Here is a 72,089-nt window from a genome sequence, read left to right as displayed (position 1 = left end):
GAGAACCACCGAGACTTTGCCGATGAACCAAGAAATGTTAGGTTCGCACTGAGTACTGATGGAATGAATCCTTTGTTTTTAAAGATGGCAATCACACGGTTGTGCTACTTTTTCAACAGAATTTCACAAAAGGTAATTGACCGTGATGAGTTGGCATCTCTTCAGGAATTCGCAGTGGAGACAATATCACAGTTTGAGATGTGTTTCCCTCCATCGTTCTTTGATATTATGGTGCACCTTGTGGTGCACTTGGTGCCACAAATAGAGGCATTGGGTCCTATGTACTTGCATGAAATGTGGACGTACGAGCGTTTCATGTCAATACTGAATGGCTATGTATCAACCCGTGCTCGTCCCGAGACATCCATGATAGAGGGGTACTGTACCGAAGAGGCCATTGAGTCCAGAGGTCCATTCTGCAATAGTATCCTAAAAGACCAGGTTGCAATAGGTCTGCCTCCGTCACGACACGAGGGTAGATTGTATGGAAGCAGGAGGATGGGACAGAAATCTTTCATCCCACCAGATTACAATACAGTACTTGAGGCACATCACAGCATCCTACATCAGCTAGCGATAATAGAGCCATTTATCCAACAACACATCAATGAGCTTCACAAGCAAAATCCTGGGCATACGGCTGATTGGGTAATGAAGCAACATAAGCAGCGGTTCAACACATGGCTAATGGTGAAGGACATTCCACGTGGAGAAACAATAGAAGAAAAAACCATCAAGGGGTTGGCATCTGGACCATCACGCCAGGTCACAACATGGCAAACCTATGACATTAGTGGATTCACATTTTGTACCAAGTCCAAGGACAAAAAGAGCATGTCACAAAACAGTGGTGTTCGATGCGAGGCCATAGATGATGAAACTGGTGAGATTATTACATATTTTGGCTTTATTGAGGACATATGGGAACTAGACTATGGTACATTTCAGATCTCGGTTTTCCGATGTCAATGGGTTGAAGACAAACATGTCACGGTAGACAACTATGGGGTCAGAGTTCTTGATCTAAGTAAGGTAGTGAAAGGGAAATGTGCCCTTGGGCCATTTCTAAGTATTTTGGTGATTGAGTGTCAACACAAGTGCTTAAATGTAAATCTATGCCCATGGATGGACAAGTTGCAAATCACAAGTAAAGGTATGTTTCTAAGCCTTAGTACATTGGTTTTGTGTACTAATATACTTGTCTAAGTGTTAGAAACAGAGAGAAGAAGAAAGAAGAAGAGTTGGCTGTGTGCAGCCAAAAGGCTGCTTCGGTCTGGGGCACCGGACTGTCCGGTGGTGCACCGGACAGTGTCCGGTGCGCCAGGCTGCCTTGACCTGAAGACGACGCTCTCGGGAATTTGCCGACGGCGTACGGCTATAATTCACTGGACTGTCCGGTGTGCACCGGACTGTCCGGTGAGCCAACGGTCGGCCGCGCAATCTTCGCGAGACACGTGGCCGAGCCAACGGTCGGAAGGGGGGCACCGGACTGTCCGGTGTGCACCGGACTGTCCGGTGCGCCATCGGCTCCCAGATCTCCAACGGTCTGCAACGGTCGACTGCGCTGTTTATGGAAATAAATCGGGCACCGGACAGTGTCCGGTGTGCACCGGACTGTCCGGTGCGCCCGACGACAGAAGGCAAGGATGGCCTTCCAGATTTGTTCTCAACGGCTCCTAGCTGCCTTGGGGCTATAAAAGGGACCCCTAGGCGCATGGAGGTTGACACCAAGCATTCCTACAACATTCCTAAGCACCAAGACATCGATCTCGCGCATTCGTTTCATTGTAATAGCATATAGAGCTCTTGTGGAGTTGTGAACTCTTTGAGTTGTGTTGCGAGCTTTTGTTGCTGCTTGTGTGCGTGTTGCTCTGATCTTTTGAAGTCTTGTGTGCGGTGCTCATTCCCTCCCTTACTCCGTATTTCTTTGTGAATCTTAAGTGTAAGGGCGAGAGACTCCAAGTTGTGGAGATTCCTCGCAAACGGGATATTGAAAGGCAAAGCAAAACACCGTGGTATTCAAGTTGGTCTTTGGACCGCTTGAGAGGGGTTGATTGCAACCCTCGTCCGTTGGGACGCCACAACGTGGAGTAGGCAAGCGTTGGTCTTGGCCGAACCACGGGATAAACCACTGTGTTCTCTCTGTGTTTGATCTCTTGTGGTACTGTGTTTTGTTGAGACTCCTCTCTAGCCACTTGGCAATAATTGTGCTAACACTTAACAAGTTTTTGTGGCTATAAGTTTAAGTTTTACAGGATCACCTATTCACCCCCCCTCTAGGTGCTCTCAATTGGTATCGGAGCCGTTCTCTTCAAGAAAGGGACTAATCGCCCGAAGAGATGGATCCTAAGGGAAAGGGGATGGTGGTCGACAACAACGAGAAGGAGTCTATCTTCAACGAGCCGAAGAATGACAAGTCTACCGACTTGGGTTCAAGCCACAAGCGCAAAGATGGGAAGAAGAAGAAGACAAGGCGCATCAAGGAGATCGTCTACTACGACAGCGACGAATCCTCTTCTTCCCAAAAGGACGACGACCACAACGACTACGAGAAAAGGAAATCGGTTAATTCGAACTTTTCTTTTGACTACTCTCGTATTCCGCAAAGTTCAAATTCGCATTTGCTTCCCATTCCACTTGGCAAGCCCCCTCACTTTGATGGAGAGGACTACGGATTTTGGAGCCACAAAATGCGTACTCACTTGTTCTCTCTCCATCCTAGCATATGGGAGATTGTAGAGAGTGGAATGCAATTTGATAGCTCAGATAGCCCTATGTTTATCAATGAACAGATTCATAAAAATGCACAAGCTACTACTGTGTTGCTAGCCTCTTTGTGCAGGGACGAGTACAATAAAGTGAGCGGCTTGGACAATGCCAAGCAGATATGGGACACCCTAAAGATTTCCCACAAAGGGAACGACATCACCATGCTCACTAAAATGGAGTTGGTGGAGGGCGAGCTTGGAAGGTTTGCGATGATAAGGGGCGAGGAGCCAACCCAAACATACAACCGGCTCAAGACCCTTATCAACAAAATAAGGAGCTATGGAAGCACGAGATGGACGGACCATGACGTCGTCCGACTATTACTAAGGTCCTTTACCATTCTTGATCCTCATTTGGTGAATAATATTCGTGAGAATCCCAGGTACACCAAAATGTCGCCCGAAGAAGTCCTAGGAAAATTCGTCAGCGGACGAATGATGATCAAGGAAGCAAGGTACGTGGACGACGCCTTGAATGGACCGATCAACGAGCCGCAACCTTTTGCTCTCAAAGCAACAAGAAGCAAGGAGGCGCTACCTAGCAAGGTGGCACAAATTGAGGCGGCCGGACTTAATGATGAAGAAATGGCTCTCATCATTAAACGCTTCAAGACGGTACTAAAAGGTCACAAGGGGCAGCCAAGCAAGACCAAGACAAAGGGGAAGCGCTCATGCTTCAAGTGCGGTAAGATTGGTCATTTTATCGCTAACTGCCCCGATAATGATAGTGACCAGGAACAGGGAAATAAAAGGGAAAAGAAGAAGAATTACAAGAAGGCAAAGGGCGAGGCGCATCTAGGCAAGGAGTGGGACTCGGACTGCTCCTCTTCCGACTCCGACAATGAAGGACTCGCCGCCACCGCCTTCAACAAAACAACCCTCTTCCCAAACGAGCGTCACACATGCCTTATGGCAAGGGAGAAGAAGGTATGTACTCGGAACTCTACCTATGCTTCTTCAAGTGAGGACGAATCTAGTGATGAGGATGAAGTAGATTACTCGTGTTTGTTTAAGGGCCTAGATAGAACCAAGGTAGACAAAATTAATGAATTGATTGATGCCTTGAATGATAAGAACATACTTTTAGAAAAGCAAGAGGATTTGTTGTATGAAGAACATGATAAATTTGTAGAAGCTCAAAGATCTCATGCTCTAGAAGTTAAAAGAAATGAAATGCTTTCTTGTGAATTATCTTCTTGCCATGATACAATTTCTAAATTAAGGAGCATTAATGATGATTTGAATGCTAAGTTAGAGATTGCTAGTAAATCCACCTCTTGTGTAGAAAATGTTGTAGCATGCACTAGGTGTAAAGATATTAACATTGATGCTTATAGTGAACACCTAGCTTGCATTTCTAAATTAAATGAAGAGGTAGCTAGTCTTAATGCCTAACTTAAGTCTAGCAAAAGTGATTTTGAGAAACTAAAATTTGCTAGGGATGCCTACACGGTTGGTAGACACCCCTCAATTAAGGATGGGCTTGGCTTCAAGAGGGAAGCCAAGAACTTAACAAGCCATAAGGCTCCCATCTCCGCCAAGGAGAAAGGGAAGGCCCCTATGGCAAGTAGCACTAAAAGGAATCATGCTTTTATATATCATGATAGGAGACAAACTAGAAATGCTTATAGGAGTTATAATGCATATGATGATATTAACTCTCATGCCATATTTGCTTCTAGTTCTTCCTTTATGCATGGTAGAAATATGTCTAGGAAAAATGCTATGCATAGAAAGAATATTATTCATGCTCATAGGAAAGTAGTGAATGAACCTTCTACAATTTATTGTGCTTTAAATGCTTCCTTTGCTATTTGTAGAAAGGATAAGAAAATTGTTGCTAGGAAATTAGGGGCAAAATGCAAGGGAGACAAAACTTGCATTTGGGTCCCTAAGGATATTTGCACTAACCTTGTAGGACCCAACATGAGTTGGGTACCTAAGTCCCAAGCCTAAATTTGCCTTGCAGGTTTATGCATCCGGGGGTTCAAGCTGGATTATCGACAGCGGATGCACAAACCATATGACGGGGGAAAAGAAGATGTTCACCTCCTACGTCAAGAATAAGGATTCCCAAGATTCAATTGTATTCGGTGATGGGAATCAAGGCAAGGTAAAAGGGTTAGGTAAAATTGCAATTTCTAATGAGCACTCTATCTCTAATGTGTTTTTAGTAGAGTCTCTTGGTTATAATTTGCTATCTGTTAGTCAATTATGCAACATGGGGTATAACTGTCTATTTACAAATGTAGATGTGTCTGTCTTTAGAAGAAGTGATGGTTCACTAGCTTTTAAGGGTGTATTAGACGACAAACTTTATTTAGTTGATTTTGCAAAAGAAGAGGCTGGTCTAGATGCATGCTTAATAGCTAAGACTAGCATGGGCTGGCTGTGGCATCGCCTATTAGCACATGTGGGGATGAAGAACCTTCACAAGCTTCTAAAGGGAGAACACGTGATAGGTTTGACTAACATTCAATTCGAAAAAGATAGACCTTGTGCAGCTTGTCAAGCAGGTAAACAAGTGGGAGGAGCACATCACAGCAAGAATGTGATGACCACTTCAAGACCCCTGGAGCTGCTGCATATGGACCTCTTCGGACCCGTCGCCTATCTGAGCATAGGAGGAAGTAAGTATGGTCTAGTTATTGTAGATGATTTTTCCCGCTTCACTTGGGTGTTCTTTTTGCAGGATAAGTCTGAAACCCAAGGGACCCTCAAGCGCTTCCTCAGGAGGGCTCAAAATGAGTTTGAGCTCAAGGTGAAGAAGATAAGGAGCGACAACGGGTCCGAGTTCAAGAACCTTCAAGTGGAGGAATTCCTTGAGGAGGAAGGGATCAAGCACGAGTTCTCCGCTCCCTACACACCACAGCAAAATGGTGTGGTAGAGAGGAAGAACAGGACGCTCATCGATATGGCGAGGACGATGCTAGGAGAGTTCAAGACCCCCGAGTGCTTTTGGACGGAAGCCGTGAACACGGCTTGCCATGCCATCAACAGGGTCTATCTTCACCGCCTCCTCAAGAAGACTTCGTATGAGCTGCTAACCGGTAACAAACCCAATGTATCTTACTTTCGTGTATTTGGGAGCAAGTGCTACATTCTGGTGAAGAAGGGTAGAAATTCTAAATTTGCTCCCAAAGCTGTAGAAGGGTTTTTGTTAGGTTATGACTCAAATACAAAGGCGTATAGAGTCTTCAACAAATCATCGGGTTTGGTTGAAGTCTCTAGCGACGTTGTATTTGATGAGACTAATGGCTCTCCAAGAGAGCAAGTTATTGATTGTGATGATGTAGATGAAGAAGATGTTCCGACGGCCGCTATACGAACCATGGCGATTGGAGAAGTTCGGCCAAAGGAACAAGACGAGCAAGATCAACCTTCTTCCTCAACTATGGTGCATCCCCCAACTCAAGACGATGAACAGGTTCATCAACAGGAGGCGTGTGATCAAAGGGGAGCACAAGATGATCATGTGATGGAGGAAGAAGCGAAACCGGCACCTCCAACCCAAGTTCGAGCGATGATTCAAAGGGATCATCCCGTCGACCAAATTCTGGGTGACATTAGCAAGGGAGTAACTACTCGATCTCGATTAGTTAATTTTTGTGAGCATTACTCCTTTGTCTCTTCTATTGAGCCTTTCAGGGTAGAGGAGGCCTTGCTAGATCCGGACTGGGTGTTGGCCATGCAGGAGGAGCTCAACAACTTCAAGAGGAATGAAGTTTGGACACTGGTGCCTCGTCCGAAGCAAAATGTTGTGGGAACCAAGTGGGTGTTCCGCAACAAACAGGACGAGCACGGAGTGGTGACGAGAAACAAGGCTCGACTTGTGGCAAAAGGTTATGCCCAAGTCGCAGGTTTGGATTTCGAGGAGACTTTTGCTCCTGTGGCTAGGCTAGAATCAATTCGTATCTTGCTAGCATATGCTGCTCATCATTCTTTCAGGCTGTACCAAATGGATGTGAAGAGCGCTTTCCTCAACGGGCCAATCAAGGAGGAGGTGTACGTGGAGCAACCCCCTGGCTTCGAGGATGATCGGTACCCCGACCATGTGTGTAAGCTCTCTAAGGCGCTCTATGGACTTAAGCAAGCCCCAAGAGCATGGTATGAATGCCTTAGAGACTTTCTACTTGTTAATGCTTTCAAAGTTGGGAAAGCCGATCCAACTCTTTTTACAAAGACATGTGATGGTGATTTGTTTGTGTGCCAAATTTATGTCGATGACATAATATTTGGTTCTACTAATAAAAAGTCTTGTGAAGAGTTTAGCAGGGTGATGACGCTGAAATTCGAGATGTCAATGATGGGCGAGTTGAACTACTTCCTTGGGTTCCAAGTGAAGCAACTCAAGGACGGCACCTTCATCTCTCAAACGAAGTACACGCAAGATCTGCTGAAGCGGTTTGGGATGAAGGACGCCAAGCCCGCAAAGACTCCGATGGGAACCGACGGACACACCGACCTCAACAAAGGAGGTAAGTCCGTTGATCAAAAAGCATACCGGTCAATGATAGGGTCTTTACTTTATTTATGTGCTAGTAGACCGGATATTATGCTTAGGGTATGCATGTGTGCTAGATTTCAATCCGATCCTAAGGAATGTCACTTAGTGGCGGTGAAGCGAATTCTTAGATATTTAGTTGCTACGCCTTGCTTCGGGCTCTGGTATCCAAAGGGGTCTACCTTTGACTTGGTTGGATACTCAGATTCCGACTATGCTGGATGTAAGGTCGATAGGAAGAGTACATCGGGGACGTGCCAATTCTTAGGAAGGTCCCTGGTGTCGTGGAACTCTAAGAAACAAACCTCCGTTGCCCTATCCACCGCTGAGGTCGAGTACGTTGCCGCAGGACAGTGTTGCGCGCAACTACTTTGGATGAGGCAAACCCTCCGGGACTTTGGCTACAATCTGAGCAAAGTCCCACTCCTATGTGACAATGAGAGTGCTATCCGCATGACGGAAAATCCTGTTGAGCACAGCCGCACAAAGCACATAGACATCCGGCATCACTTTTTGAGAGACCACCAGCAAAAGGGGGATATCGAAGTGTTTCATGTTAGCACCGAGAACCAGCTAGCCGATATCTTTACCAAGCCTCTAGATGAGAAGACCTTTTGCAGGCTGCGTAGTGAGCTAAATGTCTTAGATTCGCGGAACTTGGATTGAATTGTAGCATACATGTGTTTATGCCTTTAATCATGTTCATTCTGCATTTTGTTGCTTATTGTGGTGCTCAAGTTGTACAAACACTCCCTGGACCTCACAAGTCCGTTGCAAGGTGATGCACATGTTTAGAGGGAGATGTGTTACAACTTGACCCTTTGAGACTAACTATGTGGTTGAGTTTGCTTGATTTAGTCTCGAAGGCGAATTGAAAGGGAAAGGTGGACTAGGACCATGAAAGACTTCCACTGCACTCCGATGAGAGGGTAACTTATTCCAAGTCCATCTAATGAACTCTTATTGCCATTTGCTCTTAATTGGAGATTTTGGTGAGGCAATGGGGTTACTGGGCCAAAGTTGATCCCGTTTTGGTGCTTGATGCCAAAGGGGGAGAAGATAAAGGCCAAAGCAATAAATGGATCAGAGCAATAAATGGATCAGCTACCACTTGAGAAATTTTGAAAATAGTGAAATAGAGCTTTTTGTTTTGTTAAAACTCTCTTATTGTCTCTTTTGTCAAAAGTTGGCTTCTTGTGGGGAGAAGTATTGGTTATGGGAAATAGGGGGAGTTTTTTTTGAAATCTTTGATCAATCTCTTTTGGAATGACTCTCTTTATGCTTCAACATGTGTGTTTGACTTAGAGATAGAGATTTGAGTTTGATTTACAAAAACAAACCAAGTGGTGGCAAAGGATGATCCATATATGCCAAAATTGAATAAAACTCAAATTTGTTTTATTTGAAGTGATTTTGCACTTGTTCTAGTTGATTTATGTTGTGTTGGCATAAATCACCAAAAAGGGGGAGATTGAAAGGGAAATGTGCCCTTGGGCCATTTCTAAGTATTTTGGTGATTGAGTGTCAACACAAGTGCTTAAATGTAAATCTATGCCCATGGATGGACAAGTTGCAAATCACAAGTAAAGGTATGTTTCTAAGCCTTAGTACATTGGTTTTGTGTACTAATATACTTGTCTAAGTGTTAGAAACAGAGAGAAGAAGAAAGAAGAAGAGTTGGCTGTGTGCAGCCAAAAGGCTGCTTCGGTCTGGGGCACCGGACTGTCCGGTGGTGCACCGGACAGTGTCCGGTGCGCCAGGCTGCCTTGACCTGAAGACGACGCTCTCGGGAATTTGCCGACGGCGTACGGCTATAATTCACCGGACTGTCCGGTGTGCACCGGACTGTCCGGTGAGCCAACGGTCGGCCGAGCCAACGGTCGGCCGCGCAATCTGCGCGAGACACGTGGCCGAGCCAACGGTCGGAAGGGGGGCACCGGACTGTCCGGTGTGCACCGGACTGTCCGGTGCGCCATTGGCTCCCAGATCTCCAACGGTCTGCAACGGTCGACTGCGTTGTTTATGGAAATAAATCGGGCACCGGACAGTGTCCGGTGCGCCCGACGACAGAAGGCAAGGATGGCCTTCCAGATTTGTTCTCAACGGCTCCTAGCTGCCTTGGGGCTATAAAAGGGACCCCTAGGCGCATGGAGGTTGACACCAAGCATTCCTACAACATTCCTAAGCACCAAGACATCGATCTCGCGCATTCGTTTCATTGTAATAGCATATAGAGCTCTTGTGGAGTTGTGAACTCTTTGAGTTGTGTTGCGAGCTTTTGTTGCTGCTTGTGTGCGTGTTGCTCTGATCTTTTGAAGTCTTGTGTGCGGTGCTCATTCCCTCCCTTACTCCGTATTTCTTTGTGAATCTTAAGTGTAAGGGCGAGAGACTCCAAGTTGTGGAGATTCCTCGCAAACGGGATATTGAAAGGCAAAGCAAAACACCGTGGTATTCAAGTTGGTCTTTGGACCGCTTGAGAGGGGTTGATTGCAACCCTCGTCCGTTGGGACGCCACAACGTGGAGTAGGCAAGCGTTGGTCTTGGCCGAACCACAGGATAAACCACTGTGTTCTCTCTGTGTTTGATCTCTTGTGGTACTGTGTTTTGTTGAGACTCCTCTCTAGCCACTTGGCAATAATTGTGCTAACACTTAACAAGTTTTTGTGGCTATAAGTTTAAGTTTTACAGGATCACCTATTCACCCCCCCCCCTCTAGGTGCTCTCAGGTAGGTTACAAAGATGACCCATGGATCCTTGCTAATCGTGCTGCACAGGTCTTCTATGTTGAACAGATCATTTCTAACAATGAGAAGAAAAGCACCGACAAACCGAAGCATGTAGTTTTTCCTGGAAAACAACAAGCTATAGGAGTTGATGGTGTATCTGATTTAGAGGATTTTAACCAGTTCAACGACATGTCTCTTTTCATAGACCATCCAACCAAGATAAGGAACATTGAGCGAAGCATCCCACGCAATTCGATGCCCTGGGTATGCCACGATGGACAAGGCAGAACAATAGCTCCCTAGATTATATAGTTGTCATGTAATTGATTATTGTTAGGACATGTCATGTAATTGATTATTGTTAGCGACAAACCGAAGCATATAATTTTACACGACTTTCTAGTGACTTTCTAGAGAGGAGAGAGAGAGGGAGAGAGAGCTATTGTTGCCAATGCGCTCGGAGCAGGTCCAGCACTTACCGTCAGTGCGGATGCAGCACTTTGCACATCCAGAATGCCCGTTCTTCAGCGCGTCCTTCTCCACGGATAGTGTCACAGTCGCCTCTTCCTCATCCTCCAACCCCGCCTCTTCCTCATCCTCCACCACCACCTTGGCTTTCTTTGGAGTGTCGCCGTCAGAGGAAGCCGTGGTCTTTTTCCCGGTCATGGTTTATCACCTAGAACGCGAGGTAGAATAAAAGCAGGGAGGACTATTCAACTAATATATATATATATATATCAGGCAGTAAGAAACAAGCATCTTCAAAGAACATGCTGTGAAAGAACTTGGAAAGATGTTTACCAGATCTGATACTTGTGAAAGAACTTCACACCAATGGTGACGAGAGGCGCGAAGCCAGGAGACGACGTAGTATTTAAACACTGCAAGAACGGGCATTCTAGTGACTTTCTAGAGAGGAGAGAGAGAGGGAGAGAGAGGAGAGAGAGATAGGAGAAAGAGAGAAGAGAGAAAGGAGAGAGAGGAGAGAGAGGAGAGAGAGAGAGGAGAGAGAGAGAGGAGAGAGAGGGAGAGATAGAGGAGGGAGAGAGAGGGAAGAGAGAGGAGGGAGAGGGGAGAGAGAGGAGCTAGGGAGAGGAGAGAGAGGACAGAGAGGAGAGAGAGGGGAGAGAGAGGAGCTAGGGAGAGGAGAGAGAGGAGAGAGAGAGAGAGGAGAGAGAGAGGAGGGAGAGAGAGAAGTAATATATAAATATATATATTATGTATACTAAATATATATATTTATATATTTAATATGTATAAAAATTTATATACTTAATGTATGAATATACAATAAAAAATAATATACTAAAAATATTACTACTGGCGGTTCACAACGAAAACCGCCAGTATAAATGGCCTCCACAGTCTGTGGAAGGCATTTCTACTGGCGGTTCTCGATGACAACCGCCAGTAGAAATTGTCAACCGCCAGTAGAAATATCTCCTATATAAAGGAGCGCGCGGGGCCGAAAATTTCGCTAAGTCTTTGGCGCCCTGTCTTTTACACTTCCCGCCGTCAGGCTGCCCAAATTTCGCCCCGGCGATCTTCTCCGCCGTGCGCCGCCATCGTCCACATCGTCGTCCCCGCGCCGTAGGTAAGTTCTCCTCTCTCTCTCCCTTCTTCGACTATGATCGCTCGGGCACGCCGCTGCCGCCGTGCACGCGCCGCCGCCGCGCACGCGCCGCCGCCGCGCGTGTAAACCCTAGGCCTAGGAAGAGTGAGAGAGTGAGAGGGAAGAGAGAGGAGGGAGAGGGAAGAGAGGGAGAGGGTTTGGGGTTTAGGGTGTTAACCCTGCGCGCGTCTCTGCAGAGAGTGAGAGAGAGGGAGAGGGAGAGGGAAGAGAGAGGAGGGAGAGGGAAGAGAGAGGAAAGAGAGTGGAGGGAGGGAGAGAGAGAGAAGAGAGAGGAGGGAGAGGGAGTGTGTATATATATAGGAAAGAGAGTGGAGGGAGAGAGAGAGGAGAGAGAGGGAAAGGGAAGAGAGAGGAAAGAGAGGGAGAGGGAGGGAGGGAAGAGAGAGGAAAGAGAGGGAGAGGGAGAGAGAGAGAGGAGAGAGCAGCGAAAAGCATGTTTTTTTGGCTTCCACTCTCTAGTATAAAATGTAGACTAGATTCACTTCACTTCTGCCACGGAGCAATTCAGTTTTTATCCGTTTAGCTTTATAGAGTTATGTGAGCTCTACCAGATGTCCCTGGCAAATAGTTGTCTGATTGTCTCAAACAACGTATTCCATTGTAGTACTATTAGCTAGTGAAATTAGAAGACGATGTACGGCACACTTGCATTGCTTCGATTAAGAGCAACTCATCAGAACCCCACTTGACCAGAGCGAGTTCTCATCACCTGTCCTTGGTCTCTCTCACACAAAGAGTATGCATCAAGCTTCATTAGCAAAGCAAAAAAAATCAAAGCTTCATTAACAACGCCATTTCCTACGACTCTCCATCTCTCTCTCTCTACGTCCTATACGACTCCTCCTATACGTTCTATACGACTCTCCATCTCTCTCTCTACGTCCTATACGACTCCTCCTCTCTCCCTCTCTATACGTTCTATACGACTCTCCATCTCTCTCTCTACGTCCTATACGACTCCTCCTCTCTCCCTCTCTATATGTTATATACGACTCTCCATCTCTCTCTACATTCTATACGACTCTCCCTCTCTCCCTCTCTATACGTTCTATACGACTCTCCATTTCTCTCTCTACGTCCTATACGACTCTCCCTCTCTATACGTAACTCGATAATATCCGTATCACAATATTAGGGGTTAGGGTTAGGGCTTAGGGTTAGTGTTAGTGGTTAAGGGTTAGGGTATTTGTTAATATGAATTTAATTATTGCTTATGTTAATATGTGTTAATATGTATTTGTATATATATATCTCAATGAGTTCTCCAACCAAGGACCAAGGATTAGGGCCCGACCACATGGACAAGAGTGTTGCTCAAGAAGAATCCAGCAGTGAAGGATATGAAACGCCTAGCGACCCTTTTCCTACCACTAGGATAGATAGGGCCGCTGCGCGTGAGTTGCAACGTGACCCTACTTATGATCCACAAGACCATGAGGTAAATTACACATCCTTAATTTCGTGTGTGTACCTAATTAATTAGATGATTTCACAATGTCTATTACACATGCATGATTTCTTGTGCATTTTATTACATGAATAGGAGGTCTTGTCTCAATTTCGTGTGATGCTCGAAAAAGCTGCGGCACGATACCAAGACGCACCGGAACCGACCCAAGACGCACCGGAACCGACCCAAGGCGCACCGAAACCGACCCAAGGCGCACCGGAATCGACCGAGACAACCACCGAGAGGTCAAGGAAAAGGAAGCAGAGCGATCGGAACAGAGGTGACAGGGGGCTAAACAAGTTTCCTGACAAGACATATAAAATCGCAGACGTGAGCCCGAATGGTCAGCCCCTAGCTCCAGAAGAGGCACTGCCTAAGTTCCGAAATGCACTTGGGTTCTTAGTTAGAGATAATCTTGACATCACAATCCGACAGTGGAGAGATGTATCAGATGATGTAAAGAATCAAATGTGGAATAAGCTAATAACGAGGTTTGTTTTGCCTGGGGGTTCAGAAGAACTCGTGAAAAAATACACGATGAAGCAGTTTGCAATTAATTTCCGAAACTGGAGGTCTGAGATGAATACAAAGTTTGCAAAGAAAGGCCTAGACCCGACGAAAAAATATAAAATCTCAGCAGGTCAGTGGGCAGTATTTCTAGAGCAGAGGAGCAGCCCTGATTTCATATCGCTAAGTGAGGCAAATTCGGAACTATCTAAGAAGAACAAATACGGCCACCACCTTGGCACGGGTGGTTACAAGCGTCAGGTTCCTAAATGGAGACAAGAAGACGCCGAGAAGAAGGCTGCAGGGTTGCCGACGCTGTCCGAGCAACTTGGTGAAAGGACAGCTAATTGGATCCGTGCTAGAAAACCAAGGGAAACTGAGTCTAGTGTATCTTTTGATGATCCCACTGTCGAAGAAGCGGCAAAAAACATATATGCAATTGCAGCTAAGCAGAGCCAAGGAACATTTAAGCCGCAAAGGGAGAGAGACATTCTAACGGCTGGTCTCGGTAACCCTGAGCATCCTGGTCGTGTATGAGGAATCTCATCTAAGGAAGGGTGGAAGGAAGGATTCGGACCACAATGGGAAGGTCTGTACAAGAAACATGATCGATACAAGGAAGAGATGGCAAATTATTTTAAGGAGGAGGCCAAGAAAGAGTTCAAAGGCCTGATGTCTGAAATGCTATCGAATCCTCCTCCAGAATTGATGCAGCAATTGGCGATGGCAAGTGCGATGTCTGTTCAACAGATGACCACTCCACAGATGCAAATAATTCCAGCAGCTCAAACGCCGGCTTCCACCGAGGGTACGACCATCCTAAGCTCTGTCGCGTCAACGGGAAATAAGGTCCGCTATCCAGTTGATGACATCACAAGGCCTGTGGCATGCACACTAGTTATAAGATATGGTATTAACAATCAGCGTACAAAGAAAGTAGCCACATGCCTTGCGATCCCAGGACGCAAGTTCCATGGAAACGACATTCCAGAAGAATATTGCAGGGTAGAAGTGACGACAGTCGTCCAAGGATACGAGGACGACATGCTAGACATCCCTAGGCCCAAAGGTATCGAGACAATTGGACAAGCTATCAAGAATTTTATCCTTTGGCCTCGAAGGGATGTCGAATTGGTTGACTAGTCGAATTCGTCGCAGGCCCAACCGTCTCCGCCTTCTCAATTTGTTGTTCCTATTGTACATCCATCATCACCTCCTCAAACTTCACATGTTGCTCCTCATCCTCTTTCTGACCCTCCTTCTCCTCATCCTCATGGTGGCCCACCGTCTCCGCCACATACATCGCCCTTCAGGGATCCACCTTCTCCACAGCCATCTCCACGACCATCAAAGAAATCTAAAGTTTCTATACCAAAATTAGTGTCCCCGTTTGAGAAGAAAAAGAAGAGTAAATCCACTGCTGGCATAGCTCGTTTTTTGAAAGGGATTGGACGGAGCCTCATGTCAGACACTGTTGATTTGGCCGATCTCGAGGAGTCCGCAAAAAAGGCTGAGGCAATGGCCGCAAAGATAAATAAGCCAACTAAGGCAGATTATAAAAACGTGCCTAAAAAATATGTGCCGGGCAGACCACTACTCGCTTTTGAGAAACTAAGGAAGGTCCTGGCTAATATTAAAAGGTTGCATGATTGGTACATGCGGGCATCTTCAGTTGGCATCGACACCATCAGTGTTAATATACCAGCCCATGCTTTTATTGGTTCAAATCAAAAAGCTGTTGTTGCATTCGAGGACATGCGGTTAATGATGAACCTTCAGAGACTCGACGTGCAACTTGTAACCATATTTGCATTGTAAGTGTCACTCATACTCCACATATATGTGTTATTATTAGTGAGTTGTATAAATTTTCAATATCTGACATGCACGTGTGCGTTGCAGAATGCAACATGATCAGCAGGAGATCCTTTATGGTACCAATCCCAATGCTAGTGCCAGTAAAAGGGTTGGGTATCTCAACCCAATAAAGATATGCGAGGATAACCACACTTTTAGAATCGGAAAAGGCAACGAAGCATTACAAGGGCTAACGGACGAAGAAATTGAGGTGCGTATCCAGGATCTGAAGAAGGATTTTGAAGCAAGATACACAACCTACATAGGACACGCAATGCTTCAATTTCAAGACAGGGAATCCATAGTGGCCCTGTACAACTTTAAGTGTGATTTTGCATAAATAAAATTAATAATTTCAATACACATGTATCACAAGTTTGATTCGTACAGGGACCACTGGATATGCTTCTTCATTTATCCTAAGGTTGGAAAGGTGCTGGTGCTCGACTCCTTGCACACCGAGCCTTCGTCCTATTCAAAATTCCTCGGCCTGTTAGAGCTGTAAGTCTTTTCTATGCATGCATACTTATATCGATGAGAATTGTAGAATAACATGGTGATTCTATTTGAGATCACAGGGCATTTAGGTTTTATAAGCTACGAGGTGGAAAGTACGACACGTCCAAAAAAGGCGTGCCACTAGACATCCATTATAACTGACCGGTAAGTATGTGAATTTATGAATACATATCATACATGTACGTACATAGGACAATGTTGCAACTAAATAACCAATCTCCCGTTATGTAGTGCCACAAGCAACCACCCGGATCGGTCCTATGTGGGTTCTACATGTGTGAGTTCATGAGAATGAACGGACGATACATCACGAACCCTGGCAAGGTATTATTAGTAATAGTCACGTATGTATTTATGTCATTAAAGATGCAAATGTGTTATTATTGAGTATAAATAGATAATGTTTATAAACTTCCTTTACAGCAATTTCAACAAGGAAGCCCGGAGAACTTGACTGAAGGTGCATTGTATGGCATAATTGAGGACCTGTGCACATTCATATTGAAAGAGGTCATTCCCGCAGAAGGGAAATATCACGATGCTTCCGGAACATTAGCTTTGCCAGAGTTTAGAATACTAACAGAAATTAGTAGACTATCTCTTAGCCGAGATAGTTATTAGAGCTTAAGTGAAAACTTTGATGTATATAATGTGTGATGCATACATGGTTGTAAACAAGACTTTGATGTATATAAATGTATGATAGAATTTAATTCCATGTTGCTTTCAATATCAATACTACATGTTTATCTATCAATATATATATATATATATATATATGTTTGTGTGTGTAAATATATAAATTTCAGTGCGAAAATTTAAAAAAAGGCGGGAAACCTTTCCACTGGCGGCTAAATAAAACAAACCGCAAGTGGAAATATCATTTCCACTGGCGGTTTTCTTAATAAAACCGCCAGTGGAAATGCTATTTACACTGACGGTTCTTGAATAACCGCCAGTGGAAATGGCGATTTCCACTAGCCCCTAGCACTGGCGGCACTGAAAAACGCCAGTGAAAATAGTTTTAGGACCGTCACTATAGAACTTCTGTGTACTAGTGAAAATAAATGTAGAGACTAAAAATTAGTTCTAGAAACCAAATGTGTCCTAACTCCCCTGCATGAACGCAGCATGCTTCAGGGAGAACTTGATCCTAAAGACTCGGACCTAATTAACCAAAGAGAACATACATACTCTGAAAAAAAAACTGAAGAAAGACCCTGACAAGTTACAATAAACTGCATGTAAAGGCAACCGAAACAATGACAGTAAAGTGTTGCTGCCTCTGAAGACTGAACAGCTGGTTATTAGCAACAAAAACAATGATCAAGAGAGGACGACCCTCTCCAAAGTACCATGATCGAGGAAACGAGCTAGTAGTCCGATCCTTTGTTTCATTTTTCATGTGTGAGGACTCTCATCCCGTGGACATACACAAGTTGCGGCCTCAATTTCCACGTCTTGAATCTCAAAGATGCTACTGGTATATCCTCTTCAGCTGATCAATGTTAAATAAAAACGACTATAGGAGATTGTCATGATGTGTGTCCCTAAATTGACAGGTTGGCAAGTATATGTAGATATATACTTGTGGTGGGCTCCTCCTCCGAAGAAACTAAGATCCAAATGTCCAATCCTCAGTCGCCCCTGCAATAAAGGAACTCATAGCTGCCAGTACGAAGCCTGTACGATTTCTTCTGCAACATGAAAGCAACCATTGCCGGCCAGCGGCCACACAGATGGATATGCAATGTATATAATCTTTGTAGTAAACTAGTGATATATACACCTTCATTTCTAAGCATGCATCAATAGAAAAATCGTCAATGACTACCTGAAGCACGCAATTAACCGATTCCCATTCTGACTAATTTTAATATACTTTGTGTTTCACAGATAACGGTGAAGTAGTTGCAAGGGTACTGAAAATGTTTCCTTAGGGCCCGTTCGGCAGCGTAGGATTAATTCCAGAGTAGTAACTGTTCCAGGCCAGGATTTAGTGTATCCGGGTCTTTCACTCTTTCCAGCCCAAGAAGTAATCCAACTGGAACGCTTCCAGCTCCAGCAATTTTGCCCTGTTCGGCAGCAACAGACATGGTTTCTAGCCTGTTCCAGCGTAGTTGTAATGGTGTGCTGTTCGGCAGCGTATAATCCAGGATTAATCATGGTTGGAAAGAGCAGACATATAGTTTAATCATATAGTTTAATCATATGGTTTGGAAAGAGCAGACATATGATTAGTAGTACAGACATATATGGTTTACTCCCCAAGGTTCATAATTTAATCATGATTTCACTCTTTCCAGCAACAGACATGGTCTTTCACTCTTTCCAGAGCAGTAACTGTTCGAGCGTAGTTGTAATGGTGTGCTGTTCGGCAGCAATTTTTTTAAATCAACACATATGGTTTCCAGCAGCAAGCAGCAACAGATAAAGGCCCAAAATTATAGTCTTGCCAACAGATATAGTTTTAAACAGTAAAGCAACAAATAAATTATAGTCTTGCCAACAAACGCAAAGAACAATCTTGATAGACTGACATCTTCAACAACTAAGAGATAGAACAGATGTGCTAAGAAGAAACATCACTTTAGAACTAAGCATGTCAATTCAAAATAAGAAACCTCGAGATGTGCTAAGCATCACCGATTGATCACCCAAACCTGTCCAAACAAATGGAACAATTAGATTGAAAGATAAAGGCCCAAGTGAATATGGTTGAGTGGAAGGTAAAGACACAAATATCATACCTACTAAGCCATCTCATTTCTTAGCCAAATCAAAGCTGATTCTTGATCCGCTTCACATGCACATATGAAAGTCTCTCTATTCTCTTTGCTCTTAGTGAAGACTGAATATGCTTTTGCCTTCTCCAGTTTGGTCACTTCTTCCATTGTGTTCAGAACTGATATGCACGTTTTGATGGAGAAATCTTCACTTTGAGCTGCCTCCTTTTCTCTTGTCTCCTTTTCTCTTGCTTCCTTTTCTCTTGCAGCTTCATCTTCTACTTGCTTGCTCCTCATTTCTAGGTATTTGTTCATCATATTTTCTATGTTGTCAGTCTTTCTAGGCTTCTTTGGTTCCTTTTCTTGCTTGTTTCTTGACGCAGCAGGTCTTCGCTGTCCACTTTCTTCATCTCGTGACAGAGTATTAGCCCTTCCTTGAAGCATATCTTCATTCCTTTCAGTGAGTGCATCATCAACTTCATCATCTACATCATGAACAACATTCAGATCAAAGCCTTGTGGTCCATCTTCTACATCCTGAAGTTGCTCATTCGGTTCTTCCTCTTGCGGTGCCTCAAGAGAAGTGCAATTCCAAGTCCCTTCAGCCAAGTGTCCTACACAATAACAAAGAAATATAAACTTAGCAAAAATATGTCTCTACCTAGAGCACGAGTGGAAAGAATGGGACATTCAGAAGGATCATACTGAAATTCAGAAGTTAAACTATATTATATATTTCAGTATGATGTTTGGAAACTTACCATCATAAAGCTCTCCCAAAGCATCAAAGAGTGGGAAGGTTGCCTTGTTGTTGTTAAACTTCTTGATTTTAGGAAATGTCTGCACAATTAAAAAAACATTGATCAAATACGAGATTATCATTATAAGGTTATCCTACATAACTAATTTGATAATTGAATTTCAAGAAATCAACTTACCACCATGAGATTCTCCCACAAAGCTGGTGGTCCTTCAACCATATTCCTTTTCTCATTCCAGGTGGACCCACTCTGTTGCTTTGCTGCTTTGAGCATCTTGTAGTCTCTCTTCAGCTGACCTTCTTTATCCTGAATTTGAGACTTTGTAAAGGAGACATACTTGTTCCTCACATGAAACTCCTTGACCATTCTATTCCACCCTTCGGAGTTCCAACCATTGTCACCTCTATATCCACTTTCTTTAAATTCATGGAGAATGTCAACAAGAGACCTCTCAAGGCCTGGATTCCAATCCGCTCTTTGTTTCACTACTACATAAACAATGGTCACACATCAGTAATACAAAACTTACAAGAAAGCATGAAGAAACATTGAACACAATACCTCTTGGAGAACTTCCACTCTTTTTTGCCCCACTGCATTTAGGAGAAGTCTTCTTTTTAGTAGCACTTGTTGTAGGAATGAACCTACGCAACTTTGGGGAACCACCTATGTTGAACCTTGGGGAGCCTTTTCCAACCATAGCTTTTTAAAGAAAAAACTTATTACATTTTACAATACTACTAACTTAAAGTGTCAATACTACTAATTAAATTATTACAACTTATTCAACCACGAAAATACTAATTTAGATGTTGTTGGTATTGAGCCCACATTTCTTGGGCGATGGTATCTCTTAAAGCATTGCCTTGTGTAGTGCCTGGGTCACTCATTTGATCACCACTTGGTAGAGCAACAAAGTTTGATGGATCAATATTATCCGGCTGATGATCTAACCAATCTTCATCACCATGAAGTGATCGGATTAGATTGTGGAAGATGGCAGCAGCTATAGGTATCTTTACTTGGTTTTCCAGTGTGTGGAACGTGGCAACTTTGAGAATGGGGAAGCGCTTTTTAAGCACCCCCAAAGCCCTTTCCACATGGTTCCTCAGAAGTGTGTGGCGATGGTTGAAGAGCTCCTTCGGGTTCTGTGGTCTTCGATGTCCAGCCCCAAATTCCTTCAAGTGGTACCGAGCTCCTCGGTATGGAGCAAGAAAAGATGGAGTATTTGCATACCCTCCATCAACTAGATAGAATTTTCCTGGAGGTACCTGGAAACCCTTGCTCATAGCTGATCTTAGCACTCTAGAATCTGTGGCCGATCCCTCCCATCCACTAGAAACAAAAGTGATATTGAGATCGAAATCACATGCCACCATCACATTTATGCTTAGTGTTCCTTTCCGATTTCGAAAAGGAGAATGTTTATCGGGAGATATGGAAATAGGAATGTGAGTTCCATCAATGGCACCAAGACAATTCTTGAAGAATGGATAGAATCTAGGATTATCTTGGATTTTTTGATGCACTTGATTAGGATCAGGAGGCTGAATGAAGCGACGAGATAGGACAGGAATGACCTTATTGAAGAAGTGGTTGATGTGATGATGGAAGGTGTCATTACTGTGCCCAAAATACACTTGGAGATCCTGATATGAGGCGTTGCGACTTAGCATGTATAAGAAGAACCCCAACTTCTCCTCGACCGTGATCCTTGTATCAACAATGATCCTTCTCCTTCTAAGATAAGTTGCAAGCTCTCTGAAGATGTGTGGTTCCATCCGAAATGTAACTTGACAGTTCTTGACATGTCCCTCGAGCAGTCGACGAACCTTAACCTCGCCTGTCTCATCTGAGGTATGACGTTTCTTCTTTTGTCCCCCACCTCTAGTAGAACCCATCAGATATAAGGCGGGGAAAATAAATATCATCATGTCATCATCTTCTTCTTCCCTCCTCTTTCTAATACGATCCCGCAATGAGATACTCATTGTAGAACTAAAGAATATTTTTTTGTCAGGTAGAAGTTAAATAATAAAATAGACTTAAAGCAAATCATGTATCATTTCAAAAGTACAAGTAATAAGGACTAAAGTAAACCATATATATGTACAAAGAATCAGCATACCTTTTGGAGTTGGTACCGGATCCCAAGAGGGAGGAGGTTCACCTTCCCCAACTATAATTGGTGTTGTAGGGATCTACATGTAACAACTTAAATAAGTAGCTGGCATACATGATTATAAAGTATACACTAAATTCTTGAAGAAAACACATGAATCTAGGCACATAAATTTCAGCTGGTGTGCAGGACCACACGTAGTCTAGGCTAGCTTTCACCAGGTGTCTCCAGCGAAACAGAGCAAGCTTTGCAGCTGGAATTGCATTCGATCAGATACACAGAAAGCAATAAGTTTCAGAGCCTGCACTGCACTACATCTAATCATGCACGGAAACAGATCCAGGCGGGCAGGCCCCCAACCTTTTCATCATGCAGCGCAGACACATGGAATCGAAGCTGAAGATAACCTGGGTGGTGGCATCTAGCGATCAACGGAAAACATGTGTTGCGATCGGTGTGTGGTATTCGGATCGGTGTGTGGTATTCGTCCACAGGCCACAGCCAGCCGCGAGATACAACATACAACGCGCGCGCACGAAATCCACACCACACCAATCCAAGAACAGATCCACATCACTGCTCCCCCTTCCTTTCTTTCCTTGGTTGCTGACCTCCGCATCGAGGGAAAAAAGGACTACTGCCAAGGCAGGCAGCGCAGCGGGACGGAAGAGCATCAAACGCCAGATCGAGGGCGAGAGTTTGGGGCAGAGAGAGCAGAGGATAGGAGAGGGAAGGAAGAGAGCAGATCCTCACCGGGGAGAAGGCAGCGGGGAGGGTCGTCGTCGGGGCTGTGCGCCGCCGCCGTGCCGGTCGCGTCAAAGCCGCCGTCGCGCCGGTCGCGTGGAGCCGCCGCCGCGTCGGTCGCGTGGAGCCAGGTTTCGATCCGGACGTTACCACACAAGGGTTGGTTCTGGGCCTTAAGGTGAAGGAAAATTTTAATCCGGGCCCGTTTTCATTCCAATTCGGACCGAAACGAACAATAGAAATAAGTTCTATCAAATTCCAAACCAGGCCCATTTGTTCCACCCGGAACAAGGCCTGGAATGGGCTGATACTCTAGAAACGAACGAGGCCTTAATTGAAACAAAACCTTTTTCTCTCTCACTGGATCTATACTTGGGGCCGGGCGGCTGGGGCCCATACATGATAACGACCTAATAACGCGCTTATGATGCTATATACTACTATACTACTAGCATATAAGTTCACGACAACCCAGCCGCCTTCATTTGGCTCTCCCAGGCAACAATGCAGCAGACAAGGAGGGGAAAGGGAGATGCCATGTCGTCGGTGTCTATGTGAAGTGGTGCAGTGTAGCAGCAGCAGGGAAACTAATAAAGGTGATTTTCTCTGATCAATTACACGGTGGCTATAGGATGGAGGGGACTTCGATTACTGATTGCAAATCAGATGTAGCAGCTTGGGAAAAGCAAGAGAAAAAGATGGAGGGCGAAGTGGTCCACATCGCAGTGGGAAAGAACACAAGAAAGGAGGAGCCGAACATACGGTGGGCTGCTGCAGCATTTCCTGAGGCCGCTATAGTTCTTGTGCACGTTCACTGGCCCTCCGAATGGATGCCCTTCAGTAAGATATACTTACTTTGCTTGTTCAGCTCTCTTGGGTCATGCTCTTGCTCTCTCTCATGGCTAGTTTGTGAACACCAATTTCTCATTTAATTTCTATTTTCCCATGAAAAAATTAACTAATTTTCCTTAGAAAAATGGAAATCTCTTGGAAAATTGAGGTTCCCAAACTAGCCATCAAAGTTTTATTACTCGTCATGTGTTTCTGATTCATTCTACATCTTTTTTTCTTCATAATTAACCTGTCGAATCAAAGCTGCTATATATACGTCTACAAATTATTCACCAACCAGTGCTTTGGAGATAATAAGTTGGTGTACAAATGCTCTATGAACATTTATATTAACTGTTGTGGAGATTATTCCGTCGTCGCCATGGGCTGTATAAATTAATATATATGTATTTTTCTATCTAACAATTGCAGTGGGTGGCAATCCGTCATACAAGTTCGCCGACGAGAAAGAGAAGGAGAGACACGGGGACACAGAAGCTACACATATGATGAAGATGTTTTCAGTGTACAAAAGTCAGTGCGGCACAAGGAAGGTAATATGCTAATTTGTCATTAGTTATATTTTACTTTAGCTTGTATTCATATGTAAGCTAGGCATAGTGTATGTTAATTAATGACTAGAATGGAGAACGATTAGAGGATGTTAAATGGGAGCCAAGACATTCTTCTAAAAAGAAAAAGGCCCATATTTGTTAACCAACAAACCTCTCTCCTCCCGAACATTAAAGCCACATGCAAGGACACAAAAGACACAATTATTCTTAAAATATTGGTGCTAAGAAAACATTAAATAAATGCTCAAGGAAGTACAAAACAAATGAGATATATGATCCGAGATACTCGAAACATACAGAACTAAAGCACCCAGAACGGCCTTCGGATTATTTGACCATGGTGAAGGTGCTCAGAGTATATCTATCGCAGGCCATCTGAATCCAATATAGGCTCAAGGTTTGAATTAGACAACGAAAGAGGGATGAATAGAAGCTAATACAAATTTATTTATGTTCGGTAATCTTGATTTAGGGGGTGTTTGAATGCACTAGAGCTAATAGTTAGTGGCTAAAATTAGTTGAGACATCCAAACACTCTAGCTAATAGTTTAGCTATTAGCTATTTTTAGTAAATTAATTAATAGTTATGTAGTTATTTGTTAGCTAGCTAATTCTACTAACAATTTTTAGTCAACTAACTATTAGTTCTAGTGCATCCAACGCTGCACACAAAACTCCAAGACACAAAAAAAGAGATGCGTAAGTGTCAACTAGTGACTGGCCGATGTTCTCGATAATGACTGCGGAACACAATCAAACCCTTAAATCGGCTAGAAATGTGTTTGCGAGAAAAACCTTCTTAAATCATGAAATTGACCACTTTACTTCAATCGTCAACTAGTGGCTGGATGTTCTCAACCAACTAGCGACTGCATGTGTTGAACAATGTTCCTAAGGCATACACCAGTCCAATGAAACAAATCGATCACAAAATGGATAATGACAAGTCCAAAACTTCTCAAACTGGCACCCTTCATCTTGGGGCACATGGCGATAAAGTGGTCAGTGTCTCACAATTTAAGCAGACACCCTTCCCACGCCACGTCATCGGTTCATGAGATTGTTGTCGAGCCGCGCTAACCGATTGGCCACAAGCGCTAACTCTTCATCCTCAAGGCACTCAACCCACTCCTCTAAAATAGATAGCAAAGAGGACAAAGGGAACAAAGCATGCGAAGAGTTAGCTAAGGAAGGACCACATTCTAAGACAAGGGTCATGGTGGGAGCACTAGGGTTCTTAATCTTGGCGTGAGTCTTGTGGTCAATTTCAATAGACTTGAGCTTGCTGAAATGCTTATCCACTGCGAGGGTCTCATAGTTCGATGACTATATGATTGTCGAGACCTTCACCTCCCAAACCCCTAGAGCAGAGCATATAGTAACTTGAGTGCTCTCTTATAATCGTCGTATGGCAACTGCACCTTATTTACGCGCATCTTTTTCATAATCAACTAAAAGCAAGAACCATATAATCGATGGTCCCTCCAGTCAATTGAACAAAGTTCTCATACTCTCGTCGATTGATCTCAAAGAGTCTAGTTTTCACATGAAAATATGCTATTGGAATTTCACCATGGTAGCCCAAGTCTCATGAGTCGTATCAAGATGTCTCACTTTGTCAAACTCAATGACCAAGAGGTATGACAACAAAGCATTGCTGGCCTTGTTCACATCATGTCTCTCTGCCTGAGGCGGAGCAACTTAATGCTGTAGGACCATGTAGGTGTTTTATTCAAGGCAATTTTCCCAAACCCGCGAGCTAATATTTTGAAGATATACTAACACGTCGATCTTCTAGTATGAGTAATTTGACCCATCAAAGAAAAGTTGTGTGCCAATACCACATTCCATGTCTCCTTCTATGATCAAGAACTTGCTAAATATCTACTCTAATAACAATTAAAGGATCAAATCAGGCAACTAGAGCGGGTGAATGGTAGCCAATAAAAATTCTTTATGCTTAGGCAATCTTGTCTTACTTTCCAATGCTACACTAAAACCTCCAAAACTACAAAAGATACAAAAGAGATGTGTAAGTGTCAACTAGTAGCTATATGTTCTTGATGATGACTGAAGAACATAGCGAAGTGCTAAAATCGGCAAAAAAATATGTTTGCAAGGAAAAATTCCAAATCAGGAAATTAATCGCTTTGCTTCAATAGATATGAAGAGAATGCTCAAACCAAAAACATCTCAACCAACTAGTGATTACATGTTTTAGAAATGTTCCTAGAGCATACAAGGGTCCAACAAAACAATCAAATATCAAAGCGGACACCAAAAAGTCCAAAATTTCTCAAAACAACATTGTTCACTAATGATGTTTTTAGGAGGTCGAATTAATGTTCCATAATGAAAATCAATGCAAAGGACTCCAATTAAGCTAATATTTTGCATACACTTTCACAAAGAGAGTTCTAAAGGTTCTCACAATATATTACCTCAAAAAAAATTAAACATCAAAGTCAAATAAAAATACGAATTTGAATTGGGCTTTTTTCAAAATGGCTCAAAGGATCAGAAATTCATGCTCTAAGTGGATCGGCTCATACCACTTGGTGGCAATGATCGTAAAAGATCCTAACACATTTCTATTCAGCCCAAATGTCACCAAGAACTAAATTCACAAAATCTCACATAAGATCAAATTGAAGAGCTCACGAAGAAAACTAAAACAGAACTTCAAACAAATGTTTTTCAGGGATTTACTACAAATGTCACGGTGTGGTTAAGGACACACTTCGTGATTCACAAAAACATAGATGCAACAAGTCTATAGTACCTAAGGATCTTTAGACAAAAGAAACTAGAGAGCAAAACCCCAAACAAAAACCTAGATATATAGTTAGAGAGATGGTTGGTTGGTTCATCCCTCTCTCCTTATTTATAGAGGGGGTTTTCACATTCTTAAACTACCTCTATATGCATAGAGGTTATCCGCTCAGTGAGGGCAAAATAGGCCAACTCTTAATCTAATGATCTGATAGACATACTTCCTTCATGAAGATGCTTCGCCTTGACTCACTCTCTACGAGTTCCACATGTCGCTTCTAATTCTCTCTACAACTGCACTACCAGGGTTTGAGGCTAGACCCATGCAAACCATCGCTGGGTGATTTTGAGGCTCAACCACCAAACCTCTACATGTAGCATACTCCATATGGATCCCCCATGTCCTAGACTCGTGTCTCGCCGGCCCTTAACTACGTCGACAAGACGGTCCGCTCTGCTATGTCCTTGTGCCTACTGATGATCCTATGTATTTCCCACCACAACTGCACACTTGGCTTTTCTAGTCCCTCAATCAACACCCATCGCTCGTCCTTCACCACTCCCAGTCCATTGGCATGTACCCACATGAACTTCGTCTTCGCCATCGACCATTTTCTCCAAACTCCACAACAGCACATCATAAGCCAATAGACATGTTGCACACACACACTCATACCCCAGTTAGTCCATACGACCAACCCAATATGCTACTCCATTGATAATCACTCGTCACAAACCTAAATCATAAGGGCACATATCAACCATGTGTTTGCACTCTCTAAGTCATGCAAGTCTTGATACTTTGGATGCAATTTAGATGTGATTCTTGATCAACAAATAAAGAGTATCTTTACAATCTCAGTGTTAGAAATAAGAATACAAATTTTCATAGCAGATTTTATATACTATTTATTCGCAATCAAAGAAAAAAGACCTCATCCGTAAAATATTTGGCACAAAACATGTTTTGTAAACAGGTATATGCTTGTTCTTGTAGATTAGTGCATATTACCTTACACACCATGACATTGGTGCTGGTGTTGTGAGTTTGGTAAAGAAGCTCAAAAGTAAGAGAATTGTCATCAGTTCAATGTTTGAACTTGGTATACCCATTCACAATAGAATCATAACATGTACTACTCTATGTAAAGCATGTACACTGATAAAAGTAAACAAATATAATTATTATCATAGTATTAAAAAATTATTATCGCGGTCCATCTAGAATGAGGCTTAAACATAAAAATATCCTCTACATGGTTTGATGTCCAATCCAACAAAAATTCCTAGAGAAACATATTCGCTATGACTCCTTCGTGATGATCAGCATGTGTACCACCGTTCTCGACCATCCAATCACCAAGTCCTCCAGCATCTCCGATTGACTTTGTTGACTGTTGCCTTGATATAGTCAACATGGTCTACTTCTCAGCATTTATTCATACACTTATCAACATTCCTTGGTGTCAGCCATCAGGGTCAATCCTCCGATTTCTCTAGTCCCACAGTCCAAGCATTAGTGTCCATCCTCTGCCGCATCCATCCTCCGCCATTCACAGTCCATCTGCATGAAGCCACTTGACATTTACTTTGGCCATCGCCCACTGTCTCTGTGTTCCACATATCCACACCACAAGCCAAGAGACATATATACAACACCACATTCACGCTGAGGTTAACCAACACTAAACCAAAGTCAATTAACTTTTTGACCATCACTCATCAGACATGGCCATTGCGGAGACATAGCACAACCACATGTTTCGTTAACCTTAGCTCTCTTTTAAAAGGAGGCTAAACACGGAGATAATTTGAGAGCACCCAAGTTTTATATCTAAGCAAGCAAGGTAAATTTTGGCACAAAACATGTTTTGTAAACGGATATGTGCATGTTCTTGCAGGTTAGTGCATATTACCTTACACACCGTGATGTTGGCGCTGGTGTTGTGACCTTGGTAAAGAAGCTCAAAATTAAGAGAATTGTCATCGGTTCAAGGTTTGAACTTGATATACTCATTCACAATAGCATCTTGACATGTACTGCTCGATGTAAAGTTTGTACTCTAATAAAAGTAAACAAATGTTATTATAGTAGTATTAAAAAAATAAACTAGGATTTGCAGGAAGATATCAACACAAGATGTGCTTAGACGATGTTGTCAAGTTTGGCTGGTCCTAAATGGCAAACACATCTCCACCAGGTATAATCAAGACATTCCACCAAGTCAATGAGTACTACGGATGGCATTATTTGTGTAACATCTGGATTAGACTCTACATAATCATTTTGAAATGCACAGCAATGATTGCATGGAGACCAATGGAAATACTGGACATGGAAGCAGCTCAGATATTTTGGCATCTATACGCGAACGAGCTCGGAAATGCAGAGTGGGTACAATGACCTCCTTAGTAATATTACGTGGTTACTGAATAATTAGCTACATGAGTCTTAGGGCATCTACAATAAGAAGTCCTATATTTGAGTTCTAAAAATTAAAATAGGACCTGATTTAAAGTGTTTAGAGCCAGCTCCAACAGTTGAGTCATATATCTTGTTATTAGTAAAAAGATAATGTTATTTAAAAAATACATGGTTAGGAACAGTATATAAAACGAGGATAGAGGTACAACATATGAGGTCTTATATTTAGCACCTGAGAGACCGAGTTCTATAATTATTTGATAATTTTTGTGAAATAATTTTTATATTAGAGTCCTATATTTAAAAATACAACTTCATTTAGGATTTCTATTAGAGATGCTCTAACGTCTAAAAAAGTTAGTTCCATTAATAAAAAGAGGAAATAGAGAAACTCCCATTGTTATTTTTTCCTGCACTTTGTATAGGTACTACATATTTGATTTACTTCATTTCTTACTTCATAAATGATGTTCAGGAGGATGACACAACAGCTGAAGAATTTATTGAGAAACCCAGCACCTGCGAGACGGAGGACTTCTCTAATGGTGAAAAGGCTGCCAAGATTATGGTAAAAGCTACATCACACATACTTTTGCATAGGCCTTTGCTAACTATGGACACAGAAAGTTAGCAATGTTTTTGATTTGTTAAGCTTATGGTAATAATCATTCATTCAAAACTAGAAGAATAATAATGCAGGTAAGTTGATTACATCAATCATACAGGTTCAAGAAAATAGACACATACATAAACTAAAATGCAGGCCCCATGATAACATGGAATTATTGGAATCTTATTGTTGCTGTTGAATGAAGACATAAATCTTTGGTCAAAGTCTCTAAATATTTTCAGCCTCCTTTTTTGTAAACAACCTATTTTTTATATAAAAAGCATATTGAGAGACTTATTTCCAATTTCAACAAAAGAAAGCACTCTTTGTTATTGACAAAAAAACACGAGTAAAAATTTGGCAAAACTAAAGTTAGTTTGTTCATGAGAAACTGCAGATTTAATTTATAGGCATTCCCTCATGTTCTTTAAATTTTTTAAGGACTTGTATTGCAAAACTACAATAAGATGATCCTAACTAGGGGGTGGGTGGAGGTGGTGTTGGCGCACTCTAGGGGATGGTTCCAAAGAAAGGGGAGATAAATTTAGGGAGAGAAAGTATTCCATAAATAACTAAATATCTTATTCAAATATTATTCCTAGGATTCCTCACACTGCAAAAATGCAGGGATCCCTAGTGGATTTGGGTTTCCAAACTAGGCCTAGGTGGGTGGAGACTAGCGAAGCCTTTGAGGGTGCTGCCTAACTATGCACTCCAGACCCTAGACGACATTGAGGACCAAACCAAAGCCTTACATTGGGCATCACTTAGCATGTCTCGAGGCCCCATATTTAGGCTCCTAGCATCTCTCCCCCATCTCCACTATGTGCGTCCTCATGCTGAATCATGGTTCAAATGTTGATGTCATGCAAGGGAAGATCTTTTCCAAAGGGTACCACCTTGATTCAGATGATGAGACAACCCAACATGATGCCCCGACGTATGATGTTGTTGCAAGTGCGGTCAATACTAAACTAAAGTAGTATTAGCAGCTGCTGATGTAACGAAATATGTAGTAGCAGCAAGTCCTGGTGGACGATGTAAGAGCATGTGCCTATGAAGTGGCAGTGTGAATGAGAAACATAACACCAACATTGTTGGAGAACAACTGCACGACCATAGAGAGTCTCTAACAGCTATGTACATGGTTTTCTATGCTTGGGAGGATGCAACCCATCGCACATTCACATAACATCGACACGATCCTTGACGACGGACATCCTCAAGTGGAGCATATCGCTAAAGGGTGCAGTGTCATCGAAGAAGATCACAATCATAAATAGTAGTATGCATTGGGAAAGGTGTACTTGATGACCACTATCTTCAATGGAGTATGGAAGCCCATAGAGATGAGTCATAGGTTTGCCATATGTCTAACAATGAGGAGAGTGTCCAGCAAGCCCAGTAATAGTGGTGATGCCACTGAATGATAGAAGCACCTATCAAAGAAGAGGACCCCTTATTGAATGGACCATGTCATTCTTCCAATTACCATAGTGGCAGTACCGTGCAGCTCATGCACGTCTCAAACTATGTGTCATATGTGTCTAAAGATAATGACACATAGGTAGATAGAGCCAGGTGTGTTGGGCTGATGTGGTCTAGTGTTGAGACTATGGTTGTGGTAACGTCCACTGTGGTGGTGCATGGTGCAGAGGCATGGTGGCAAAGGGTCGGGAGGAAGTCCAAGCACGTTGTGTGGTGCTCAGCATTTGGAGACATTGGTAAAGGTGACAATGCACTGGCCTCGTTGGAATTGTATCTTTAGAGATATGAAGTTCTAGAGGATATTAGCAAGGTTGTCCATCAATTGTGTGTTTCGGATGATGTTGACATTGATGTTGAGGTCCACCTAGAATGCGTAAATCTAGATTGTCTCTGAGTCAATGTGGAGACGCACATTGAAGAAAGCTCCTCGAAAGGCAATTTCATTATTGTCGATGACTAGGATTGCAGTGTTGATGTGTTGCTCCATGATACCCTCTAATCGGGTGGAGTTGACATCATGATCTAGTGCATGGTGCTAGTGTAAATGAGGATGCACATGCATTGCCCAAGGTCGATGCCTACCTAGAACATGGTGCACCAACCACACACATTGAAGTTCTAGGAATCGATGATCATCATGATCAAGGGTCAGCTTCATCATCTTCGAAGTCATTGATGAGTGTGATGTTAAAGAGGTACTTGCACTTATGATCACTAGTGAACTACTCATCATAGTTGATGCATAGCCTCATGTGGCATCACTCTATCATCCCCTTGGTAATGAGGCACTTGAAAGTGCAAGGTGGTGCATTGGGTGATGTTATCGATGATGATGACGGTGTGGTTGTTGTAGTAGTTGTCGATGAAGGTTCCTTTAGAGGTAGAGGACATGCTACACAACATATTGTTGTTGTATATTTGTTGACATCAGTGATGACAGTGGCACATCTAGTAGGTTACACTGAGTTAGGGTGCCAAAGCATTCATTCATGCAACGAGTGAAGTACACGGAGTTGGCCACATCCTTATCATGTGTCACGTGCATGTATGGCTATTTGTGCTCTAGTTGTTAGATGAAAATAGGCATACCGGACTTTCTCGTTATCTTTTTTGGACTAACAAAATGATTATAAAGATTAAGATATGACGGATAATCCTCCTTGTCATCATACATCATGAACAACAACATGTGGTAGCAGAGTCGGAGTACCAATAAGGATCATGAGGTTGTTGTTGGGTGATCATACGATGGGTGCATAAGTGCCACATGTGGCACCTCTAGTTCTAATGGGGTAACAAACAAATTGTTCATCACAAGCTCCACATTCTTGGGTCCTAGATGACTTGGAGCCTTCCATCTTCTCCTTACTAGTGGTATCCATATCTTGCTTGGTCTCCATCTTGAGCTCTTTGGTGGTGGGATCACGTTTCAACTTCGCCTTGGCTATGACAGTGGCGTTAGGGTCCTTCATGGAGCCTCCTTTATTCATGTTTCTTATATGGGCATCAACATTGATGAATTGCTCCTAGACCATGTCCATGTGCTTAGCAATGTCGTTGGTGAAAATCTCAAGCAATGCCTTCATCTCTGCCGACATGGTGTTGCTATTGCCTATGAATGCTTGGCCCCTTTAAATACTAGGTGTGATGACCCTCACTAGGGAGTGGGTGGAGAACTAGAGATGGTGTAGGCCTAAGGCAAGGGGTAGGTGGATTAATGGAGCCGAACATAATACATGTTGCCTCTATTAATGGTCGGTGAGACTTGAGAAAAATGCTCGCCTCAAAAAATCATTTATGGAGGCACACGTTCTAGGGTGAGTACATCCAAAAATAATTGATTAATGGAGATGATTGTCTTATGACGTATGTCTCTACAAATCAATTTTCAAGGCATGCACCTTGACACGTTCGCTTATGTTAATTCGTTATTTTCAAAGGTGTCCATTCTAACTGTCTACATCCTAAAATCGATTTATATAGACAAACATCTTAAGATGTTCACCTCTATAAATGGTTTCATAAATAAATAATTCACAACTTTTTATATAAACTCAAATGAAGTCATTCTTTATATATAATGTAAGTGTAAAATTTTGAAATTTAAATTATCAAACAATCTTGGAAGTTGATATGTTCTATATGAAAGTTATAGTTCACAATATGATTTATAACTTTGTGGTTGAATTTATTTTTGAATTTGATGTCATTTAGTATCATAAATATGTGTTTTTATAGATTTTGAAACAAAAATTTTGAAATTTCTAAACCATCTTGAATTTCACATATTTAATATCAAAGTTGTAGTGGCCGACCTAAGGTACATGTTTGTTATTGAATAATTTCTTATTTGAAGTTATTTATAGTCTCAAATATTTATTTAATTTTTTTTTAAAAAAATTATTCATTTTTCATTTTTAAACAATCTTGGATGGAGATATATCCTATACCAAAGTCGTAGTACTTCATAAGATTTCAAAATTTGTAGTTAAAAGTTTTTTGTATTTAAAATTTATTTAGTAGTCAAAATATCCGATATAATATTATAAATTATTGATATAAAAGGATAGCATTTTATATAATCTCACAAATGGGTGTATGGTGTAATGGTAGCTAAGTCAGAGGTTGCAAGTTTGTTTCTCCAAAGTTTTGAGGTTTTTTAGTTTCTTGGGTTGTCTGAATTAAAGATCATTAACTAAGGCAAGCATATTAAGGCACCTACCTCTATTAATGTGCACCTACCTCTGTTAATGTGATTAACGTGGTGTTTGGTTCTCACCTCCCAAACTTTAGTCACTTTTGTCTCTAATATAACTAACGGAGTGACAACAAATTGTTTCAAATAGGATTTCTTGGGACTAAAGTTTAATCCCTAATGTTTAGGAGGGTGACTAAACGAACCAAACACCCCCTAACAGGATAAACGTGTTATGATGCCCAATTTCAATAATGTAGTTAACAAAGATGGGGCAAAGAGCATATCTCCAGAAAACCACAGTAATTCAGGCCTTTTTAAGGACTAGTTTGGAAACTAAAATCTCCTCCGAGATTTCTGGGGATTAAATGGAAAATTAGCTCATTTTATCACTTAATCACCAGGATTCCTAGATGGGATTTAAGTTTTCAATCTAGCTCTAACCGAGGCGGACTCCGTTAGCCCAAAACGACCGTAGGTGAAACGATTCTTGTAGTAGTGAGCAACTAGGGCAAGGGAGGGGGAGGAAGGAGAGGGGGATAGAGATGGAGAGGAGAAGAATTGCTCAATAGTTTAAGATCCAAACGATGATTACATTTCATCTGACTAAAATGGTTCGTTTTCTTACGTGCATTTGTTGGTGTTATGTGACACCGATAGATTTTAGAAAATCAATGAAGAAACAGCATAATGTACAGCTTTACCGTGTAGATGATCCTATCCTCTAATGAAAACACTTATTGGCTGGCTTCGCCCCTGACTTCGTGTTGCCTTTGGACAGGAGGAAATTGACAGACTCGAAAAGAAGCTGAAGGAGCTGCAAGGAGAGGTGCACAATCATGAAGAATGCAGCTCGTTACCAGCTCAAACTGCCGCCGTTTCGCCAAAGAAGTGTTTGGCTGAACCAAGATATCCAGAGCTGAAAATTCCAGAGCACATTGTCCAGTTCTCAGCTTCACAAATTCAGAAAGCGACCAGTGACTTCCGCTCAGAAAATATCATTGGAGAAGGCGGATACGGGCCAGTGTACAAAGGAGACTTGGAGGGCATTCCTGTGGCTATCAAGTCATTGAGGCCTGACGGCAAACAAGGTTTCTCAGAGTATCAGCATGAGGTAACGTAACGCGTGCTCTAAATGCAACCATTCTTTCTATCTAGTATTTGAAGTCATATGTGCAATTAATGTTTGGAACTCCATGACACAGGTAATGGTACTGAGCAAGTTGGAGCACCCGCACATCGTGAGGCTGGTCGGCGTCTGCCATGCGTCGTGCACCCTCGTGTACGAGTACCTGCCCAACGGCACGCTCCTCGACAGGCTCTCCAAGGGGCGCCTCCTCCCGTGGGAGGACCGCGTCAGGATCCTCGTGGAGCTGCGGTCCGCGCTGGCGTACCTCCACTCCCACCGCCCCAACGCCATCATCCACGCCGACTTGAAGCTGGCCAACATCCTCCTCGACGCCGGCGACGCGGCCCGGCTGGGCGACTTCGGCACGGCAAGGATGGTGCACGTGAAGCCGCTCGAGGACGAGGAGGAGACCATCGTCCGGCGGACGAACCCGATGGGCACCATGGGGTACATTGACCCTGTGTTCTTCACCACAGGCGAGCTCACCACGGAGTCGGACGTGTACGCGTTCGGTGTTGTCATCCTGCAGCTTCTCACGGGCCTGCATGGCCTCAACATCGCCGAGCAAGTGCGAGGGGCGCGGAGTAAGTTGCACGGCTTGCTGGACGTGTCTGCCGGACCCTGGCCACAGGTGCACTCCGCGCGACTTCTCAAGCTGGCACTGAGGTGCTGCAGCCTTGAGAGGAAGCAGCGGCCATTGATGACATGCGACGCTCAATGGAAATCGCTCCTCGTCCTGAGGAACAAGGCAGCGCCGCCTAAGAAAGCTCGGAAATGGAACTGCTTCGTATGCTGAATACATATTGTACTTGTATTGGGGAATAAGGATGCAAAGATGTTGTGTATAGGAATGAACAGAATGTACTACTAGCTAATAACACCGGCAATCACTACTATACAAGCAACCATTAAGTGTAAGAGTGCAACCGAGTCTCTTTATCCGTCAGATTTGGATCCAATCGTAGGTATAATCGTGGTTTGTTAGTGTTCTTTTATAAAGCTATACAAAGTGGTGGTAGAAGGGTTTATGTGCTAAATAAGACATACATTGAATAATATCATCATGTATATATAGGTTGAGATATGTATAGAAATGGATAGAATGTACGAGTAGCTAATAATACCACCATGTCTAGGTTGACATCGAGGCACAACACTTATTATTGGAGAGCAGGTTGTATCGAAGGTCATCAAGTAACAAAATGTGATTTTTAAGTCTGTTCATGAGGCAGTTGACATGAAGGAAGAAGCAAGGCTTCGTCGGCACGGAGGAAACAAAGCTTTGTTGCATCATCGGTGCGCTTTGTGAAATAACATTCAAAATAGAGCTTCATCACCCAGGTTTTGAAAAGACAAGGGAGTTCAGAAGAGACATGTCGTGAGTGAGACAAAAATAAACTCATGTGATTGTATGGTTCTTGTATAAAGAATTTATGATATCGATTACAAATAGATGAACAGTACCCATGCATACGACATTTATGAGCAATTAATGTACTCGTGTTATCTTTGAAGGGCTTAGCCTTCGAAACTCCTCCACTGTAGTTCATTCTATGATATTACTCAACACTCAATATATCAAAGTATTAACTATTTGACATAATCGACTAGCTAATGGCAATATCTTAAAAATAAAGAATGTTAAATAGCATAAGAAAACTTATATTTTATAAGACAACTTTTTGATGCTTCAAGCTTTAAAATTGAGTGACAATGTCCTTGTCCTTACTCGCAAGAAGAGCGCTCTTTTAATAAAAGTAACGAAACAACCATTTAAGATTTTTTTGTCCTATCTTGCTTCTTAGCTTGTTTTTATAAAGTTCATTAAAGAAAAGATTAGGATTGCGCAACCACTGAGCGACCGTTGAACGTGGGTAGTCACAACCCCTTTCTCTCGGGTCGTCGGGTGCCCGAGCAGCGGTACATAGCTCTAGCACGCTAACAGGTAAAAGCTAATGCCTAATATCCTATTGTGCTGCTTGATGCGACACACTGTAGAGAAATAGAAAAAGCCCGTGAAAAGCAAATTTGAGCCAAATAGATGTAAAACTTTATTATTTTATGTTTATACAATATTTTAGTGTATATACATAACACATACATGTAGACATGATTTTTTGTCAAAAATAATGGGTATTCAATTGAATGCCCTTGCTTTAAAGTAGTCCCGCCCATGCTTCGTGGCAAGGGAAGAAGGTAATATCATTTTAACTATGTTGCCCTGTTACGGTTTCTCATAGGAGCTCCAACAGGTGACCTAAAACACTATAACATCTAAATCATGTCATGTTGTGTTACTATGCACGATATAGCCCGACCTATTAGTGCTGGTATGGGGACTATAAGTGACAAAGTCCCTCATCAACTCAGAAACACATGAATATTTGAAATATAAACTAAAAGTTTACAAAAATGTATTTCAATTAATCATGTACATATATTAAAACTTCACGTTCATAATACAGATTAACATAGATCACATCACACAACCACATATACCAAATACCAAAATAATGAGTTGTGCAATGGCTGCTATTGGCAGTTCTTATGCCAATTGAGTTTTACTCCACAAGCGCACGGAGATCGATTGTAGCCCTTCACCGGGAGTATTCCAGTTATCGTATTTTCCATAGGGAAGCGGCGGGCTAGAGGAAACTAAGCATCTCAAGCTTGATTTGAATTATAACCATGACAAATGTACACAATAGCAAATAGAAGGGGATAAATGCAATAAAAAGATAGGTGTATGAGGAAGAAACAGATAGGGACCTTATGGCTTGTAACTAGTTAAAGTTCCATAGGACAACGAGGAGTAAAGAACCAAACTATTACTTTTACTATACTACAAATGATCATTCACGGTTAATCTATTGATTATCAAATACAAGAAAGAACTTTGTTGAGCAAAATATTGATGAGAATGGAGTTCCCGATCTTTCGATGAGAGTGGAGATAACTTCGATTTGGGAAAGAACGGCGGTGTGTTGCCTTCCTGATTGTTGTTGTTCTTGCCTTGCCAAGAACAACCTTGAACCTGCAAGCAAATCGAAAGAACAAGTGGACAAGCAAACAACGCAAGGAACCTTGTCCAAGGGTGATTCTCACTCACAAAGGTGGGGTTCTGAATCAGGCAAATTGGGTGCTCTAGTCGAGTCACGTGTTTATAAGGAAGTAGCAGCTATTAGGGGCCTTCGTCTTTCGAAGGTCCTCAAAAACATGCTTAATCATTGGTTATCAGCATATTTGTCAAGCATTGCAGGAGCTTCGGGATCATACTATCTTCGGTATAGAACGATGAAGGGGTAACGAAGGTAGCTTCGTCATAAAAACACAGGAAGATGATGCAAGGAGAAGGTGTCATCCTGAACGCTGAAGGAAAAAGACAATGTTGTCCTTGTGGTATTTGTAAACCCCGTGTGTAATCTCTGAGGGCATAAATGTAATATTGTACGAAGTTGTACAATTCTCTATAAATAAGTGAACATTGCCCTTCATAAAGCACCTTTTTTGGAGGGCCGAACGATTGCTGTGTGTAATCTTATCTTTACCTCACCTTTGATCTGAATCACTTTCTTGAGTCAAAGGTATGTTTATAAATTTAATATACGAAGGAGGAGAAGTATTATATTGATATATCTGAGATGAGTTGTCATGTTTCAACTTCTTAATATCTTTTACACATTCATTTATTCACTTGTAATAATAAATCATAATTCATTCAGTAAAATCTTAACCTTCGTCTCCAAGGAAGTTATCCCGAAGTGATGACTACTTGGTGATGAAGGTTGACTATCTTTTCTAATATTGTGCTGCCTTGTTTTTTATTGTGCATAGCAATTAAGGACAAGTGTCCAACATTGGTGCTCACCTCCGGTGAACTCAACGACCACCTTTGTCATGTCGCCGAAGAAGACAACGGCGCCAGGGGCTGTTCTTGCTCCCCTGGACACCAATAAAGATGGAATCCTTCTAAGGGAGGCCCGAAGTCAGAAGAGAAATGCCACTAGCCCAACTCCACAAGATGAAGAACTAGACCAAGAGATCAGCAACCTAGTGGCCATACATCAAATGGTGGAAAAGAGAAGGGAGAAGATGCTTCGGCTGTCGAAGCTACAAAACAAGTTTGACGAAGCAGCCGAGGAAATGCGACAAATCACACAAGATACTGAGAAAGGGCATAGACCACAACAAAGAGACCTTCGTCAGGAGTATCACATCCACGATGATATGTGGTATGATGATTTTCACCATGACAACATTGCTTTTGATAATGCTTCTCCCCTAGCAACAGAGCTATAGGTTGTGCCATGACCTCCTACGTACAAGCCACCCCAGCTACCCATGTACGATGGCCACTCAGATCCGAAGCAATTTCTAATGAGCTACGAAGCAACCATATTATCCTATGGTGGCAACACAATTGTCATGGCAAAATCCTTCGTCGTGGCGGTCAGGAGTGTTGCTCAAACCTGGTATTCCTCTCTCAGGCCAGGAACAATTACGTCTTGGCAAAAGCTGAAGGACATGTTGATCACCAGCTTTCAAGGATTTCAGACGAAGCCAGTAACTGCTTAGGCCTTATTCCAGTGCACACAAGACCATGAGGAATATTTGTAGGCATATGTCTGAAGGTTCTTACGCCTCAGAGCCCAGGCACCAACGGTGCCAAATGAAATTGTCATTGAGGCAATGATTGAGGGACTTCGCCCAAGTCCAATGGCACATTATTTTGCCAGGAAACCTCCTCAAACCCTAGAGAAGCTTCTCCAAAAAATGGATGAGTATATCAGAGATGACAATGATTTTCTACAAAGAAGGGAGGAAGCCTACAGATACTCTGAGATGATCAGGGGCTTCGGGGGAAGGCTTCATCCAAGGAATGTCAGAACAATCCACATCCCTAGTCAAAGCGAAGACAAAAACAATCATAATCAAGGACAGCAGCGCAGCTCCCTGTCAATAGGGGCGCAACAGAGCTCCTTCATACCGCCAGCCCCAAGAGGCAGAGAAGGACGAGGCTTCAGAGGGAGATACAACTCCCAACCAAGAAGCCTGTTCTACCTGTTCTATGGAAAGGACAAGGGACATACAACAAGGACTTGCCAAGTTATGATACAAAAACAGAAGGAAATAGCTGAGGTCAAAGCACGACAGAACCAGTCGGAGCAAGTTCTTCACACTGCTTCGTGCTACTCTCCTAGAGATGGCCAAATGGGCCGCCCGGCCTGGCCCGGGCCCGGTGAAGCCCGGCCCATCAGGCACGGTTAGAAAACCGGCCCGGCCCGTCTAAGCACGCGAGCTCAATTTCTTGTCCGAGCCTGGCCCGCAGCGGGCCTAAATGGGCCGGACCGGCCCGTTTAGCACGAAAAAAGCGGGTCGAAAAATGGGCTATACGGGCCGGTAAGCACGTTTTAGTGTAAAAAAGCGGGCTTAATGGGCTTAGAGGTAAACGGGTTGTGCCGGGCTAGCCCACCGTGCCTAGTTTTCTGTCCAAGCCCAGCCCGCTTATTCGTGCCGGGTCGGCCTGGGCCCGCATAGAACCGGGCCGTGCCGGGCTCGGCCCAGGCCCGCATAGAACCGGGCCATGCCGGGCTCGGCCCGGGCCCAAACAGTGGGCTTCGTGCCGAGCTCGCGGGCCTCATGCTTATTGGCCATCTATATACTCTCCATACATCCCAGAGTATGTGTGTAACCAACAACCATTTCCACAACCTATAGCTTCGGTTGCTTTGGAAAGTCACTCTCCAGCTAGGTGGACCTTACCTCAGCCACCTGCATCAGCTCCAACTTCATCTCACAGTTAGCAACCTCAGGGGCAATATCAAGTTCAGCAGCAGCGTGATGCAAGAGAAGAGTCTGAAGCCCGAACAGTCAACAACAATGTTCTATAATCCCGACATATTTACTGAAGCAACAAAGGGGCTAGAACAAGAATTCGATGCACATCTATTGTAATTTTTTATTCTTTTGCTTTACATTTTGCCTTAAAAACAATTTGAGAAGGTGCAACCTTCGACACTTTGTAATGAATCTGAGGTTACACCATCGAGTGTAACAAAAAATGTCGAAGAAGCTCCAAAGTCGTTCCTAAGGGGATGCAGAGCTAAAATACCACCTAGTAAAGGTGAAGAAGCTTCAAAGTCATTCCTAAGGGGATGTAGAGCTAAAATACCACCTAGTAAAGGTGAAGAAGCTCTAAAGTCGTTCCTAATGGGATGTAGAGCTAAGATACCACCTAGTAAAGGTGAAGAGACTCCAAATTCGTTCCTAAGGGGATGCAGAGTATTATTATAATATGTTTACATCATCATTTTAACCCAAACATCTTTTGCATCATATCATTTCATCATTCGGCATCATACCATCATGAATCATTTTAAATCAAGCACGAAGAGAAAAAGAAGGGGAATGGTTCCCTCAACTGCAAATGTGACTTAGCTACGAAGCTAAATTTGTGATTTTTGAAATCATGGATTAAAAATATGCTATAGTCATTGTCATCAATGGCACAAAAAAAGGGACAATGCTTTGATTTCAGTGACAGACATTTTACAACATTTAGAGACCTTCGGATGAAAAGGGATTTTCTTTACGAAGCGTGAAAAGAAGGGAAGGTGTTTTTTCGCCTTCGGCTCAAAAACGATATGTATAATTATTTCACGCTGCATAAAGAAATATAGTACACAATGCAACTGAACACAACACATAATTGTCTTTACATAGAGCAAAATTGTCACACCCGGTTTTTGGAAGGTAAACCGAATGCGAACCATGTACGTGCCAGGATCAGAAACTCACGTACACAGCGATTACATAATTGGACATCATCACACATTGCTCAAAGTAAATAGCAGAAAAGTACTTTATTACATCAAGATGTCCAAGACATCCATAGAGTCTATAACATAGTCGTTAACATTAATATCACCAAAGTGTGGAAATACGAAACGTAGTAGTTAAGGCCTTCACAGGCAGCTGACTGGGGGTTTGCCACTAAGAAAACTAGAACTCGTTGTAATCCTAGAACTCCTCAAAGTCCTCCCCATGTTGCCAACATCTCCTCCTGAGCACTGAGTACAGTGGGGACAACCTGGGGTGGGGTGGTTTGTAAAGAAAGGGTGAGTACACATCAACGTACTCAACAAATGTCCTTTGGCTAAAGTGGACTAGTTTTTATGTAGAGTTAAGGTTAAGCAGTTGCTTTTAGTTGGTCAAGTATTTATTACTATTAGTAGAGCCAAGTTTTAGTAATAAACCCACTTATTACCCAAATGTACTCCCTCCAAGAGGAAATACTAGAGATCATAATTATAACCATCATTATTAATCATCATCATAAAAGTATCCATAGTTCTTCTAATCAAAGAGGATCCCAAGGCCACTCTTAACCGTGAGCATGGCTGATATACCAGTTTCTAACACACTGTAGAGGTCACACACTTTACCCACAAGTCGTGATTCCCATTATGCCTGGAGAGAGCCAATCTCCATTGACCACTACCTAGGTGGCCTAGCAGGGTGTCACTACGTAGCCTTTACAAAGATTACCCAGAGGTCATAGCCGCCCGTTAGGTTTCTCCAGTTTGATAAACACAGTACCTCTCCCCAAATGAAGGGTGACTAACAAAACCAAATCAAGAACCTCTGCAACCAGCCTTGGCAGAGCAAGTACTGTGCCTGGACCCCATTGACGGCCCTACGGTGAAGCCAACTACACCTCTGGTTCCTCTAATTAATCAGCTAAGTGCATCCCATTCCACCCTCATGGTTGCATTGTTATCCTGGGTTGTCACACAACGAGTAGGTCCTTACGGAGAGGTACTCAGGAAACAGCCTGAGTCCCCTAAAGTATCATAAGATCATCATCGAGATAACATCATCGTATCATAATATTCACATCATGTTCATTGATTAAGTTAAAGCAATAGCATAATGCTAATTGAAAGTCGCTTAGAGGGGGGTGAATAGGCGAAACCTGAAATTTATAACTTTAAACACGCACTAAGGTCGGGGGTTAGCATTAGAATTAAATTCAAGTCGGAAAGAGAGGGAAAACAAATCAACCAAGAAATAAGGCGAGTGAACATGGTGATTTGTTTTACCGAGATTCGGTTCCAAAGAACCTAGTCCCCGTTGAGGTCACAAAGACCGGGTCTATTTCAACCCTTTCCCTCTATCAAACGGTCACTTAGACCGAGTGAGCCTTCTTCCTTAATCTCACGGGTCACTAAGACCCCGCAAGGACCACTACACACTTGGTGTCTCTTGCCTCGCTTACAAAGCACTTGAGAATAAGAACGGGAAAAGAAGAAAGGCAATCCAAGCGATAAGAACTCAAATGAACACAAAAATCTCTCTCTCACAAGCCACTAAGTGTTTGAAGTGAATTTGGGACTCGGAGAGGATTTGATCTTTTGTATTGTGTCTTGGAGTGAATGCTAGAGCTCTTGTATTGAATGTGGTCTTCAGAAAACTTGGATGCTTGAAGTTGTGGTGGTTGGGGGGTATTTATAGCCCCCAACCACTTTGGTATCCGTTGGGGAGGCTGCTAGCAATGGGCACACCGGACAGTCCGGTGAGCCACTGAAAGGGAATTAGGCTTACACCTATTTTCCTAATTGATTTTGGTGGTTGAATTGCCCAACACAAATAATTGGATTAACTAGTTTGCTCTAGTGTATAAATTATACAGGTGTAAAAGGTTCACTCTTAGCCAATAAAAAGATCAAATAAATGGGTTCAACAAAGGAGCAAAGGGACAACCGAAGGCACCTCTGGTCTGGAGCACCGGACTGTCCGGTGTACACCGGACAGTGTCCGGTGCAACAGAGGACTCCAACTCAAACTCGTCACCTTCGGGAATTTCCAGAGGCGCTCCGCTATAATTCACCGGACTGTCCGGTGTACACCGGACAGTGTCCGGTGCTCCAAGGAACGGCGCCTCAGGAACTCGCCAGCTTCGGGAAACTGCGACGGCTGCTCCGCTATAATTCACCGGACATGTCCGGTGTACACCGGACTGTCCGGTGTAACTGCGGGGCAACGACTACTTCGCGCCAACGGTCACCTGCAACAACAATTAATGCGCGCCAGAGCGCGCAGAAGGCAGGCACGCCCATACTGGCGCACCGGACACTCTACAGTACATGTTCGGTGCGCCACCGGACATCTAGGCGGGCCCAGAAGTCAGAGCTCCAACGGTCGAATCCCAACGGCCTGGTGACGTGGCTGGCGCACCGGACATGTCCGGTGTACACCAGACTGTCCGGTGCACCATACGACAGTCAGCCCCACCAAACGGCTAGTTTGGTGGTTGGGGCTATAAATACCCCCAACCACCCACCATTCATTGCATCCAAGTTTTCCACTTCTCAACCACTTACAAGAGCTAGGCATTCAATTCTAGACACACCAAAGAGATCAAATCCTCTCCAATTCCACACAAGGCTTTAGTGATTAGCGAGAGAGATTTGCCGTGTTCTTTTGAGCTCTTGCGCTTGGATTGCTTCTTTTCTTTCTCACTTGTTCTTGTGATCAAAACTCCATTGTAATCAAGGCAAGAGGCACCAATTGTGTGGTGGCCCTTGCGGGGAAGTTTTGTTCCCGGCTTTGATTTGAGAAGAGAAGCTCACTCGGTCGAAGGACCGTTTGAGAGAGGGAAAGGGTTGAAAGAGACCCGGTCTTTGTGACCACCTCAACGGGGAGTAGGTTTGCGAGAACCGAACCTCGGTAAAACAAATCCTTGTGTCACACTCTTTATTTGCTTGAGATTTGTTTTGCACCCTCTCTCGCGGACTCGTTTTTATTTCTAACTCTAACCCGGCTTGTAGTTGTGTTTATATTTGTAAATTTCAGTTTCGCCCTATTCACCCCCCCTCTAGGCGACTATCAATTGGTATCAGAGCCCGGTGCTTCATTAGAGCCTAACCGCTCAAAGTGATGTCGGGAGATCACGCCAAGAAGGAGATGGAGACCGGCGAAAAGCCCACTACAAGCCACGAGAGCACTTCATCGGAAGAGTCCCGCATCAAGAGGAAGGAGAAGAAGAAGAACTCCTCCAAAGGGAAGGAGAAGAGATCTTCTTCACACCACAAAGAGAAGAAGGAGAAATCCTCTTCCCACAAGCCGCATCGGAGTGGGGACAAGAAAAAGAGGATGAGGAAGGTGGTCTACTACGAGACCGATTCTTCATCGGCATCCACCTCCGGCTCCGACGCGGCGTCCGTTACTTCTAAGCGCCAAGAGCGTAAGAAGTATAGTAAGATTCCCCTACGCTACCCTCGCATTTCTAAACATACACCTTTACTTTCCGTCCCATTAGGCAAACCACCAACATTTGATGGTGAAGATTATGCTAGGTGGAGTGATTTAATGCGATTTCATCTAACCTCACTCCACAAAAGTATATGGGATGTTGTTGAGTTTGGTGCACAGGTACCATCCGTAGGGGATGGAAACTATGATGGGGATGAAGTAGCCCAAATCGAGCACTTCAACTCCCAAGCCACAACCATACTCCTCGCCTCTCTAAGTAGAGAGGAATATAACAAGGTGCAAGGGTTGAAGAATGCGAAGGAGATTGGGATCTACTCAAGACCGCACACGAGGGTGATGAACTCACCAAGATCACCAAGCGGGAAACGATCGAGGGGGAGCTCGGTCGCTTTCGTCTTCGCCAAGGGGAGGAGCCACAAGATATGTACAACCGGCTCAAAACCTTGGTGAACCAAGTGCGCAACCTCGGGAGCAAGAAATGGGATGACCACGAGGTGGTTAAGGTTATTCTTAGATCACTCATCTTCCTTAACCCCACTCAAGTTCAATTAATTCGTGGTAATCCTAGATACACACTAATGACTCCCGAGGAAGTTATCGGGAATTTTGTGAGCTTTGAATGTATGATCAAGGGCTCAAAGAAGATCAACGAGCTTGATGATCCCTCCACATCCGAAGCACAACCAGTGGCATTCAAGGCGATGGAGGAGGAGAAGGAGGAGACTACACCAAGTAGACAACCAATCGACGCTTCAAAGCTCGACAATGAGGAGATGGCTTTAATCATCAAAAGCTTTCGCCAAATCCTCAAGCAACGGAAGGGGAAGGATTACAAATCCCGTTCCAAGAAGGTTTGCTACAAGTGTGGTAAGCCCGGTCACTTTATTGCTAAATGTCCATTATCAAGTGACAGTGACAGGGATAACGACAAGAAGGGCAAGAGGAGAGAAAAGAAGAGGTACCACAAGAAGAGGGGCGGTGATGCCCACGTATGCCGCGAGTGGGACTCCGACGAGAGCTCCACCGACTCCTCCGACGACGAAGACGCCGCCAACATCGCCGTCACCAAAGGACTCCTCTTCCCCAACGTCGGCCACAAGTGCCTCATGGCAAAGGACGGCAAAAAGAAGAAGGTTAAATCTAAATCCTCTACTAGATATGAGTCCTCTAGTGATGATAATGCTAGTGATGAGGAAGATAATTTGTGTACCCTTTTTGCCAACCTCAACATGGAACAAAAGGAAAAACTAAATGAGCTAATTAGTGCCATCCATGAGAAGGATTATCTCTTGGACTCCCAAGAGGACTTCCTAATCAAGGAAAATAAAAGGCATGTTAAGGTTAAGAATGCTTATGCTCTAGAGGTAGAAAAATGTGAGAAATTAACTAGTGAGCTAAGCACATGCCATGACACTATTGCCAACCTTAGAAATGAAAATGCTAATTTATTAGCTAAGGTTGATTCTCATGTTTGTAATGTTTCAACTTCCAATCCTAGAGATGATAATGATGATTTGCTTGCTAGGATTGAAAAATTGAACATTTCACTTGCTAACCTTAGAAATGAAAATAAAAATTTGCATGCTAAGGCTAAAGATTTTGATGTTTGCAATGTTACTATTTCTAACCTTAGGAGTGAAAACGATATATTACATGCTAAGGTGGTAGAATTAAAATCTTGCAAACCCTCTACATCTATCGTTGAGCATGTATCTATTTGTACTAGATGTAGAGATGTTGATATTAATGCTATTCATGATCACATGTCCTTAATTAAACAACAAAATGATCATATAGCAAAATTAGATGCTAAAATTGCCGAGCATAACTTAGAAAATGAAAAATTTAAATTTGCTAGAAGTATGCTCTATAGTGGGAGACGCCCTGGTATCAAGGATGACATTGGCTTCCAAAAGGGAGGCAATGTCAAACTTAGTGCCCCTCCTAAGAAATTGTCCAACTTTGTTAAGGGCAAGGCTCCCATGCCTCAGGATAACGAGGGTTACATTTTATACCCTGCCGGTTATCCCGAGGACAAAATTAGGAGAATTCATTCTAGGAAGTCTCACTCTGGCCCTAATCATGCTTTCATGTATAAGGGTGAGACATCTAGTTCTAGGCAACCAACCCATGCTAAGTTGCCTAAGAAGAAAACTCCTAGTGCATCAAATGAACATAGCATTTCATTTAAGACTTTTGATGCATCTTATGTGTTGACTAACAAATCCGGCAAAGTAGTTGCCAAGTTTTTTGGGGGCAAACACAAGGGATCAAAGACTTGTGTTTGGGTACCCAAAGTTCTTGTTTCTAATGCCAAAGGACCCAAAACCGTTTGGGTACCTAAAGTCAAGAACTAAAATTGTTTTGTAGGTTTATGCATCCGGGGGCTCAAGTTGGATACTCGACAGCGGGTGCACAAACCATATGATAGGGGAGAAGAAGATGTTCTCCTCCTACGAGAAAAACCAAGATCCCCAACGAGCTATCACATTCGGGGATGGAAATCAAGGTTTGGTCAAAGGTTTGGGTAAAATAGCTATATCCCTTGACCATTCCATTTCCAATGTTTTTCTTGTTGATTCATTAGATTACAATTTGCTTTCCGTATCTCAATTATGCAAAATGGGCTACAACTGTCTCTTTACTGATGTAGGTGTCACTGTCTTTAGAAGAAGTGATGATTCAATAGCATTTAAGGGTGTGCTAGAGGGTCAGCTATACTTGGTAGATTTTGATAGAGCTGAACTCGACACATGCTTAATTGCTAAGACTAACATGGGCTGGCTCTGGCATCGCCGACTAGCACATGTTGGGATGAAGAATCTTCATAAGCTTCTAAAGGGAGAGCACATTTTAGGATTAACCAATGTTCATTTTGAGAAAGACAGGGTTTGTAGCGCATGCCAGGCAGGAAAGCAAGTTGGAACCCATCATCCACACAAGAACATCATGACGACCGACAGGCCGCTTGAGCTACTCCACATGGATCTATTCGGCCCGATTGCTTACATAAGCATCGGCGGGAGTAAGTATTGTCTTGTAATAGTGGATGATTATTCTCGCTTCACTTGGGTGTTCTTTTTGCAGGAAAAATCACAAACCCAAGAGACCTTAAAGGGATTCTTGAGACGGGCTCAAAATGAGTTCGGCTTAAGGATCAAGAAAATAAGAAGTGACAACGGGATGGAGTTCAAGAACTCTCAAATTGAAGGCTTCCTTGAGGAGGAGGGCATCAAGCATGAGTTCTCTTCTCCCTACACCCCACAACAAAATGGTGTAGTGGAGAGGAAGAATAGAACTCTATTGGACATGGCAAGAACCATGCTTGATGAGTACAAGACTTCGGATCGGTTTTGGGTCGAGGCGGTCAACACCGCTTGCTACGCCATCAACCGGTTGTATCTACACCGAATCCTCAAGAAGACATCCTATGAACTCCTAACCGGTAAAAAGCCCAACATTTCATATTTTAGAGTCTTTGGTAGCAAATGCTTTATTCTTGTTAAAAGAGGTAGAAAATCTAAATTTGCTCCTAAGACTGTAGAAGGCTTTTTACTAGGATATGATTCAAACACAAGGGCATATAGAGTCTTTAACAAGTCCACTGGACAAGTTGAAGTTTCTTGTGACGTTGTGTTTGATGAGACTAACGGCTCTCAAGTAGAGCAAGTTGATCTTGATGAGATAGGTAATGAAGAGGCTCCATGCATCGCGCTAAGGAACATGTCCATTGGGAATGTGTGTCCTAAGGAATCCGAAGAGCCTCCAAATGCACAAGATCAACCGTCCTCCTCCACGGAAGCATCTCCACCAACTCAAAATGAGGATGAAACTCAAGTTGATGAATTAGAAGATCAAGCAAATGAGGCACCTCAAGATGACGGCAATGATCAAGGGGGAGATGCAAATGATCAAGACAAGGAGGATGAAGAGCAAAGGTCGCCACACCCAAGAGTCCACCAAGCAATCCAACGAGATCACCCCGTCGACACCATCCTCGACGACATTCATAAGGGGGTAACTACTAGATCTCGTGTTGCACATTTTTGTGAGCATTACTCTTTTGTTTCCTCTATTGAGCCACACAGGGTAGAGAAAGCACTCCAAGATTTGGATTGGGTGGTGGCGATGCAAGAGGAGCTCAACAACTTCACTAGGAATGAGGTATGGCATCTAGTTCCACGTCCTAATCAAAATGTTGTAGGAACCAAATGGGTCTTCCGCAACAAGCAAGATGAGCATGGTGTGGTGACAAGGAACAAAGCTCGACTCGTGGCCAAGGGATACTCCCAAGTCGAAGGTTTGGATTTCGGTGAAACCTATGCACCCGTAGCTAGGCTTGAGTCAATTCGTATTTTATTGGCCTATGCTACTTACCATGGCTTTAAGCTTTATCAAATGGACGTGAAAAGTGCCTTCCTCAATGGACCAATCAAGGAAGAGGTCTATGTTGAGCAACCTCCCGGCTTTGAAGATAGTAAGTACCCTAACCATGTCTATAAACTCTCTAAGGCGCTTTATGGGCTCAAGCAAGCCCCAAGAGCATGGTATGAATGCCTTAGAGATTTCCTTATCGCTAATGGCTTCAAAGTCGGAAAGGCCGATCCTACTCTATTCACTAAAACTCTTGAAACTGACTTGTTTGTATGCCAAATTTATGTTGATGATATTATATTTGGGTCTACTAACGAGTCTACATGTGAAGAATTTAGTAGGATCATGACACAAAAGTTCGAGATGTCAATGATGGGGGAGTTGAAGTACTTCTTGGGATTTCAAGTGAAGCAACTCCAAGAGGGCACCTTCATTAGCCAAACGAAGTATACTCAAGACATTCTAAACAAGTTTGGGATGAAGGATGCCAAGCCCATCAAGACACCCATGGGAACTAATGGGCATCTCGACCTCGATACGGGAGGTAAGTCCGTGGATCAAAAGGTATACCGGTCGATGATAGGTTCTTTACTCTATTTATGTGCATCTCGACCGGATATTATGCTTTTCGTATGCATGTGTGCAAGATTCCAAGCCGACCCTAAGGAAGCTCACCTTACGGCCGTAAAACGAATCTTGAGATATTTGGCTTACACTCATAAGTTTGGGCTTTGGTATCCTTGGGGATCCACTTTTGATTTGACTGGTTATTCCGATGCCGATTGGGCGGGGTGTAAAATCAATAGGAAGAGCACATCCGGGACTTGCCAGTTCTTGGGAAGATCCTTGGTGTCTTGGGCTTCAAAGAAGCAAAATTCGGTCGCTCTTTCCACCGCCGAAGCCGAGTACATTGCCGCAGGTCATTGTTGCGCGCAATTGCTTTGGATGAGGCAAACCCTGCGGGACTACGGTTACAAATTAACCAAAGTCCCTTTGCTATGTGATAATGAGAGTGCAATCAAGATGGCGGATAATCCCGTCGAGCATAGCCGCGCTAAACACATAGCCATTCGGTATCATTTTCTTAGGGATCACCAACAAAAGGGAGATATCGAGAGTTCTTACATTAACACTAAAGATCAATTAGCCGATATCTTTACCAAGCCTCTTGATGAACAAACTTTTAACAAACTTAGGCATGAGCTCAATATTCTTGATTCGCGCAATTTCTTTTGCTAAATTACACACATAGCTCATTTGTATACCTTTGATCATGACTCTTTCATATGCTATGACTAATGAGTTTTCAAGTGAATTTCAAACCAAGTCATAGGTATATTGAAAGGGAATTGGAGTCTTCGGCGAAGACAAAGGCTTCCACTCCGTAACTCATCCTTCGCCGTCGCTCCACGCAACTCTCCATCTTTAGGGGAGAGAGCGAAGGGACTTCTTCCTTGGTATAATCTTCACTCATTTATTTATGATCCAAGGGGAAGAAAGTACTTCAAGGCTCTAATGACTCCGTTTTTGGCGATTCATGCCAAAGGGGGAGAAAGTAATAGCCCAAAGCAAAAGGACCGCACCACCACCTAATTCTAAAATTGGAGATTTTCATTTGGTAAATTTCAAATTGGTATCTTATAGTGTTCAAAAGGGGGAGAAAGTAGTATTTCAAAAATGATATATCAAAAACCCTCTTGAACACTAAGAGGAGGATCTCATTTAGGGGGAGTTTTGTTTTAGTCAAAGGAAAAGTATTTGAAACAGGGGAGAAAAATTTCAAATCTTGAAAATACTTAGTAAAATCTTATTCATTTACCTTTGACTATTTACAAAAGAATTTGCAAAAACAAAATCTGTGGTGCAAGCGTGGTCCAAAATGTTAAAAATGAAGAAACAATCCATGCATATCTTGTAAGTATTTATATTGGCTCAATTCCAAGCAACCTTTGCACTTACATTATGCAAACTAGTTCAATTATGCACTTCTATATTTGCTTTGGTTTGTGTTGGCATCAATCACCAAAAAGGGGGGAGATTGAAAGGGAATTAGGCTTACACCTATTTTCCTAATTGATTTTGGTGGTTGAATTGCCCAACACAAATAATTGGACTAACTAGTTTGCTCTAGTGTATAAATTATACAGGTGTAAAAGGTTCACTCTTAGCCAATAAAAAGATCAAATAAATCGGTTCAACAAAGGAGCAAAGGGACAACCGAAGGCACCTCTGGTCTGGAGCACCGGACAGTGTCCGGTGCACCAGAGGACTCCAACTCAAACTCGTCACCTTCGGGAATTTCCAGAGGCGCTCCGCTATAATTCACCGGACTGTCCGGTGTACACCGGACAGTGTCCGGTGCTCCAAGGAACGGCGCCTCAGGAACTCGCCAGCTTCGGGAAACTGCGACGGCTGCTCCGCTATAATTCACCGGACATGTCCGGTGTACACCGGACTGTCCGGTGTAACTGCGGGGCAACGGCTACTTCGCGCCATGGTCACCTGCAACAGCAATTAATGCGCGCCAGAGCGCGCAGAAGGCAGGCGCGCCCATACTGGCGCACCGGACACTCTACAGTACATGTCCGGTGCGCCACCGGACATCCAGGCGGGCCCAGAAGTCAGAGCTCCAACGGTCGAATCCCAACGGCCTGGTGACGTGGCTGGCGCACCGGACATGTCCGGTGTACATCGGACTGTCCGGTGTACACCGGACTGTCCGGTGCTGTCGGTGTTTTGGGTCTGACCGCACACCCGGGGTTGCCCCTCGAGGTGTTTTTAGAAGTAGGACGGTGTCGACGACTGTAGCAAAATTGTTCGTGCCGATTGCACGAGGGACAGTGGACAAGGTTTACAGGTTCGGGCCGCTTAGAAATGCGTAATACCCTACGTCCTGGTGAGTATGCCTGGTGAATGTGGTTACAGAGAGCTCTCTGGATTGAGAATACAGAGAGTTGACGTGGGTGGCTAAGTAATAGGGTCGATCGATCTGAAGGGGTGCCCCCTAGGCCTTATATATTCGACCGTGGGGCAATACATGCGGATATGATAACAACAAGTAGCTAAAAGATAGTGAACCTCTTGGGTTTATCCCTGCGTGACCCTCGCCGACTTATCTCTGCATGGCTCCGTTGCATGGGGGTTCCGGCGCGGGATAGTCAGATTTCTATTTTGGTCAATCGCTCGACGTTGTGGGTCGTTTGGGTTTGCACCAATCCGGCCTCATGTCGATCTACTTTGATGGTTGCTTCTCCCCAGGCCCACGAAAGAATGACCTCACGATTTATTGGGCCCTTGGGCCTTTCGTGGGGTCTTTTACTCTTTTAGTGGACCCGGGGGATATCTATCCCCCACAAGCCCCCGATCTTTGGGTTAATTTAGAGGTAATCAGCCCAAAGATCTCAGGTCCAGCTTGCAGGTGACTTTGAAGAAAATGATTTCTTGTTGTCTTCTCCTGCTTTGATCTTTCGTAGGCTGAAGCCTTGTTTCGTGCTCGTGCCTTAGAGGTCGGCATTTCGATTCGTAGGATTCTGAACTTCATTGGGTGCACCGGAGGTGCACCCAATGGGTGTAGCCCCCGAGCTTCGAGTAGATTTTAGAAAATAATCTACTCGAAGGTCTTCTCCAGAAATTATTTCCATTTGTGCTCCTGCATTTTGGTTGAAAGCTGGCCTTTTAATCTTGTTCCACGCTCTTTATAAGTCGGCACTATCTTGGCTTGGAATGATAATCCATGGGGTGCACCGGAGGTGCACCCAATGGGTGTAGCCCCCGACCTTCAAATGGATTTTTGAGGATAATCCATTCGAAGGTCTTCCTTTTGCGTCTCTTTGCTAAAAATTATCCTTTCTGGTTTGTAGAAATCGGCATGAAGCTATTCGCATTATGCTTTGGAGGTCAGCATTATGTCATCAATATTTTGCTTCAGAGGTCAGCATGTATTTTGTCTTTAGCAGCCGAGTTCGCAATCCATCCATATCTTGCTAGGTAGTGCAATTTATTTGCTCTGTGACTGATTGGACGTCTGATGGACGTTCTCTGTCTAGTCTTCACATCGCTTCTGTCGGCCATATTTTGTACTTCACTGGCTATATTTGGCTTTCCTCCGATCCTTACTGGTATCTCATTTTTGTCTTGAGGTATTCACTGCGTGCCCTGCACAGATGTGACCGTTTTGAAAAATATACTGATAATTCCTGGGCGTCCCCCCCAATGGGTGTGGGCAAGGGACGGCTTGGTGCGCTGAGTGTTTTAGCCGGCTGCTTCTGAGTAGTAATGTGATGTGACGGCGGGTGTAATCATATCCTGCGCGCTGTTGACTGGAGTCCCAATGGGTGTTGTGTTGCGTGAAACGGCGTCAGCCGCCTGACGTGTCTTCAGACGGGTTGAAGTGCTTATTGAATGCTTTGCGACTGTTCAGTGACCGCGGTTGGAGGTGAGCGGTTGCCTTCTTCTTCTATAAATAGTGCCTTTGCCTCTCTGAATATTTCACATCTCTTGCTGTTCTCCGCTGCTTGCCTTCTTCGTCTTCTTGCCTTTCCACCATGGGCAAAAAAAACAAGCGCGAGCGCGAGCCGACTCCTCCTTCAGAGGACTTTGGCGACTCGGAATACTCAGAGGAGGAGTTCTCCTCTGAGTCTGAGGGGTCTCCGGCTCCCGTCTCTCCCCCAGCGTCGTCCGATGACTCGGACGACTCTCAGGGGATTGCCGCGGAGGTCTGGACGTATATCCGGGCCGTCGAGCGCTCCGGGCTCGAGGGCTCGGATGAGTCCGAGTACTCCTCGGATGAGGAGGACTCGGACGGCGGCGGCGAGGACGAGGACGACGACGACGACGACGACGGCGGCGACGACGGTGACGGTGACGGCGACGGCAACGGCAGGGGCGGCAACGGCGGCGGCAGGGGCGGCGACGGCGGCAGCAGGAGCGGCAACGGCGGCAGCAGCAGGGGCAGCGGCGGCGGTGGCAGCAGCCAAGGCAGCAACAAGGTCAGTGGCTAAATGCCACTGGTTTTTAGATATTAGTATAGATTAGAAGTAGTATAGTAAAATAATGTAGTAGTATTAGTAGTGTAGAGTAGTATAACGTAGTGTAGTAGTAGTAGTAATGTAATGTAGTAATAGTTGGGAAGTATCAACTCGTGAAGAGTTGATTTGTAAGTTTATTATCTTCCCTTTTAATGCAAGAATGATGTTGGCTTTTCTTTGATACTCCTCTTGCTTGTTTGCGAATCTGATTCCTTTGAGACATTAAATGAATTACTCGGGCATCAAACTGATGCTTTTAGGAATAGCCACCGAGTAACTTTGTAGATGGTGTCGGCGCTTTTAGAGTAACTGCCGAGTGATTGAACACAGTATCAGCGTTTTAGAGGCAACGCCGAGCCACTGAGAGGCGACGTCGGCGTTTTAGAGGCAACGCCGAGCGATTGAACACTGTATCAGCGTTTTAGAGGCAACGCCGAGTGATTGAATACAATATCAGCGTCTTAGAGGCAACACCGAGCCACTGAGAGGCGACGTCGGCGTTTTAGAGGCAATGCCGAGCGATTGAACACTGTATCAGCGTTTTAGAGGCAACGCCGAGTAATTGAATACGATATCAGCGTCTTAGAGGCAATGCCGAGCTACTGAGAGGCGACATCGGCGTTTTAGAGGCAACGCCGAGCGACTGAACACTGTATCAGCGTTTTAGAGGCAACGCCGAGTGATAACGGGCCGCGCGAATCACTTTGAGGATGATAGCCGAGTGATGAGGTGGCGCGCCGGTTTTTCTGGAAATAACTGCCGGATGACCACGTGGTATGCTGGGTGCTGACTGGGCACTTTTTGAAACGGTATCTGGCTCGAGAATATCCCATAAGAGCTGCGCTTTTAGCCGCCTTTGCTTTCCGTGCCCTAGTTCTTGATTTTCCGCTCCCGAATCCTCTCTGCCATTCGCCTTCCGCTCTGCTCACTGTTAGAATCGAGATGGCGCCCAAGAGGAAAACCGCGAGCTCGTCTGCTGTGGTGATTCCTCCAATCGACCCCAACAGCCAGTTGCCTTTCGCAGGTAACCACATGTCTGTTATTTCCAAAACTGAACTTCTCCACCTCGTATCTATCGGGGTTCTTCCTCCGCGAGAACTCTGTTCTTGGCGGATTTGCCACGGGTTCACTGTTCCGACAGAAGATACCCATGAATCCGTTGTTTACGCCCCTTTTCTTCTTCGCGGCCTCGGCCTTCCCATCTCTCCCTTTTTCCGCGGCCTTCTTGATTTCTACCACATTAACTTGACCCATTTGAACCCCAATTCAATTCTGCAAATCTCCATTTTCGTTCACTTATGCGAAGCCTTTCTTGGCGTGCTGCCACATTTCGGTTTATGGAAATATTTGTATCATTGTCGCCCTGGGATGGCCGGGGGACAACATCAGTTGGTCGGGGGTGCCAGCTTGGAGATGCACCGTGGGAGGAAAACTGAATATCTCGAGATCCCACTCAAGGACTGTATTAAGGGATGGCGCCTAGAGTGGTTCATAGTTGAGAATTATGGGAATTCTCTCCCCTCCCGGTCGGGAAGACAGCCGGACGTTCGCACCCCATGCTGGACCGAGTCTCCCACAGATCAGGAGGTAGTTGAGGCAGGTGTGTTGCTAGCTGAAGTTGGGCTGCTGAAAGAGATGGGTCTAACTGCTGAAGCTGTGGTTACTGACTTTGTTTTCAAGAATATTCAGCCACTGAAAGACAGAGCCTATCCAGCTTATCTGTATCGGGGGCTAGCCGACTCAACTCGGGTTACCAACAGGAGAATTCCTTCTGCAGACTTGGTGAGCCGACTTGAAATGATCCTCAGGGGCAAGGTGTCAAATGTTGGTGCTCCAGTGGCGTACTCGGCCTGGAATTTGCCTCCCCCCAAAGCCTTCACCCTTTTCGTGTCGAATCCACCAGTTTCTGATGGCAGTTTGGGTCTTAGAGTGTGACCCTCTTCTGAAGAAGTTAGTGCTTTGGTTGCTTCGCTTGGGGAGATTCCTGATGACGAACGGCAGGTCCATTTTGAGGTGCCCCTGAATCCTAGTGATGCAGATATAAACGCTATGCTTGATTTGCTAGCCGAGGATTCTTCTGATGCTGCTCCTGCTGGGGCGTTGGCAGTGGTGCCCCTCCCAGAGGTTGATTCTACTTTGGATGCACAGAAACCTGTCAGTACTCGCCCGAGGCGCCCTTGCCGAGCCAATCAGCCTGATCCTTCTGCTGATGAGCAGAAGAAGAAAAGAAGACGCCTCCGGCGAGTATCCAGCTTTGATCAGGACGTTGGTGCCTCAGTTCCTGCTACTGAAGAAATGCCTGCGACTGGACTTGTTGATGCTGACCCCAATGGGTGTACCCAATCGGCTGCTGATCCCAATGTGGGTGCTCCACCTGTTGCTGATCCCAATGGGGGTGCTGCTTGTGTTGTCAATGTGGATGATGAGGAGGAAGAAAATGAAGCTCCTTTGACTCGGAAAAACAGTCGGCAATTCATCGCCAGCGGTGGAAGTAGTGGAGTTCCCTCTCCTGCTTTGTCTGCTCTCATTGGCCTGCAAGAACTGTCCCTAGCCAACTTTGATCAAACTCTTGAAGATATGGTCCCAGAAGACTTGTTATCGGAGCCAGTGGATGATGGTGTAATGGAGGCTTGCGCTGACGTGCCTGATGCCGGGTTGAGGTCATCCCATGCCTCGTCGACCTTAGAGCGCGATCTCGAGGGTCGGGAAGCTGACTTGGATCGTTCTGGTCCTATGGAAGTGGCTGAGGGCCCGTCAACCTTAGAGGTGGTTACTGCAGAGAGCTTGGACCTCAAGAATGGTGCTGACAAATGCCCAGCCCCCGAGGATGTCGCCGGGGATGACTTAGCTCGGGTGAAGTGTGTAAGCCGCTACCCAGCCCCCGAGGGTGCTGCCGGGGATGATCCGGCTCAAGTGGGCAGTGCCAACTATGTCCCAGCCCCCGAGGGTGCCCAAGCAGGGTCTCCTTCCTGTACTTCCATGGACGTTCACGCGGGGTCTCCTCCACACTCTGGCTGTATGGTGGTAGCCCAAACTTTGGATCAGGAAGTCGCTTTAGAGGGCAGCGCCCCTGCTGACTGAGTGTTGGGTTCTGCTGAAGGTACTGGACTGATCTCTGCTGGTTTGTTGCAAGTTGTTCCGGTTGGTGGCCTTACGCCTGCTTATCCACTGATCTCCTCTGATTTGGGGATCCCTTCGTTCTTTACCAATCTCCAGGTATCGTGATGTATTTTAGCTTGGTTTTCACATTGTATGGGCTGCTGTCCTCACCCTCTTTTGTCTTCCTCATCAGGCTTTGGTGGATGGGATGGCCAGCCAGCTGAGATTGCAGGGTGCTTCCGTCCTAGAAGTGGCTTCATCTCTTGCATGTTGGAATCCAGTGTCTCTTCAACATCGCGTCTCTGAATTGGAGGCAACCAACGCTGGTTAGTGCCCTTTGTGCTTCTCTTTGCCTTTGATGTCAACTGCTTTACCTTCTGACCCCGTTTTGTTTGATTGTCTCTTGCTAGGAATGACTCGGCAGATTTCAACTCTTGAGGAAAAACATTCCCGAGACCAGGCTGAATTGGTCCAGCGGTGTGCTGTCTTCGAGGAGAAGTACTTTCAGAGCCAAACTGAACTGAGTCAAGTCTCTGCTGCCTTGGATGACGCCAATGCACTGAGTTCCTCTCTTCATGCTCAGCTCGATTCTGAAAAGGTGAAAAACTGTGCCTTGCCTCACTGAGTTCCTATTACTTGCTCGGTTTATGAGGGAGTTGATTTTTGCTTGCAGGAAGAGAAACGTATCCTTGCTGCTTCTCGTGACAATCTTGACAGATTGTACCGTGATTCTAGCAACTCGCTGACCATCTTGGAGAGGAGTCACCGCTTTACCATGGAGGAATTGGACAATCAACGTTGTAGGCTGCAGGAATCTGCTGACGAAGTGACCCGCCTCAAGCAGTTGATATCAGCAAAGGATGCCACCATTAAAGAACTCCGAGCTTCCAAGAAATCCATTGCCCAGAAGTTAGAGACTGCTCGACTGGCTGCTAAAGTTGCTGAAGAAACTTCTGTTACTCTCAAAGCCCAGCGCGACAAAGCCATGGACAAGGCTATTCGGGCGGGAAGAATCTTGATGAGGAGACCCGGCGTGACTGTTCCTGAAGACATAAGAGCTGACGTGAATGCTGCCCCCGATTCTTCGAGTCGCCCTTCTTCGTCGGTCGCCCCTGAAAAAGACATTGCGAAATAGAGAAACATTTTGCGTGCTTTGAGCGCGCGGTTAGCATGATCGAGTATTTGTTAGAGGACATCAGTTCAGCATTCAAATGATATAGTTACTCTCTTATTGTATCAGAATTCATTAGTTCGTAAATTTGTAGTAATGAAACGACGCGCGATGATTATGAGATTTGTTTGCGGGATATAGAAGTCATCCCCTGAATTGCATGGGCATGAGCATGTTGCACCGCCTTAAGTCGTTGCCGACTTAAGTCGATTGCTCCGTTAGTAGGGCATAGTGGTCACCCCGAGTTAAGTAAGCGTGAGCATGTTGCACCGCCTTAAGTCATTGCCGACTTAAGTCGATTGCTCCGTTAGTAGGGCATAGTGGTCACTCGGAGTTAAGTAAGCGTGAGCATGTTGCACCGCCTTAAGTCGTCGCCGACTTAAGTCGATTGCTCCGTTAGTAGGGTATAGTGGTCACCCCGAGTTAAGTAAGCGTGAGCATGTTGCACCACCTTAAGTCGTCGCCGACTTAAGTTGATTGCTCCGTTAGTAGGGTATAGTGGTCACCCCGAGTTAAGTAAGCGTGAGCATGTTGCACCGCCTTAAGTCGTCGCCGACTTAAGTCGATTGCTCCGTTAGTAGGGCATAGTGGTCACCCCGAGTTAAGTAAAAATGCAAGTCGATCGTGAACGAACTGAGTTTCTTTGAAACCTCTTTTTTATTGATGACATATTTCCACTTTACAGAGTACATCGTCGTCCCAGCAGTTTTGAAGTACAGCTAGGGATAAAACTTTCTGAGGTGTTCTATGTTCCAGGAGTTCCCAACTTCTGTGCCATCCATCTGAGTGAGGCGATACAATCCGGGCCGAGTGACTTCTGCTACCATGAAGGGTCCTTCCCATAAGGGTGATTGTTGGGCCTATGCTTCGTCGCCGAATGTCTTATAGGAAGAAGCGGTCTTCGGCTGAAGCTGTTTGTATAAGATGGCCGAAGGTTCCTCTTCGTGAAGCTTCGGCATTACAAACCGACTTAAAGATAGAATGACCTTTTAGTCCATAAAGGTCTGAGTCAATGTTGTAAGCTTTTATAAGGGGCATACTTGTAATTCCTCACAGGCTGCGTCCTGTGCCTATAAATAGTGAACAGTATTCCTTTACTGTTCACGCATTCTAGTAATTGCAATCGCATATTCTGGAATTCAACCTTTGCCAAGGCAGAGGTATTATTGTATTCAATGATTCAATATATTAAGTAAATATAATATAATTCGTCTATGATTTATTTACCCCTTTTGTACCTTTTATTTTATGTCGTCTTACAATATCTATTGAAATTTTATTACGAAGACTTAAGCTTCGTAATTATACTCTCATCAACCTTCGTCCAAGGCCCATTATCCTCAAGGGAATAATGTTTCATGGACGAAGGACGTTAACATTTAACATTTTATGTTGCCTTGTTCTTAATTCATAGCATTTGAGAACAAGTCCCCAACATTGGCGCCCACCTCCGGTGAACTCACTTCCACTTTTTGAGCTGATGGCTTCGTTCAACGACCAAGCTGGAGCTGCTTCGGACCCGAAGCTGGTGCTCCCGATCACAGGTGGTTCGTCCTCAGAGCCAGCTAACAAGAAACAAAAGAAGGAAGCACAGAGAAGGGTACAGCATGTTGGGGTGCAAGGACCCTTCATCAAGTCAAGATGGTCTCACATTCCTATTACCTTCTCCCAAGAGGACCTTCAGCTCAAGGATTACCCACACAACGATGCCATGGTTATCTCTTGTGTTATTAAAGGATTTCTGGTCCATAATGTCTTGGTTGACACAGGCAGTGCAGCTGATATCATATTTGCTAAGGCCTTCAGACAAATGCAAGAGCCAGAAGATAAGATTCATGATGCTACACATCCTCTCTGTGGCTTCGGAGGAAGACAAATTGTAGCACTGGGCAAGATTACCATGTCAGTGACCTTCGGGTTCATCAACAACACTAGAACTGAGCAAGTTGTGTTTGACATTGTTGACATGGAATACCCTTACAATGCAATTATTGGTCGTGACACCCTCAATGCTTTTGAAGCAATTCTTCACCCTGCTTATCTTTGCATGAAGATACCTTCGGATCAAGGACCCATCGCTATTCATGGAAGTCAGGAAGCTGCCAGAAGGGCCGAAGGAAACTGGACTGACTCAAAAGCAATCCATAACATAGATGGAGCTGAAGCTTGTGAACAATACAAATTCAGAAGGGAGAAAGCAGCTTCAGCAGATCAGCCGAAGCCCATGCTCTTATGTGAGGATATAGCAGAGCAGAAGGTGTTGTTGGGCTCTCAGTTATCCGAAGAACAAGAGAAAACCTTGATAAGGTTTTTGTTCAACAACAAAGATGTTTTTGCATGGTCAGCCAATGATCTCTGTGGAGTTAATAGGGATGTTATCGAGCACTCGCTCAATGTCGATCCATCCTTCAGACCCAGAAAGCAGAGGCTTCGGAAAATGTCAGATGATAAGGCCGAAGGTGCTCGTAACGAAGTCAAAAGACTCCTCAGTGCAGGAGTTATCAGAGAAGTAAAGTACCCACAATGGCTAGCTAACACTGTTATGGTAAAAAAGGCCAATGGCAAGTGGCGAATGTGTATCGATTTTACAGATCTTAACAAGGCTTGTTCGAAGGATGAATTCCCATTGCCAAGGATAGACTCTTTAGTTGATGCAGCAGCTTCTTCAGAGCTCATGAGTCTGTTAGACTGTTATTCAGGCTACCATCAAATCTGGATGAAGAAGGAAGATGAGCCGAAGACTAGCTTCATAACTCCAAGTGGCACATATTGCTATCTTCGAATGCCTGAGGGGCTCAAAAACGCTGGAGGAAGTTTCAGCAGAATGACTGCGAAGGTTCTCCAGTCTCAGATAGGCAGAAATGTGCTAACTTATGTTGATGACATCATTGTAAAAAGCACGAAACAGGAGAATCATATTGCTGATCTGCAGGAGACCTTCGCCAGTTTTAGACAAGCTGGCTTAAAGTTGAATCCAGAAAAATGCGTCTTCGGAGTAAAGAAGGGGAAATTTCTAGGATGCTTGGTTTCAACAAAGGGAATTGAAGCTAATCCAAGTAAGATTGAAGCTATACTTCGGATGGAGCCACCAACTACAAAAAAGGGGGCTCAAAGGTTGACAGGAAGGTTGGCATCTCTCAATAGATTCATATCCAGATCAGCAGAGAGAAACTTACCATTCTTCGAAGTGCTGAAGTCAGCCGAAGTCTTTCAATGGGGACCAATCCAGCAGAAGGCCTTCGAAGAGCTGAAACAGTATTTGATAGATCTAACAGCATTAACTCCACCTACGCCAGGGGCTCCTTTGTTATTATATGTGGCAGCTTCGCACTCAGCGGTAAGTGCAGCACTTGTCCAGGAGAAGCTTGATGGCCAAGTCAAGAGGCAGGTCCCAGTGTATTTTGTATCTGAAGTTCTTAGTATGTCAAAGAAAAACTACACAGAATTAGAGAAGGTGTTATATGCTGTTTTGATGGCATCCAGGAAGCTTCGGCACTATTTTCAAGCTTACAACATAATTGTTCCTTCTTCACAACCTCTGAAGGATATTATGAGGAACCGAGAAGCTACTGGAAGGATTGGAAAATGGGCTACAGAGCTCAATGAATTTTGTATTGAATATGTTCATAGATCTTCGATTCAGTCCCAGGCGTTAGCAGACTTCATTGCTGACTGGACGCCAGGGGCTCAGGAGGAAGAAACAAATAAAGACGCCGAAGCATGGACAGTGTTTTGCGATGGGTCTTGGGGAACCTTCGGAGCGGGAGCGGCAGCTGTGTTGGTTTCACCTTCCAAAGTTAAAACTTGCTATGCGGCAAAACTTGATTTTAGTTGCACAAACAACATTGCCGAGTACGAAGCCCTGCTTCTGGGTCTTCGGAAGCTAAAAGCAATGGGAATCAGAAGGGTCATTCTTAAAACTGATTCCCAAGTTGTTTCGGGTCATATTGACAAGAGTTGCAAGGCTAAAGATCCGAAGCTTGAAAAGTATCTGGATATGGTTCGAAGAGTTGAAGTTTCCTTCGAGGGATTTTCTGTCAAAAATATCCCTCGAGGACAAAATGAGCATGCTGATTTGCTAGCTAAGTCAGCAGCACAGGGGCTGCCCTTACCTTCGGATGTGTTCTTCGAAACAATAAAAGCACCTTCGGTGGAACTTCTTGAAAGAGCAATCCTCAATATATCTCCTGTTTATAGCGAAGACTGGAGAACTGAAATCATCTCTTACCTACAGGGTAAATTCCTTTCAGATGACGAAGCTTATAACAGAAGGATAGAGGCAAGAGCTCGTCCATATGTCATGATAGAGGGGGAGTTATACAAGCATGGAGTTTGTGCTCCGCTACTCAAGTGTTTATCTAGAACCGAAGGCGTAGAGTTGATGAAAGAAATACATGCAGGCCTGTGTGGATCTCACATTGGACCTAGGCCGTTACTTGGAAAAGTTTTCCGTCAGGGGTTTTATTGGCCGAAGGCAGCTTCGGATGCGGCGGAATTAGTTCAAAAGTGCGAAGGTTGTCAGAAATGTGCAAGAGATCAAAAACAACCTTCGTCCTTAACACAGCTCATACAACCCATCTGGCCATTGCAAAGGTGGGGCCTTGACTTGTTAGGTCCGTTACCACCGGCCCAAGGGAACCTAAGATATGTTGTAGTGGCGGTAGAATATTTTTCTAAATGGATTGAGGCAAAGCCTTTAGCCACAATAACTTCGGCCACCGTTCAAAAGTTTTTCTGGCAGAATATTGTTTGTCGTTTCGGAGTACCAAAGGCCATCACCGTGGATAATGGAACACAGTTCGACTCCGAAGCTTTCAGAGATTTCTGTGAGCAAATTGGTACGAAGATCCATTTTGCATCAGTCAGACATCCGGAGTCAAATGGCCTCGTTGAAAGAGCCAACGACATTATAATGACAGGAATAATGAAGTTAATCTTCAATCAACCCAGGGGAAAGTGGCCAGATCAGTTAACCAAAGTGGTGTGGAGCCACAACACAACAACATCAAGATCTACAGGCTTTACTCCATTCAAGTTATTATTCGGTGACGAAGCAATAACTCCGGAGGAAGCAAAAACTGGATCAATAAGAGTAGTAGCTTCGGCAGAATCAGGTTCTGAAGATGCTTATTCTGTAGAAAAATATGCTTTAGAAGGGATCAGGCTTCAAGCTGTGGAGAATATCAATAAATATCAAGCCGAAACAATCAAGTGGCGAGATAGAAAAGTTCGGCTAAAGAATATTAAGCCAGGACATTTGGTGCTTCGGAGAGTGGCCAATCCAGATACAGTGGGCAAGTTGCAGCTGAAATGGGACGGACCTTTCTTAGTAGCATCTTCGTCAAGACCCGGTTTATACAGATTGAAGGATATGGACGGCAACGACATTCCTAGATCTTGGAATGCGGATGAGCTTCGGCGATACTATGTGTAACTTGATGTAATTTTTTATGTTTTTTCTTTTTTATGGCACCCTTTTCCTTTCTAAAGGGGGAGAAAGGTTTTTAATGGGGCCATCATATGTAATTTCCTTTTTTAGTTCTATAAGAGCAAAATCCCCCAAGGAATGTAAATGTAAAAGCTGAGAGTGCACCATCGAGTGCCGAAAAGTGAAAAGCGAAGAAGCTCCAAAGTCGTTCCTAAGGGAATGCAGAGCTTACAGCGAAAAGTCAACGCTGATTCCGCCAAAAGTGAAAGGCGAAGAAGCTCCAAAGTCGTTCCTAAGGGAATGCAGAGCTTACAGCGAAAAGTCAACGCTGATTCCGCCGAAAGTAAAAGGCGAAGAAGCTCCAAAGTCGTTCCTAAGGGAATGCAGAGCTGATGTGTGATTGTCTCTAAGGAAATAATGGCTATGAGTATGGCTTCGGATACGCGTTTGGACATTCATTTGCACATCACATTACATCATAGCATTTGCATTCATAAACATCCATCCAGGCATATGTAGGATAATCATCATCATGGCATAAGTGCTTGCTTCGGCAAAAAAAAGAAAAAAAAAGAGGAAGAAAGAGCTTTGTGTACAAAAAGGAGAGCTTCGGAAAGAAGGGGAAATGTTGTTTTCTATGCTTCGCTGCGTACGAAAAGAAGGGAAGGTGTTTTTTCGCCTTCAGCTCAAAAAAGAAAATTTCGTCCACATCAAAGCACTTCTCATACATCATTGGAAGGATAAGGATATATTACAAGGTATGAATAGAATTCATTAAAAACAAGTTTTAGTTACATTTACAAAAGTTATCTCAAAAGTTTCTCAAGAACTGTCTACAGTCTACTATTTAATCTCCAAGGAGCTTCAGCTTCGGCGTCATTTTTTAATCATCAGCTTCGTCATCCTACATGAATAAGGTTGTTGTAAGTCAAAATCGAACTTGAAGGAAGAGGTAAGCACAAGGTATGATTTCTTACTGGTTCAAGATGACTCCGAGCTTCGTCTCCAGCCTTTTCTCGCCCACCTTTCGTCCATATCATTTTTACAAATCTATTAGAGATACTTCGGGCGAGATCAGGAATGTCATCTAGGATTGATGGTGATAAAGTGAAATTTGGCCTATTGACAATCTTTCCATGATCGCAGCCAGCTTTTAGGAAAGCTGCAGCAGTGCCCCGAGAAGCTACCCAGGCACAGAAGTCACCGTGTCCAGCTATGACTTCGTCGAGCTCGTCAATCTCACCCTCAATATGTTCGAAGGTCTTCGGTAGATCTTCAGCTAAGGGGGTGAATTTTTCACTGCTGGCTCCAACTGAGTGGAAAATCTTTCTTAATCGTTGAATGCATTTGTTGCTAAATTCCAAACATTTTTCTTGAAGGCTCGTCAATAGTTTTCTCAAATCTGAATTTTGTTGAGCTTCGGCTTCAAGTTTTGCATTAAGGTCTTGCTTTTCTCGTTCGAACTGCTCAGATTGGCGAAGAAGCTTCGAGTTCAGTTCTGTTATTTTTGCTTCGGCTTCCGCCAATGAACCTTCGGTTGCCTGGAGCTCGAAGTTCTTTTTCTCGATAGCATCTGATTGCTCCTTTATTCTGCTTTCTAAATTTTCAATTATAACTTCGTGCTTCTTGTCTTCAAAATCTTGCTGCATTTTCAAGGCTTTGCTCAACAACATACTCTGCACGAAATCAACCTTCGTCAGACGTGTTTTCATTATTAGAAACAATAAAAGTTAAGGGAAAAGTAGTTCACCTTAAAATTGGAATAGAATAAACTACCAACGATATGTTGTCGTCGGTAGCGGCTGATGTCTGTCTCCAGCTTCGGAAAACCGATACTCTTTGACAGAGTACCGATAACTTTGGCTCCAGTTTGATCTCGAATACAATCTAATTTTTCATCATCAACGCCTCCGAAGAGGAGTGCTCCAGGTTTGTATCCGCAGGATTTGGCATACTCTCTAAGCTCTTCTACTTCAGCTTTTGATAGTTTTTCCCCAACTAACTTCTGGAACATGAAGGCTTCGTTTTCTGAAGCTTCATCAGCAATTTCTTTCCCTTTCTCCGACGCTGCGGTCGCGGTCTCTTCGGCGGCGGTGGTAGCTTCTTCTGCAGCCATGTCTAGCAGTATTTTGTCAATGTGTTCGATTGTGCTCTCCAGGTTCAAATCTTCAGCTGAGGCAGCTTCGGCAGCTGCGACCTCCGAAGGTGTAATTTCAATATCTGTCCCTTCCGCAGCCGCTGGTGTTTTCTGAGCTGAAGCTCTTGGCGGTGTCTTGTCAATTACTTCTGTCACAGTGATAATTCTTTGTCTCTTTGCTTTGATTGTTTTCTTCGATTTTTCGGGCTCCTTGTCCTTCTAAAAAAACTTTGTCAGTTGGGGCCTCAGTGGACTTAGCTTCGCAGGTAAGGATTCAGTCATTACCTTCAGAATTTCCTCAACGTCAGCGGCAGAGGATGATGCGGGGGATTTTTCTTCGTCGGATATTTTCCGTTTCGGAGAAGACGCTTTCCTCTTCTTTGGAATTTTCTTCTTTGGTGTCTCTTTTTCATCTTCATTTGAGGCTTCGGTTACCCTTTTCCTTTTCTGGCCTCCGGCACCTTTGTTCAGATTTTCATAGTCAGGGTATTCAAAACCCAAGGCGTCCAACACTCGGTTCAGTCTTCGCTTCGGACGGGTGCCGAAGGCCGCAGTCATTAATTGATCTTCTTTTTTGGAATAATTGCCAAGTATTTCATTACACATTATTTCAATTGTGTCTAGCCACTCTTGGCAAGGCGCTTTAAAGTATTTCTTAAACTTGAAATGGTAAGGTAAACGTACAAGTTCACCTTCTTTCTTCTCCCCCTTTAGCTTCGGCATTTCCCATTCTTTCAAACTGGGAAAAACTTTGAAAGCCAAAAACTCCTGAACCAGGTCCCTTGTACTGATATGCTCTGCAATAATTCTGAATTCATTCATTGCTTGTTGTGTTGGACCTTCGGGTGTCATGTTACAGCGAGGTCGGGTTTCTTCGAAGATTAGTTCGAGTGGACTTTGCACAAGCTTCTCCTTGTCGTCATCAACCTTGACATAGAACCACTCCGACTTCCAGCCTGCTGCCCATTTGCTTCGATAGCTGATTACAGGAAACTTTGTGGTTTTCCGATAGGCGAAGTTATAGCAACCAAAATTGTCGTGCAATCCATCCTTTCTAGCCTTCGTCTGATAATGCAGCTCGTGAACCCGGCAAAAGCTGTCCGCAAATGGTTCCACTGCTTGGCTTCGGAGTGCCCAGATATAAACGCTAAGCCTAACGATAGCGTTAGGGGTCAGCTGGTGAAAATAGATACCGAACCTCTTCAGTACCTCTGCAATAATCCCATGTAGGGGGAATCTTAATCCAGCCTTCAGAAAGCTTTTGAAAATAACAATTTCATCCTTCTCCGGCTTTGGGGTAGTCTCTTCTCCCCCGAAGCGTAATAGCTTTTTCTGATTTTCAGTAAAAAAGCCTGACTTTACCATCTTGGACAGATCAGCCTTCGAAACAGTAGATTTCCCGAAGTCCAAGTGGCTGGGCTTGCTTGGCATGGCAATGCGATAATCATCTTCGGGATCAGTTTCCTCAATATCTTCTTCTTCTGCTTCAGCAATTGCTTGTTCTTCTTGTTCTGCATCATCACTAGGGATCTTTTCCGAAGTCACCAGCCCGGATCGTTGCATGGCTTCGGAGATGGGAACAGTCTCCGAAGCTTCAGTTTCGCCCCCCTCACGCTCAACCCTGGCGGTAGAACGCACTCTGGCCATTTAATTATGAATGTGTGGAAATTTAATATTTTCTTCTTCCGAAGTTTTTTCTGACGAAGCAGGCTTCAAACTGGAGCTTCGTTTGATTCCGACGGACAAGCTTCGGCGATGGTTAAAAATTTTGGCAGCAGAACAGTGCAAATAGCAATGAATGCTGTGGTAACTTCACACCTACTCGTCTGTTTATATAGTACTGCAGGTAAGAAGGCGAAGCGCTAGGATTTTTACACCAGGCGGACACCCGCTTGCACTCGCTGTGCGGTGGATCGCAGAGACCAAACAGTAACTCTGCAAGGTGGGACCGCTACGCGCTGGGAAATTGAATCGTTTCTCGACAACGAGCTCAGGGAAGGTGTTTTTTGGACCTTCGGCTCCCGAAGCTTAAGAGACTTTTTTCACGGATCAAGCTCGTTACGAAAAATGATCTAGCACCGCGAAAGGGGCTACTGTTGGGCCTATGCTTCGTCGCCGAAGGTCTTATAGGAAGAAGCGGTCTTCGGCTGAAGTTGTTTGTATAAGATGGCCGAAGGTTCCTCTTCGTGAAGTTTCGGCATTACAAACCGACTTAAAGATAGAATGACCTTTTAGTCCATAAAGGTCTGAGTCAATGTTGTAAGCTTTTATAAGGGGCATACTTGTAATTCCTCACAGGCTGCGTCATGTGCCTATAAATAGTGAACAGTATTCCTTTACTGTTCACGCATTCTAGTAATTGCAATCGCATATTCTGGAATTCAACCTTTGCCAAGGCAGAGGTATTATTGTATTCAATGATTCAATATATTAAGTAAATATAATATAATTCGTCTATGATTTATTTACCCCTTTTGTACCTTTTATTTTATGTCGTCTTACAATATCTATTGAAATTTTATTACGAAGACTTAAGCTTCGTAATTATACTCTCATCAACCTTCGTCCAAGGCCCATTATCCTCAAGGGAATAATGTTTCATGGACGAAGGACGTTAACATTTAACATTTTATGTTGCCTTGTTCTTAATTCATAGCATTTGAGAACAAGTCCCCAACAGTGATAATTTGTGTCGTCCCTCCCCCGTTAGAATTCGGCGGAGGACAAGATCCCCTACTGAGAAGAATCGTTGTCGCATAGCCTTGTCGTGATAGCGCCTTAGAGTCTGCTGATACCGTGCTGACTGGATTACCGCGTTTAGTCATTCTTCTTCAAGTACATCAATGTCCTCCAGCCTGGTGGCCTCAGCTTCTGCTATGTTTTCGAAGATCAACCTTGGCGCCCCGAACTTGAGATCAGCAGGTAGCACTGCCTCCGACCCATAAACCATGAAGAAAGGAGTGTTTCCATGCAGGGCTCGGCTAGGTTGGGTTCTTAAGCTCCAAACGACATAGGGCAATTCCCTTATCCACTTTCCTACGAATTTTTCATTCTTATCGAAGACCTTTTTCCTGAGTGCCTCCAATATCATTCCGTTGGCTCGCTCAACCTGCCCGTTGGCTCTTGGATGTGCTACAGATGCATACTTGATCTGAATGCTCTTTTGCTCGCAGAAGTCGAAGAATTCTGAACTTGTGAAGTTGGATCCTAAGTCAGTTATGATGCTGTTTGGTATCCCGAATCTGAATATTATGTCTTGTATGAATTCCACGGCCTTAGCTGAGGTTAAAGAAGCAATGGGCTTGAACTCTATCCATTTGGTGAATTTGTCAATCGCTACCAGTACATGAGTGTATCCCCCTTGAGCTTTCTTGAAAGGTCCAATCATATCCAGTCCCCAGCATGCGAAAGGCCAAGTCACTGGTATGGTCTGCAGTTGTTGTGCTGGCAGATGTTGTTGCTTTGACAAGTATTGGCAAGCTTCGCACCTTTGAACTAACTCGGCTGCACCATTCTTTGCTGTTGGCCAGTAAAATCCCGACCTGAAGACCTTTCCAACTAGTGTTCTGGATGCTGCATGTATTCCACATAGCCCAGCATGGACCTCCTCCAGAAGTTGCTTCCCAGTGAACGGGAGAATACACTTCATGAGAACTCCTGATGCACCCCTTCTGTATAATGTTTCCCCAATGAGTGTATAGTGCACCGACTGTCTGGCAATGCGCTCTGCCAAGTTTTTGTTGTCTGGTTCTTCTTCATTCTTTATATACTTAATGATCGGCCTTCTCCAGTCATCAGAGTCTGACTCGAGTTGATCTATAACGTTGCACTCTTCTGTTTGATCCATTGAGATACTCGGCTGTTGGATTTCTTGCACGAAGACTCCGGGTGGGACCTGAGTTCGACCGGATCCTAGCTTGGACAGTACATCAGCTGCTGTGTTCTGATCTCTTTCTACATGATGGAATTCCAGACCCTCGAATTTATCTTCCAGCTTCCGGACGGCAGCGCAGTATCTTCCCATTGAATCGCTTGAACAATCCCACTCCTTGTTTATCTGGCTGATGACTACCAGAGAGTCTCCGTATACCATCAACCTCTTGACGCCCAATGATATGGCGATGTTCAGTCCATGAATCAGAGCTTCATACTCGGCTGCGTTGTTGGAGGCCGGAAATAGCAACTGGAGGGCGTACTTGAGGTGTTCGCCTCCAAGTGCGGTGAAGAAAATCCCTGCTCCTGCTCCCTGCAGCTTCAGCGAGCCATCAAAATACATTCGCCATACTTCTGCAGTCTCTGGGTTATCCGGTACTTGCTGTTCGGTCCACTCTGATACGAAATCAACCAGTGCTTGAGTTTTGATGGCAGTGCGAGGTCGGAACTCGATGCCATGAGATCCCAGCTCGCAAGCCCACTTGGCTATTCGGCCAATGGCTTCCTTGTTGTGAAGAATATCTCCTATCGGAAAACCAGTAACTACTATGACTTTGTGGTCATCAAAGTAGTGACGCAGCTTGCGGGCAGTTAGAAGTACTGCATATAATAGCTTCTGAACTTGAGGATACTTTTTCTTTGAGGGGCCCAGAACTTCACTGATGAAGTAAACAGGATGTTGCACTGGGTAGGCATGTCCTTCTTCTACTCGCTCGACTACCAACGCGGTGCTTACCACGTGAGTCGTGCAAGAGATATAGAGTAGCAAATCTTCAGCCGGTTGAGTTGACGTAGCTCGCCGGGGTGGCTTCAGTACCGGAGGTGTTGTCAAGAATTTTTTCAGTGCGTCTAGAGCTTCTTGTGCTTCTGAAGTCCATTGAAACTTATCCACCTTCTTAAGTAGCTTGTAAAATGGCAAACCTTTTTCTCCCAGCCTGGATATAAATCTGCTCAGAGCTGCCATACATCCAGTAAGTCGCTGAACCTTCTTTTGTGATCGAGGTGCTTCCATCTTCATGATAGCTTCAATCTTTTCTGGATTAGCTTCAATTCCCCGGTGGCTGACGATAAACCCGAGTAACTTTCCAGCTGGTACCCCAAAAACACATTTTTCAGGATTAAGCTTCCATCTATACCGTCTCAGACTATTGAAAACCAGCTGTAAGTCTTCAATGAAATCCTCCGAATTCTCCGTTTTGATTACCACATCATCTACGTAGGCCTCCACACGCTTGCCCCAGTGATCGGCTAAGCATGTTTGAATGGCTCTCTGATAGGTCGCTCCAGCGTTTTTGAGGCCAAACGGCATGGAGGTATAACAGAAAGCACCAAACGGAGTGATGAACGCTGTTTTTTCCTCGTCTTCCTTCGCCAAACTAATCTGATGATACCCGGAATAGCAATCTAAGAAAGACAGCACAGAACATCCAGCGGTGGAGTCCACCACCTGATCTATCCTTGGGAGCCCGAAGGGATCCTTCGGACAGTGTTTGTTGAGATCAGTATAGTCGACGCACATGCGCCAATCCACTTTATTCTTTTTGAGTACAAGAACAGGGTTGGCTAACCACTCGGGGTGTAATACTTCTCTAATAAATCCAGCCGCGACCAAGCGAGCTAACTCGGCGTGAATGGCCTCTCTCTTGTCGGGCGTGAAACGACGTAGCTTTTGCCGAATCGGCCTCGCCTGGGGGTAGACCTTCAATTTGTGCTCGACCAGTTCTCTCGGGACTCCCGGCATATCCGCAGGTTGCCATGCGAATACGTCTCGGTTATCTTGCAAGAACTGGACGAGCGCGCTTT

General features: G+C 44.1%; 2 protein-coding genes across 5 annotated transcripts; one reads left to right on the top strand and one right to left on the bottom strand.

The window, feature by feature from the left end:
• Positions 1-18,371: 18,371 nt before the first annotated feature.
• LOC103648768 (protein split ends) lies at positions 18,372-22,648 on the bottom strand. 4 transcript variants are annotated; one of them, XM_035965313.1, is made up of 7 exons: positions 22,327-22,648; positions 21,580-21,652; positions 20,013-20,153; positions 19,629-19,939; positions 19,452-19,530; positions 18,715-19,304; positions 18,372-18,627 (listed from the first exon to the last, which is right to left on the bottom strand). In XM_035965313.1, the coding sequence occupies exons 1-6, from the start codon at positions 22,588-22,590 to the stop codon at positions 18,718-18,720; spliced, it is 1,455 nt and encodes a 484-aa protein (XP_035821206.1). In that variant the 5' UTR covers positions 22,591-22,648; the 3' UTR covers positions 18,372-18,627; positions 18,715-18,717. The 4 variants fall into 4 exon arrangements, with proteins under 4 accessions (XP_035821206.1, XP_035821207.1, XP_035821209.1 ...); XM_035965314.1 differs by having other exon boundaries at positions 19,629-19,936; XM_035965316.1 differs by having other exon boundaries at positions 19,629-19,936; positions 20,013-21,449; positions 22,327-22,465.
• A 367-nt stretch (positions 22,649-23,015) lies between these two features.
• Positions 23,016-35,638, top strand: LOC103648769 (U-box domain-containing protein 33). Its single transcript, XM_035965068.1, has 8 exons — positions 23,016-23,157; positions 23,581-23,702; positions 28,397-28,491; positions 28,619-28,696; positions 28,796-28,886; positions 29,396-29,488; positions 34,495-34,827; positions 34,919-35,638. The coding sequence occupies exons 1-8, from the start codon at positions 23,016-23,018 to the stop codon at positions 35,636-35,638; spliced, it is 1,674 nt and encodes a 557-aa protein (XP_035820961.1).
• The last annotated feature ends 36,451 nt before the right edge of the window (positions 35,639-72,089 follow it).

This window comes from Zea mays, chromosome 2 (assembly GCF_902167145.1).
Source record: "Zea mays cultivar B73 chromosome 2, Zm-B73-REFERENCE-NAM-5.0, whole genome shotgun sequence".
NCBI lineage: Eukaryota > Viridiplantae > Streptophyta > Magnoliopsida > Poales > Poaceae > Zea > Zea mays.
This window is presented reverse-complemented; position numbering and strand designations above follow the sequence as displayed.

What these genes read in the sequence shown, in the direction of transcription:
- LOC103648768 (XM_035965313.1), bottom strand. Translation starts at nt 22,590, where the DNA reads ATGGGCCTGGTTTGGAATTTGATAGAACTTATTTCTATTGTTCGTTTC. An exon ending in TCCGGTACCAACTCCAAAAG is followed by an intron (nt 20,154 to 21,579) that starts GTATGCTGATTC and finishes TTCTTTAAAAAG; the next exon opens with CTATGGTTGGAAAAGGCTCC. An exon ending in GAGTGGAAGTTCTCCAAGAG is followed by an intron (nt 19,940 to 20,012) that starts GTATTGTGTTCA and finishes TTGTTTATGTAG; the next exon opens with TAGTGAAACAAAGAGCGGAT.
- LOC103648769 (XM_035965068.1), top strand. Translation starts at nt 23,016, where the DNA reads ATGGAGGGCGAAGTGGTCCACATCGCAGTGGGAAAGAACACAAGAAAG. An exon ending in GTCAGTGCGGCACAAGGAAG is followed by an intron (nt 23,703 to 28,396) that starts GTAATATGCTAA and finishes ATGTTCTTGCAG; the next exon opens with GTTAGTGCATATTACCTTAC. An exon ending in AAAAGGCTGCCAAGATTATG is followed by an intron (nt 29,489 to 34,494) that starts GTAAAAGCTACA and finishes GCCTTTGGACAG; the next exon opens with GAGGAAATTGACAGACTCGA.